Source organism: Sceloporus occidentalis, unplaced genomic scaffold (genome assembly GCF_023333645.1).
Source record: "Sceloporus occidentalis isolate IW3139 unplaced genomic scaffold, rSceOcc1.0.p SCAF_144, whole genome shotgun sequence".
NCBI classification, from domain to species: domain Eukaryota; kingdom Metazoa; phylum Chordata; class Lepidosauria; order Squamata; family Phrynosomatidae; genus Sceloporus; species Sceloporus occidentalis.
In genome coordinates, this window is record NW_028317124.1 from 505,733 (window position 1) to 577,821 (window position 72,089).

A 72,089-nucleotide genomic window follows, 5' to 3' on the forward strand; every position below is an offset into this window, starting at 1 on the left:
GAATCTTGCCATTGCTTGGTGTTTGCGGTTATCTTTGTCAGAAGCATCTCATGTTTTATGATATCGGGGGCAGAAAATGATGAAAACACAACACAAAATTACATTTTGTCACACCAAAACCTGAAAACAATAAACATAGGTGCGTTAACAAAGACAATTGCTCAAAACACAAAACGTGTAAATATATACAATAAATCCACTAAGCTTCCCAAGTAATCCAGGTACCAGAGCCAAATACCAATTAGGGAAAGGACATACCTGGATGTCCCCACTTAGACCTGAGGGCCCAAGCACCACCAGCCAAGAACCTCCCACCAGTTACCAACACTTATCTTGCCACCACATTAACCCCCTGGGTACCTAGCAAGCTGCCTCCCATTAGATTGTGACAAACTTCACACACAACTTCCCAGAGTTAGAAATCGAAAAATTAGAGGAGGGAGGGACAGGCAACCAGGTATGCTATCTAAAATTGGTTCCCCTTAAACCATACCTTAAATAACCTCCCCCCAAATCCTTAAATTCCCACCAAAGCCTACCCTTCCTCTGCACACCAGTCAAGGCCCACTATAGCCCATTCTGGCCCCCTGGTGGGCTTCATTGGGTTAGGGTACCAGCGGCGCATATGAGTTTGCCCGAGGGTTCACTCCCGAACCAAACCTCGGAGGATGAAATCACTAGTAGAGTATGTATGTGTGTGTGTGTGTCACACCTACATGCGCAGCAACCCATAGGTGATGATCAGCAGCCTCTTGGAAAAATAACTCATTTCAAAGAAAGAAGCCCGTGAATAAAACAAGCTCAGTTTGATTCCCGAAAAAAAAGAAATCTGCCGCTTTAAGTCGAGCAGATCAAAAAAAGTCTATTGTCTTTATCTCTTGTTTTAAATGCAAGTCTCTTCTGTATAATATATTCTAAAAATGTCATTTTTAAGATTTAATATATTTCTAATGTTCTGACTTTAATAACACTATGTATACTAGCAATCCAGCTTCTACTATAAAAAATGCCATCACGGCTTTGATGATCTGAAAAATATAATTTATTGTGATTTATAAGACAATTTTGGGTAGCATTTTTATAGCTGTAAAGCAAAGATAGCATAATATTCTAATAATCTGTGTTCTTAATGTATCCTATTCTTGCATTTATATCATTTCATTATACTTTCTTTGTTAATACATATGACAATCTTCTTTCTTAAGATGAGCGGGGATAGTTTTAAAAGAAAAGGGAAAAAAAAGAAAGATCACTAGAAGAATTTTAAAAATAAGAAAGGATCCCTGCTGTTTTTGTACTTCCCTGCTGGGAAATTACAAATAAGATTCTTCTGAAAGCCAGTGTTATTAAAAGTAACTTTAATCCTTTTATCCAGACATCTCATAAAGTCATACAATTAAGTCAAGGAATGACAAGTGTGTTTTCTTCTATCTATTCCCAATTTTGAGAGTAATTGCTTCAGGCCAGTCTGATTTTGAGCTGAAATTTCATTAGCGTCCCATGTCAATGTCATCGCTACGGTCTTATCGACATCGTTCCTTTGTGCCATGCTCCGCCTTTCCAACATTAAAACAGAATTATCAAAGTGCTGGAAAAATGCAGAAAAATGTAAATATCGCATGCATATTCTGACCTATGCCAAGAGTAAAAGACGGTGGCACATCCCCGTGGCGCTGCTGCTCAATGGGCCAATTAAGAAGGCGCTCAGTATAGCCTTCATAGTTTACTTCTGCTCGGTTGTTAAAAGGTGGATCGCTGGGATATGACATCATATACCAATGGGTAGACAAAGGATGATGGCGCTGAGGGAGTGGCGGGTGGTGCTGCCATGGTTTAGATCTAGGGCAGCACATAAGATTAATACAGCACTATATATATATATATCACCTGGTAGAAATCTGTCGGAGACCAGATAACCAAATAGCACTGCTGCTATTTTAAAAAAATTAAGCTTTTAACTATTTAAAGGGAGCCCTGTGATGTCATTGTGCCATCATCGGAGAGTTTTCTCTAGTTAATTATTATTTTTCATGCATAATTTGGAAAAGGTTTGTGGAGAAATGGTAGCAAGAAAAGCGGAGGAATGAGGAGGGGGCAATGGGGGGTGAGGGGGACAAAGAGCTATCAAGTTCAAGAGGAAAGGAGAATAGGTGCACGGAGTTCATGTTATAAATGAGTTGGAAAACGGTAAAGGAGGGATTGATCTGCAACTTTAGGGGAAAGCTGTTTTAAGAATAGTTTTATTTTTTATATGAGATGTTTTTTTATTCATCTTTTGACATTCTTTCCCTTAAATAATCCTAGAATCCTCTATTTTCCCACAGAACGGGCTAGCTGTGGATCCAGGAAGAAGCTTCAAGCTGTACAGGGGGAGCTAGATAACAGAGTGAGCACCATTGTACATTGTGAGTCCTCTCTGGTCGGCTATTCATACCCATATACAGGCCAAGGTGCCCACCCAGGGATTTTAGGGATCCAGTTAACTGCAAAAATTGGTGGGAGAAGTTGCAGTGAGACAAGAACTCCAGGTACTAATTGTGGGCAATGGCAGGAGTAGACTTGTGCATTCGTCTTCGGGCGAACATGGAAACGAACACGAAGAGTGCGTTTTTGTGTTCATTCTGAAGACACGCCGAAGAGAAGACGGCGGCGGTAAAACGTAGGCGAAGACGAAGACACACACCACGAAGATCTTCGTGATTGTCTTCGTCTTCCATTCCCCCCCCCCAATTGGTTGATGCCAGAGGAAGACCCTGCAGGTGACCAAGAGGCTCACTCGCACGGTCTTTGTAACCCCTGACAGCGAACCTATGGATTTCCGCTCCCATTAACCCCTTGATGCTGCGTTATCTAACACAGCATCGAAGGGGTTAACGGGAGCGGAAATCCATAGGTTAAAGGGCCGTGCAAGCGACCAATAGGCTCACTTGCACGGCCCCTTAACCCTTTAACATTTAACTAATTGAACAGGGAGGGAGACCAGTGGCATCGGCAGGGTAAGTTGCAGCATTGAGGTTTTAAAACCCCAATGCTGCAACTTGCCCTGCAGATGCCACTGGTCTTTAACTAATTGAACAGGGAGGGAGACCAGTGGCATCTGCAGGGTAAGTTGCAGCATTGGGGTTTTAAAACCCCAATGCTGCAACTTACCCTGCAGATGCAACTGGTCTCCCTTCCTGTTCAATTAGTTAAATGTCCGTACGAGCGACTTTATTGGTCGCTCGTACGGACATTTAACCCGGCACAGACTAACTAATTGAACAGGGAGGGAGACCAGTGGGATGTGCCGGGTAAGTTGCAGCATTGGGGTTTTAAAACCCCAATGCTGCAACTTACCCTGCAGATGCCACTGGTCTCCCTTCCTGTTCAATTAGTTAAAGACCAGTGGCATCTGCAGGGTAAGTTGCAGCATTGGGGTTTTAAAACCCCAATGCTGCAACTTACCCTGCAGATGCCACTGGTCTCCCTTCCTGTTCAATTAGTTAAATGTCCGTACGTGTGACTTTATTGGTCGCTCGTACGGACATTTAACCCGGCACAGACTTACTAATTGAACAGGGAGGGAGACCAGTGGGATGTGCCGGGTAAGTTGCAGCATTGGGGTTTTAAAAGTCTGCACGAGCGACCAACAGAGTGGCTCGTGCAGCCTTTTAAAACCCCAATGCTGCAACTTACCCAGCACATCCCACTGGTCTCCCTGTTCTATCAGTTAAGTGTTCGTACGAACGACTTTATTGGTCGCTCGTACGGACATTTAACTGATAGAACAGGGAGACCAGTGGGATGTGCCGGGTAAGTTACAGCACCAGGAGCCTCAAAGTCTGTACGAGCGACCAACAGAGTCGCTCGTACAGACTTTTAAAATCCCAATGCTTCAACTTACCCTGCAGATCCCACTGGTCTCCCTGTTCTATCAGTTAATAAATGATAGAACAGGGAGACCAGCGGGATCTGCCGAACAATTACGGCACCAGGAGTTTAACAGTCTGTACGAGCGACCCTATTGGTCGCCAGCAGGGGGCTCGTCTGCCATCAACCAATGGCAGACGAGCCCCCTGCTGACGACCAATAGAGTTGCTCATACGGACATTTAAACTCCTGGCGCCAGAGCGGCTTTAACCCCGTATTAACCCCTTAACCGGGGAAAACGAAGAAAACCCGAACACGAAGAATGTCCGTGAATATTCGTCCGAAGAGAAGACAGGACCAGGCGAATATTCGCGGAATACGAAGTTTTTTTTTTTGCCGAAGATGAACACGAAGACGAACACAAAGAGCCCCCTGGTGCCCAAGTCTAGACAGGACAATGTTAGTGGTAAGGGGTTGGATGGGGGGTAAAAAGTCTTCAATATTACCAGATAAGGAGACAGGTGGAGAAGCGGACAGAAGAACACAAAAAGGCCAGAGAAGAAGCGGGAAAGGAGATGGGGAAACAGAAGTGATCATCGGAGAAGGTAGGGAAACATTGAGACAGAGAATGATAAAATGTGAATGCGAGTGTGAGGGAACGTGAGTGTGAGCATGAAATAGTGAATGAGGGTGACAACGAATTTCATTTTCAAATGGAAAAAGTCCTCTGAATTATGTCCAAACCCAAAGGGAAGGAAACATACCGTATTTGCTCGATTATAAGACAAGGTTTTTTCAGAGCAAATACTCTGAAAAATAGCCCTCGTCTTATAATCGAGGTTGTCTTCTAATCAGACCTCAAAAAAATGTCCGCTGGGCCATGCTGCTTACCGGTGCTTTGGTCGCGAGCAGCGTCTCTTCTACTAGCAGCAGGAGAACAGGAAGCTAGCAGAGTGTCACATAATTCTGCCTCCCCCCTCCTTCCTCTGGGGGGGCAGAGAAGTTGCTCGCACAGCCGGGACCCTGCAGAAGTTTTCGAGTGAGAGATCTGCAGTTCAGGTAAGGGGGTGGGGGAGGATTTTTGAGCAAGTATGTGTGATTAATGGAATGAATGAGTATTTAAATGTTTGTGAATGAGTGTGTGTGTGATAGCATGGATGTGTAAGGGGGGTGGTGGTGGTAGCATGGCATAGGGATGCTGTACTCACACTCCTATCATCCCCAGGTTCCAGCATGTACTGGCCGCCTTGGCTTGATAGGAGTGTGATTGCTGTTAGCAGTTATATATATATATATATATATATATACACACCTCCAGAAATGCCTTTTAACCCCCTATATGCAACTCTGCCCCATGATATGCCTTTTAACCCCCTATATGACACTCTGGCATATATGGGGGTTAAAAGGCATATCATGGGGCAGAGTGGCATATAGGAGGGTATAAGATATTTCTGGAGGCAGAGTGGCATATAGAGGGTTAAAAGGCACATCATGGGGCAGAGTGGCAAACAGGGGGTATAAGGCATTTCTGGGGGCAGAGTGGCAACCCTGGGGGCAGATGTGCATAACTGGGGGGGCAGGTTGGCAAATAAAAGGAAATAAAAATGCATAGATTTTTCTCAATCATAGCTTTTATTAAATATGAATTTTTTTTTACATGAATTAATATTTACTAGAAAAACTTTTTTTCCTATAGGGTAGTCTTATATTCAGGCTTTTTGTTTTTTTCCTAAATTAATATTTAGATTTTGGGGGGTCGTTTTATAATCGAGCAAATACGGTAATTTGCACAGGTCTAATTAACACAATAATAGAAAATATTTTTTGCAGCATTTTTTCTAAAACACTTTTTTAAAACTTTTTTATTTTGAGCCTGCAGGACTTCTAGCAGGTAAGAAGTCTGATTTTAATGTCCAAGAGCCAAGTTTTCTGCAGGACCTTCCCAATTTTCAGTAGTCCCATATTAATACCCTCCTGTCATGTTTTTTTGTTTTGTTAGTGGGGATCATGGGCCAGCCGAAGAGATCCTGTGTTGCATGCAGCACAAACCTCAGTCAAGCTCGCACATGGCCTCCTCACAATGTGGTAAAGCTGTGCATTTGGATATGGTATTATACCCCAGGGTTCAACTTCACTACCTTGTAAGGGGAAAGCATACTAAGGAAATTCCTCAAGGAATTGACCATAAGACTCAAGGTCAAACCCTAAGATTTCTCAGGTAGGTGCCACTGGTCTTGCCCTCCCCACCTATACCCATGCTACCCATGAAAGGTTTCACAGTTTGGAGACCTGGAATGTTGGAATGTAAGTATTAATGTTTGAAAGATATCTTAAATTTGCAAAGCCACATTTAGGAAAACTGAATTGCTAAATATATGTGAAAGCACTTTTTTCTTATTTTTAACTCCTTAATGACAAAGCCCGTACATGTATGGGCTCAAAATGCATTGTTTTCAATGGGTTTAGGGACCGCCCATTGTCCTTAAGGGGTTAAATTGCTTTCCATTGTTTTTTTTTTAAATTTCACCATCCAGTTAGACATGGGGAGAAGTGGAGAAAGAAAGAAGACAGGAGAAAGCAGACAGAAAAACAAGAAGCAAGAAAAAAAAAGTGGCGCTGCAGGATAGGAGACAGGGACACGGAAGCGGTCGGTGGAAAAGGTAGGCAGACACTAAGAAAGAGCGTGAGAGATGGTGAATGAGAGTGTGAGAGAGAGTCAGTGAAAGATAGAACGTGATTAAATGTGAATGAAAAATGGAAATACTTCATTTTCATTTATTTAGTTTACATTTGAATTTTTTTCTTGTTTTTATAATGCATTTCAGATTCAATATATACAAAATAATCATAATTCACATATCAATATAAATATTTTATAAAAGAATAATAAAGTAAAGCAATAAAGCGGACATCTATTTAAACATTTCATGAAATCTGTATCTTTAATTTCAACCCTTAGTTTTGTTCATTTTATAACTTTTTTCTGGGTGAACTTTTTGCAATTTTTCACATCAGTAATTAGAAAAGAAAAAACATACATAAGCAGTGCTTTCCAGTGTGTAGTTTTTGTTTCTTGGCCAGAGTCAATATCTTGATAGGAACTTCTGCTTCTAGAAATGCATGTGTTCCAGCCAACCGGCACAACAGTTATTTTGGCTTGAAAATGAAAGATGTGATCTAGCAGAATGGGTACATTTTAAGTCTGGGTATTCTTAGTTCACATACGATGTGAATTTCTAGTTCCTGGATAACCACAAAGATATCATCTGTATTTACAATCCTTATCTCAGAAATTAAAAATGAAAAGATACATAAGTAAAAGGCAAAGTTAAAAAAAAAACAAAAAAAAAAGTTGCTGGTCATGAGGATGGTTTGGGATGTTATAAAGTTTTATGTAATAGTGCCAAAATAAACTTAAAGCATACAATTTTTTTCCAATATAGTTAGTCATAACCTATAAAATGTAAAGCATTTATTATTTGCTATTAATTATATATATTATATATATATATATATATATTTCTAATATATTATATATTATATATAATATATATAATATTATATATAATATATATAATATTATATATATATATATATATATATATATATATATATATATATATATATATGAAAAGCATGAGTCTCAAAATATACTTAAAGCTTTAAAAATGTTTTCCAATTTAAAGTCGGTCTTAACCTAAATGTAAAGCATTCACAGTTATGTAATCATTTTTTATAAAAATATATTTATTTAAAGCATGAGTCTCAATATATATATATATATATATATATATATATATATATATATGTATATATATACATTAGTTATAATATATAATATTTAGAATATATATAATATATTTATGAAAAGAGTCTCAAAATATACTTAAAGCTTTAAAAAGATTTTCTAAGATAAAGTTATAAGTAACATATAAAATGTTATACATTTATTATTTCTATTAATAATTTGTGATATAAATATATTTATGACAAGCATTTTTTGGAATTTTTTGGAATATTCACCAAATATAAAACTAAATATGAAATTATTTCCCAAATACAGCATCACATACAGCATCACATAAAAAATATGATAAAAGTCTTGACAGATGTAGCTTTGACTCACGGGCCAGGCTTGGCTCATTTGCTCAATTAAATAAAACACCAACACACAAGATGGGTTTGAAAAGGCCACAGCCGTTTTATTTAACAGTCATTGTCCTGTAAAACCTGAAATAATAAACATAGATGCGTTAACAGAGACAATGACGTAACCAAAACCAACCTAGCTTGCCAAGTTATCCAGGTACCATACCACACACCAATTTTGGGAGGGGACATACCAGGATGCCCCAACCCGGACCTGAGGTTCCGAGCACCACTCCTTGCAAGGAACCTCCCACCGGTTATGACCACCAATGATCATACCACCACATTAACCCCTTGGATACCTGGCAAGCTACCGCCCACGACTGTGACTAATGCAGCAACACCATACCATACACCAATTTGGGAAGGGACATACCAGGATGCCCCAACCCGGACCCGAGGTTCCGAGCACCACTCCTTGCAAGGAACCTCCCACCAGTTATGACCACCAAGGATCATACCACCACATTAACCCCATGGATACCTGGCAAGCTACCGCCCACAACTGTGACTAATGCAGCAACACTACTCCACAAACTCAACCACATAATGGGAGGGAGGGTGGGACAAACACCACCAGGTAAGGTTAAACAAAATGGATCCTTACCCCTGTGATCACCAAACTTAAATATCCTCCTACCAAAACTCCTCCCCTAAAATCCACAATTCCTGCCTTAGCCTAGCCCTGCTCAGCACTCTGTCAGGGCCCACTCTAGTCCATTCTGGCCCCCGTGGGCTTCATGACAGATGTAGCTTTGACTCACGGGCCAGGCTTGGCTCATTTGCTCAATTAAATAAAACACCAACACACAAGATGGGTTTGAAAAGGCCACAGCCGTTTTATTTAACAGTCATTGTCCTGTAAAACCTGAAATAATAAACATAGATGCGTTAACAGAGACAATGACGTAACCAAAACCAACCTAGCTTGCCAAGTTATCCAGGTACCATACCACACACCAATTTTGGGAGGGGACATACCAGGATGCCCCAACCCGGACCTGAGGTTCCGAGCACCACTCCTTGCAAGGAACCTCCCACCGGTTATGACCACCAATGATCATACCACCACATTAACCCCTTGGATACCTGGCAAGCTACCGCCATGAGCCCATCCATTGACACCTCAAGCCGGATGGGCTCCCCCCACAAAAGAAAGCTTGGCCCGTTCAAAACCCACCGCCACTCACAGAAACAAGAAATCTGCGCCAAATGCCTACAAAAACCTATCCAGCACCACAAACCAGCCCATCCACCTTTGCTGCCTCTGGACAAAGCACACCAGCAGCATAACCATGACGCCCAGGCAATGCTCAATACCCCTCTAACTCACGTAAGGTGCTAACAACAGGCACGGAACCCTTTACAAACCAAATCAACCGTCTCACGGTGACCAACCCCCACATCAGCAACATAAATGAACAAACTCATAACTGAACAAGTTTTGTAATGTTGAGCCACCAAGGTCCAACAACCCACACCAAAATTTCCATCCCACAAGCACCAAAACCCTCCGGGTAACACAGCTGCACAAACGCTATGCCCAACTGCGGCCCCCAACGACGGGCTCAGTTCTCCAACCACAGTTCCGCCACATCCCAAAAACTAGTGAATGCCGATAGGTGACCCCCACAAACCGGCACCCCCCCAGCAAGAAGAAGAACAAAAACAATCTTACTCATAACCAAAATTGTGTAATGGCAACCACCACCAAAAACTCCATCACCAAGCACCAAAACCCCTGGGAGACCCAGCTGCAAACCGCTATACCTAACTGCGGTCCCCGTCGGGGTCATTACTGTTGAGAATGGCTGATAACCCGCCTACCAAAAGAGGCCCGAAGAAAAAACCCACAGAGGGGAGAAGCAACCCGAGCTCCCCCCCCCCCACCACCAGCCTCAAACACCATTTGCATGGTGAGGCGGCCAAGCAGACGGAGCCAACATCCATCCTCATGTACCCGGAAGAACACAATCCGCTGATATAACCCCCAAAAGCCCATCCACATGGCATCATCGGGCACAGTAGACAAACCAAACCAGCCCACCAAGACATCCGCACCAGCACTATCGCACAGCAACGTCCAAAGCAAGATTAGACAGTGAAACCTCAGTAACCGCCTCCCACAAATCCCAATAGGGGGGGGGTAGGAACGCCCACCACTTGATCCCACATCCACAAACTAAGGAGCGCATCACCCAGCCCTAACCCATAGACCTGGGAAGGGGTCGCCCCTGCCAGGAACCACCTGAACATGGCTACGTGGGCCACCCACTGAATATACTGCCACCGCAAACAATCCCACCAATGCCAATATTTGTGACCTCGGGAGTCCACTATACTGCCAGGCAAGGCAAGCCCCCGAATGGCGTACCCCCAACTTCATCTGCCGAGGCCACTTCCAACGAAGCAAGAACAAGAATCAGCGATACTTCTATGCAACACCCGAACGAAAACAAGCACCACCAAGCACAAAAACATCCACCAAAGCCACCAACCATAAGAACCAAAGATGGTGACCTCTTAGACGTACCAGAAGCAGATCAAAATCAGACAGCGGCACCCAAAACAGGAGACTCGCCCCGCAGCCCGACTAAATCACCTTGGGCCATGTAGTACATACCCCAGCCTGCTTGAAGTCTTCGGACAAACCGTAGACTCCATGGCCCCGGGAAATGCTGACAGGCAATCTTCCTGCAACGAATCAACCATCCCAACAGAATCAGCTTCAAACCCCATGACGGAACCATTTGGTCCCCCACCGCTATCCCCTAGGCACCAACAAAACAGCTCTCTCTATGGCGACCCCACCAAAAACGTTACCCCCATACAACAAACCTGACAAACAGAGCAGATCCCTAGTCAGGAGACTACCTCCAATACATCTCACCCCAGTCATGCCGAACCCCAGTACCGAAAGTTTCAGAAAACCGCGGTACCGTAGCCCCCTTTCCTTAACCTCATCCCATCCATGCTTCCCAGAGGAAGCCAGAAACAATTTCCCTCATGCCTCTTGTCCCCCTCCTCCATCTTAATACGACCCCCAGGCTAACCGGGGACACCGTTCAGAAAAAACAACCATCAACATCGCCTTACTGCTGCAACCCTTCAACGATGCAATTTGTCACATCAACAGATAACCCTTACCCCCTCACCCCAAAACCCCAGCATGACCCTACGTGATTGCAAGCGACCTGGACAAATGCAGCTTCACACCACAACAAAGCAAGTGTTCCCTGTGTAAAGCTGCCTGTGCAACCCACTCAAGAAGCAGCTACAGGAGGGGGCAATAAAGGGGGGGGACACACAAACATTTCCAACACACCGTAACATATAAAAACTTAGAAAGTGACAGCAGATAATAACCATTAGGCCCATCCAGTCTGCCCAATCTCTGAGTACTTTCCTTAGTACCTGCCCTTATCATATATCTAACTCTGTCCTATGCCTATCCCATGCCTGGCCAAACGTTTGCACCGTATTAACATCTACCACTTCTGCTGGAAGGCTATGCCATGCATCCACTACCCTTTCCAGTAAGTAATATTTCCTGATGGTACCTTTAAACCATTGCCCCTCTAGCTTATGAATATGTCCTCTTGCAGTGGTAGTACTTACTTTAAAAGAAACTCTCCCTTTAACTTGTTGATTCCCCTTAAGCATTTAAACGTTACTAACATATCCCCCCCATCACGTCTGTCTACCAAGTTCCACCTCCCTCCAACCACCGATTAGACTGACAGCTCTCAAGAGCCATGCTTTCCCCCTGCAGTTGTCCGTCAGTAACCGTGACCTAAAACCATTCCATTGCCTCCAAATAAAACATTGCTACGGAACCTGCCAGAACCACACAAACAAATGCAATGTAACCTGCAAAGAATCTCAAGCCCAGCACATCTATAAACTTCCCAGGAAACTCCCCACTATACACGCCATAGATACCACACTACAGCCCCCGAAAAACATCTCAGCATCAACCCACACATGTGCACCCGATGGAAATAACACGCAAAAAAGAAACCTTAATAATGGACCCCTTGGCCGTCCCGTACAGCAAGGTCGTATGATCCTGCGCCGCCGCAGAGAAACACCGCAGGAGTGGCAGCACCAAAACCACCTCCTTGGTGTGCAGATTCCCACCAACACATCCCATCCTGATGGATGCATCAATTAGGGTGTGCCTGCGTGTGTCTGTGCGAGGGATGGGGTGCTGCAGCCGGAAACCCCCCATATGCCACTTCAGGATGGAGATTGGAAAAAAGAGGGGCCTCCCCAGCCCCCCTGCTCCACAGCCAAAACCTCCTGCCCCACGGCAGCTGCCCCAGGTAACTGCCTAGGCCTCTCTCCGGTGTCTCCCTACCTTGACATCTGCACAGGCTGCAGTGCAGGCTGCACCCGGCCGTCCTGCCAGCTTCTCTGCCTCCCTGGACGACTCCTGGAGGACCCACATCTGGGGAAACACTGCGGTAGGCCTCAGAGGCCTATACCAGGCCGAACCACCTCCTGCAACTGTTGACTCCTTGCACTCTGTGCCCCCTTTTCCATCTGGGGAGCGGCCAGCAGCCACAGGACACCCAGCTGGGCCATCTGAAATCACTGCCTTCCCATGGGCCCTTCTGGCCCGCTGTGATGGAACGCTGCGAGGGCCAAAGCCTCCTCCATGCCGTTGCACTGCACACTAGTATGCCTCTGAAGGCCTGCAAATGGGTTGCTTTGACTCCCAGGCCCCGTCCTGGGTTATCTGCGTCATCCTCCTCAGGTCTGCCTCTGCTCCTATGCTCCAACGCTGCTGCAGTCCTCCATGCCAGCCTTCAGGAACATTCCAGCCGGATCCAGCACGTGGCCTAGTCACTCCTGCAGCCACAAGGTCCAACAGCTGCTGCAGAACCTCAAATCCATACAGACACCTGCAGGGGACAAGAAGAGGGGAGAGAAAAAAGGGGGGAACAAAGAAAGAACAGACAGGCACACAAAAAAGAGCCCCAGATAAAAAGGAAAAGACTCAGACACAAAAAACACAGAAACAAGACAGACCCAAACACAAAATGACACAAAAAACAAAGACAGGCCAGGACACAAGAGAGAAACAGACAGCAAAGGAACACAAAAGAAACAGCCAAGTATACAAGAGAGACAACAAGAGATAGACAGGGAAAGACAAACACCACCAGGTAAGGTTAAACAAAATGGATCCTTACCCCTGTGATCACCAAACTTAAATATCCTCCTACCAAAACTCCTCCCCTAAAATCCACAATTCCTGCCTTAGCCTAGCCCTGCTCAGCACTCTGTCAGGGCCCACTCTAGTCCATTCTGGCCCCCGTGGGCTTCATTTTGTTTGTTTCATCAGAGACCAAAAAGAATCAGAGTTTTAATAAATCTTACTGTATAAATTTAAAGGACAGAAATCCATTGATTCAACGTATTTAATCTATGAATTTAACCGTATCCCCATCATATATGCCTGCCTATGCACAGGTTTAATTTTTTTTTAAAGAAAAAGTATGTTATTTTGATTATCATTTTTTCAAAGAAAAATTCTAAATTTTTATCATCGATCGGGAGGATAGAGCATTCCGAAATAAATGTATTATTTATTATTATGTTTATCAGCATGGGATAGTTATAACCAGTCTCTTACAGCCAATGTAACTCCACAATGGCAGTAAATGAGTTCTACATTTATAAATCCAAATAAATATTTTCCTTTTCTATTTAGTATATTTAGTATTTTTTTTAAGTAATTGTAAATGAAGCGTTAGCTTGCAATGTGGAATTCAAAACATTCCGTTAAAACATGAATCCATTTTTCCCTTCATTTGACTTTATTTTTTATTTTCTTGTATGTGCCAAAACCTAATGTAAAGTTATATTTACTTTATTGGACTTTACAGTGACATTATTATTAGTTTTAAATAGTGTTATATAGTTAGCATGGACTTGAAATTTACTTATACTTGCTGTCTTTATATGATAGACTTTAGGCTCTGCCCATTGGGGTGATGTATTTTTTTTCTTTATAATGGTATGGTAACATTTCATTTTCTTTTTTTTTTATCTTTTTTTCACCTATACTTTTGAAGCATAGCTAATGCAAAGAAAAAAAAAATACACACAATGTCCTCAAGCACTAAACCTAAAAGAAATATAAAAAGATGCACATTACTGTTTCCAGTCTCAAAGCTTGGTATGCTGGGACATATTTTAAAAAATATTTCTGAAAATTTTACCAGTCTATGCCTTTTCATGTTTCCCCACCAACCTCTTCTAAACCAGAATATAAAATGAGAAAGAAGTAGCATCCAGCATTAAGAATGTTTCTTTGGCGGGAAAATCACACTTTGATTGGTGTGACCTGAGCTGTAGAGTCTGAGATTCATACTTTAGCTAAAATAATTCAGTGGGCTCCCGTTCACACAGCATATCTCCAGCGTACCCAAGCTGAACAGGTGAGTCATGTCCTTGGAGGTCTAGGAGGCTATGGAAGAGTCGTGATGAGTGAGTTGTGATTTATGACTGTACTTTATCTGGATTCTGAATCAGAAGCATATCGGTCAGGCATCATTTTTATCAAAATATGATTTCAGCAACCAGGGCGGTCCCAAGGGGGTGTGGAGGCCAGAACTAAGTGACTCTTGGAGGATCCTGCAATCCCAGCTGCGTCCGTCAACAAAACACCATGAGAAGATAGATTTTGGTGTTTTTTGTTGTGTCGAGCACTGCAATCCCATTGTTTGCTTTTCCATGTACCATGTTGGCCCTGTTGGAAGGGCCTCTTTCATGCTATGAGAATGATGCCCCTGTCTGCAACTGGCTTCGATTCAAGATCAAGAAAATGTGCTTTTATGATCCATTGAAGGATCCATGAAATGCTCGACTTACAGTGTTTATATGTTCTGGATCACCTCTTAGCCCTTCTCATACTACCACGAGAGGTACCTCGAGGGAACAAAAGCCATCAAGGTAACCTTCTCAGCGGTCTATATACAGTCTCTCTTTCTCTGTCTCTGTTTCTCTGGAAAGTCTTCCCAGAAGAGCGGAAGCCGTTACAGCTGCAAAGGGGGGACCAACTTCATATTAATGTCTATGTATTTAGAATGTGATGTCATCAAAGTCCCAGTGGGTGTAATGGTCAGGTGTCCCAATACTTTTGTCCATGTATGTGTATATATATATATGTGTATATATACATATACAGGAGAGACACTAACTTAACAAAGAGAGGAGGAATAATCTTTAAACACAAAGTTCAAAAGCTTTCTTCCCATGGTATACACCTTACATGGGATACATATACATATATATTGCTTATTTTGATATCTAAACATCACTCCATAAGTTTACTTAATATACCGAACTGCAAAATACTATGTTTCGGGGAAAAAATTACAGATCCACTGTAGTACAGAGCTTATGGGATCAAATATGAAAACACACAATATTAACTTTAGGACGGAATATAGTAAATCAAAGATTCTGGGTAAAAATCATTGTAGCATAGGTTGGAGCCAAAATACCACTTTGACAAATAAATCAACATTACACAATTTTGGTTGTGCATAAATTTGCACAAAATATATATTTTTTTTAAAAAATGCAATTATCTTAAACATGTCGCGATCCTGTGCAATCCGACCGCTCTTTAATCATTTCTTAATCGCTCTGACATGGAAGCATTGGGAATCTGCGTGGGACATTTTATGCCTCGTGTCTTTGAAGGGTTAAGTCATTAACATGCCCATTCACACCTCTTCGCTTAGCTACTTTGTAGCAGGTGGCATGTCTTATAACTTCTCAATTTCGACACCCCAAAGGCCGTTTGAGAGATGCAATATGCGAGAGTAATTGCGCTGTCTCTATATGGTTCTCTGTTTTACAAGTTGGCGGCTTTTTACCCCCTTGGGGGGGGCTTGGACGTAGGCAATGGGCAGTAATGGCATTAGATGGACAGCTTGCCGTCTACTCTAAGTTGCTATGTTTCCTGCAGGAAGCTATGTCAGATGCCAAAATTAGATTGCCAATTGTTGCCACAACCCTCTTTTGCATTTTAGCACACCTGTTCGTTATTCTGTGCCAAAAGAATGAAAGAAATTAGTTTATAGACGGCCGTCGTTGCCAGAAACATGTCCGACATGGCAATACTCATTTGACGAAGCATAAAGGCAGAGTTAAAAAATAAGAGAAGAGGTGTAGCGTACCTGGCAGCAAAATTAATAAACCTAAGCTACCTGATTTATGATCCAAAAATGAGCCGTAACTTTGCTTTTTCACACAAAATGGACTAAGCCCTTAACAGTCTTTATATTTTATATATATAACTTATATCGGGTTTAATAGAGGCAATTTTAAATTTCTTGACGTATCTGAAGGTTATCTTTGTGTGTATATTGGACACGATATCACTTTTTACCACCGGTATTAGTACTGACCGGGGCTCTGGTAAGATCAAGAAGCTTTTTTTTTGTTGTTGTTGACATATGTAGGATCATTTTTGTTCATGGTAAAGTAAATTTAAAAGAAAAAGTGAAATTCTAAATATATTTCTGGAATATGTAACCAATGACTTTTCTGATTTTTTTTTAAAAAAATGTTATATAGTATGGATAACATTGTATATCAACTCATTCCACAGTGGATATATTTACATGTACCTGTACATTAATTGAAAAGATTGTTTTATATACCAAGAGATGATGTACAGATAACAATAAATGCTACTATGTAATCATTAACCCAGGTCTAGAGGACAACTGTTAAATAGGGAGATCTCCAAAATCAGTAACCAGCCAATTTCAACCATGGAGGCTATGCCCAGTGTGCCAGATAGCCAGTGTACCATGGAGGTCATGCCCAGTAGGCCAGATAGCCAGTTGACCATGGAGGTCATGCCCAGTGTGCCAGATAGCCAGTTTGCCATGGAGGCTATTCCCAGTGTGCCATATAGCCAGTCCACCATGGAGGCCATGCCCAGTGTGCCAGATAGCCAGTTGACCATGGAGGCTATGTCCAGTGTGCCAGATAGCCAGTTGACCATGGAGGCTATGTCCAGTGTGCAAGATAGCCAGTTGACCATGGAGGCCATGCCCAGTCTGCCAGACAGCATTTCCACCATAGAGGCTGTGCCCAGTATGTCAGACAGCAAGTCCACCATGGAGGCTATGCCCAGTATGCCAGGCAGCCAATCCTCTTTTAAGGCTATGCCCAGTGTGCAAGATAGCCAGTCGCCCATGGAGGCTATGCCCAGTCTGCCAGCCAGTCCACCATGGAGGTTATGCCCAGTGTGCTCAGTGAGTATGGTCACCCAGCTCCGCACCAACTTCCAAGCATACACAGGCTACATACACATCTGTATATAACAGCATCTCAAGAGACTATGGTAGAATTGATGAGCAACTTGTTGTCTTCATAACAATATTTTACATTACAAACAAACATTTCAAAATCAAATTCATTGCCTTCCTGCAACTGCTAATTATTGACATAATGCTTATTTCCATTTGTACTTTTGAAAACCTAAATCACTTCTATTACCGTATGATTTTTTTGTCAACACTATACTAGATTTCACAAATTGCAAATCGTGTACACGCGCTTTAATGTATTTTCCTAGGAGCAATATTTTGATCATTCTTAATGATACTTAATGAAGTCACTGCATGATTTCAGTTTTACCTAATTGAAGCTTGGGATTTGCATTTCAATGTTATTATCCTGCAGTTTTTTTAATACTGTATTGAAGACCCAACAAGAAATACAGCTATATCATTATTCTCATTTAACCCCCCCTTTTCGGAAGAATGTGTATAGAAAATGTGCTTACAAATTATTCTTATCGTCTTTCTTGCTTATTTAATAGTTATCAATATAATAGGTCAACAACAATCCACGGGAACCTGTTAAAATAAACTTTTGGGCTTTGAAGTTTCAGACTAAATGGAAGGTTCCAGCTCATTCTAATATACCACTTTTGTTCAAAGAAGATTCTACTTATCTTATCTACAGTCATCTGACTGAAGATCCAGCATGTTCATTTTTGAACACGTTGTAACTTAAATATGGAGTTAGAGAAACATTTGTTCTTCTATAATGATTCAGCGTTTTGGCCAAACATTGTGGTGTCACATGTCAGAAGAAAATATGTATTAAATATATGGTGTTTTTGTGTTAACTATGATGTCCTAGGATATGTTTCAGATGTCCAAGAGATGTGTTCATAAAACTAGAAGACAACTTTCTTGGCTACCTTACTTGACTGTGTATTATTAACAGGACTTCCCGGAGTTGGCCGCTCAACTCTCGTTCCAGGAGCCTTCAGGCGAAATCCAGATGGTTTCCAAACCCCATTGAGCTTCTCTTTCAACAGGGGAAGAGTTGACCCTACATGACACATGGTCAATGTTGAGTTCTTCACAAAAAACCTAAACAATCACATCAGAGAATGCATCCTTATGTCCTTTACCCAAAAGTCCTTTCTAAAAAGGACTACATTCCAAATCCAAACCTTAACCGTTAGAAGAAACTCATTGGAATGTCTTTTACAAACTAATATTTTAAATCTTTTTAATTTTTTTTTACTTTATCGAGCTGAAAACAAACATAACTTATTCCTAAAACATTAAATACAAAAGGATTTGTAAATCAAAATATTTTTAATGTTTTATTTGAAGGACAAATTCAAAGAAAGTAACCCATTTTTTTTTTGGCTATTTTATCTGGCATTGAGGACAAAATTGTTCATTTCTGAAGTAGTTCACCCGCAACATTTAATTTTGGCATCCAGCACACAGAATCCATTATAACCGCCGTCCGTTCTAAAAGAAGAGCTTCGTGAAAGACTTTTGGAAAGTTTACTTATTCTGTATATCCAGGTGCTCTTTTCTGGCTTCAAGTTCTACACAAACGTGTTTGAAAAAATAATGACTGTACAAGGATGTGTTTAGAAAGAACTGAAGTATGTAGAAGACTCCATATTATAAACTGATTTTTAGTCCTTTATCATGAATGTATTATATATATATAAACTAGTATTACCTTTATTAAATTTTTCAAAGATTTGTTACTGTTTGTTTCTGTCTGCATGTATTAACCCTTAGGGGGTGCATGTTTGCTAAGGCAGGTCATCTTGGTTGTTTTATGGCTGGGTTTTTTTTGGTCTGCACACATCAAGAAAACCAAAAAGACGAATTTATGATGCCATAATCTGAAGCTCCATGCTCGTAGGCTGGTAGAACACGGGTCAAGAGAGAACTTTGTGGATGATAGTACAGTGTTAGGCAGTACAATGAAGCAGAAACCTGTTGGACTAAAACCCATTGGGGAAGACCTCTACTCACGAAGACGCACATCTCTGTACCCTTCTCCTCTAGACCACCAGCCAAAGAGGTCACACTGGGTATAGTCAGGTGTGCTTTAACACTATTCGTTTCTCCTCCACAAGATACATTTAAATACACTAAGATTGATCTATGTATCTACCTATACATCCAACCCAAATCTGCTTACCAAGATCATTGCTGAAGGCGAGTTGACACATGACATCACTTGTGTGTGACAATGTGATGTCACTGGATTTCATATCTACAGAACTTCTCGTCTCCACCTCTTTTAAATGTGCTAGGACAGCCACTATCTATCCATTTATCTATCCTTCTATCTATCTATCTATCTATTTATCTATCTATCTATCCATCCATCCATCCATCCATCCATCCATCCATCCATCTATACATCCATTCATCCATCTCGTTTTGTCTATCTATCTACAGACGCACTAAATGAAGAACAATTACTTCTAGGAAGAACAAAAAACAAACAAACACAAATTTGCATTTAAAAGCGAGAAAGAACAAGCAATAATTTCAGCAAACATTGGTGCGTATTTTTTTCCCCCTCAAACACGTGAATAACTATTAATTGTGTTTTCAAAAGAAACCCGCTACTTAGAATGGAAAATTTTTATTTGTTGAAAGCGGCACTTAACAAATTTTCATAATCCTCCCAGCCTAGCAACGGCAATAGTGAAATGTGTGAGGGGCATACAATATTCATGAAATTAAGGAGTCTTGAGATGAAAGGGAGTTCCATTAGAGAGACCAAGTGTGACAATATGACACATATTTGCATATTTTACACTTTAAATCTTTTCAGAACATCCAACTTGATATATGGATGTAAACATGCATTGCCGGTTTTTAGCATATTATAAGCCCTCAAGACTTTGCATGCATTTTAATATATTTCATTATTGCCGTGGATTTTATTTTCGAAACGGCGAATGCTTTCATGGAGGAAAACTGGAAGTTTAAAGCATCTGGTCTGTGCTCCAGGCAAGCACAGCCTTTTCCCTTGAATACTTTAGTGAGACGTAGCCTAGACATACTCTACAGAAAATTCCAAAGGAAAAAAAATGGATTTATTAGTATACATAAGGATTAAAGGAACTTACAGAGATAAAAGACAAGATTCAAATATGTGAAGTGCTGTATTTTTTTAAAATGTATATATATATATATATATATATACCGTATTTCCCTAAGTATATGACGCTCCCTTGTATAAGATGCACGCCTATTTTTGGGGGCCAAAATTAAAAAAAAATATATATATATTACATAAAGTTATTGTACTGGCTGCCTGGGCATGATATGAGTGTGATTGATGATAGCTGCGAGCAACTGTTAGCAATCGCACTCCTATCATGCTCAGGCAGCCAGTACATGCACATCACTTTCAGCCTCCCTGTTCCCCCTCCCTGTGCCCCTACACACGGATCCATGCTTACATACATACATACATACATACATACATACATACATTTACTCCCCAAGCTTACCTGAACTGCAGATTTTCTGCTGTCGCTCGCTGACTTCCGTGGGGGCAGCTGTTTCCCCTCTGCCTTGCTCGACGCGGCTGCACAGGAAAAGGAACTGAGCGGAGTCATGTGATGCGATGTGCATTCACGTGACTCCACTGGGTTCCTGTGCAGCCAGGGCGGATGAAGGTAAGCACCACCACTGTATAAGACGCACCCATTTTTTAGACCCCAATTTTTTTAGGACAAATGGACTAGCCATCTGCCACACAGGGCAACAACAGCGCCACACACTCACCCAATCTGCTGTACTAGCCTTAGTGTGTGGCCGTCGTCTGGATATGCCTGACGGCATGCTACGTAAGCATAAAAACTGCCATCAAAGCCACTTATCTCATATAGCAGTCGCCTGCCTCGTCAGCCACCAGTTGGGCCCTGAAGACAAGCATTTGTGAACGTCCAGCTTTTGACTTGATAATAGAAAGGCAATACTTCTAAGAGCTTGACATAAAAAGGAAATGTTAACAAAGTTAACAAAGTTAAATTATACCATTTCATAATACAATAAAATATAAGCGCATTTCAATAGCACCCCAATATTTGAAATAATAATTTATTTATGTAGCAAGTGTTTTACCAGGAAGAATGCATTGAGATTTCTCTATTGTCCTGATAAACCAAGTCGAGAAACTGTTTAACATAAAGAATATACAGATGAAATAAAAGTAAACAATAGAAAAAAAACAATAATAGAGAAGAACAGAATAAAATAGGAATTTGGAATCTTGATAATTGGTACATTCTGTTTTTAGATGTTGGGAGACGCTTATGTTCAGGGATTTTAGGCTACTGGATGATTTCTTGGAGTCTGGGTGCCTATTCCACATATGAAGCGCTCTGAAGGAGAATGCGCCTCGACCTGCTTCCTTTCTGAAGTGAGCGACAGCGAGAACGGATCTGAGATTGTAGGACGTGCGGGAAGCGAGAGTGAGCGTGCTGCTCAGATAGCGGGGAAGCAAACCTAAAACAAAATCGGCCCAGCATAAACAATGCTCTGTTTAAACAGAGTTAACCCTACATGCACCTGTAATAAAATAGATTCTTGTAGGAATGTTATAACATCAGAGCTACATTTGAGCCTTAAAATGGTAGAAAGTCTACCCGCTGACTCAGACCATTAATAGTTTGATCAATGTCAAAGTGGGAGATGAGCTACTTATAAAAGAAAACCTGAAAGTGTTAAATTCTGCAGAACAGGTAGAACAGCACTGGGGTAGCCATGAATTTAATGACTTGTTGGCTTCTTCAGAATTCAGGCATATTTTCAGAATTCAGCTGGACAGTTGAAATGTGACTGAGCTCTACATGCTTTTAGTGAACATGAAACTGAAAGTGGAACTTTACCCTGCACAGCACTGAAAAACGTATTTATAAAAGTTACCTATAACTTTTTTTTGAGGTGCATGTAGGGTTAACTCTGTTTAAACAGAGCATTGTTCATGTTGAAAGGTTTCTTGAAAGCCGTTTTACGCAGTCCCTTCTTTTTTTTAGCATAGTAAATTAGACCTTATAACACCAAATAGAGTGATTTCCATTTCTGCCTCTTAATTGGGGAAAATTCCTTCTCGACACCAAAACGGTCTCTCTTTTCTCGCTAGATCAACAACGTCTAACTAATCCTTTCCTTATATCCCTGTATATTCCTCATATTATATATTATATACTCTCCCCCCGTATAACTAATCCCGTCCTTATAACCCGTTATATCCCTGTATATTTCTCATATTATATATTATATACTCTCCGGCCGTATAACTAATCCCGTCCTTATAACCCGTTATATCCCTGTATATTCCTCATATTATATATTATATACTCTCCGGCCGTATAACTAATCCCGTCCTTATAACCCGTTATATCCTGTATATTCCTCATATTATATATTATATACTCTCCGGCCTGTATAACTAATCCCGTCCTTATAACCCATTATATCCTGTATATTCCTCATATTATATATTATATACTCTCCGGCCGTATAACTAATCCCGTCCTTATAACCCGTTATATCCCTGTATATTCCTCATATTATATATTATATACTCTCCGGCCGTATAACTAATCCCGTCCTTATAACCCGTTATATCCCTGTATATTCCTCATATTATATATTATATACTCTCCGGCCGTATAACTAATCCCGTCCTTATAACGCGTTATACCCCTGTGTATTTCTCATGTTATATATTATGTACTCTCCGGCCGTATAACTAATCCCGTCCTTATAACCCGTTATATCCTGTATATTCCTCATATTATATATTATATACTCTCCGGCCGTATAACTAATCCCGTCCTTATAACCCGTTATATCCTGTATATTCCTCATATTATATATTATATACTCTCCGCCCGTATAACTAATCCCGTCCTTATAACCCGTTATATCCCTGTATATTCCTCATATTATATATTATATACTCTCCGGCAGTATAACTAATCCCGTCCTTATAACCCGTTATATCCTGTATATTCCTCATATTATATATTATATACTCTCCGCCCGTATAACTAATCCCGTCCTTATAACCCGTTATATCCTGTATATTCCTCATATTATATATTATATACTCTCCTGTCTGTAATTTTCATTTAACTTCATGTGTCTTCTTAACTTGTGACTACTGTCCTGAGGCTCTGTTTCTTTTCCAACTCCTACCTTTCCGAAGACTGCCTGAACCAGTCAAAAAAATGTATGCAACAAAACAATAAGTCTAAGGTAATTTAATGGGGAGGAATAATCATGCAGATCAAAGAACAGGAAGCTACTACAGCTGCTCCTATAGTGTATACATAAAATGAGTTATGTCGCTTATTCTATATATATATTAACACTTCTTAATATTCTTAAATTGGTTGAGTTTGTTTCTAAAGTCGTCTTCCAATGTGTATGACTTTAGAAACAAACTCAACCAATAGGGTAAATGTTTGGTTTCGGAAAGACGCAGAGAGAGAGGAAAAAAAGAAAGTCCTATTATGCAATTGTGCTTAGTATACTTTTAAATCCCCAAGAGATTATGCTATAAAAGTCATGGTGGCACACAGTAAAAATTGATGTGAAGAGACTTCATTTAAATAAATTACAATGAATTAGAATATTTAAATAGGTTCATTCCCATAAATCTCTCTTGTGCATCACGAGAAGTTTCACAAAGTACTCTGTTTGGTGATGTAGCGTGATTAAGAGATTCAGCAAGGTTCATTGCACACACTAGAATCTTTGTCTATGTGTGCGCTCTCCTGAAGTGTAATAGTTTAGCGTTTTAAATGATGGATTTTTCTTTTCCATTTCAAAATTTTAAATGTAACGGAAAGGGAAGGTAGGTTAAATAAATCTGATATTCGCAATCTATAGCGAATGAAAAAGGCAGCAACAGATTGGGTGCTATAGTCTGCGCTAGACTTGCGCAAATAGACCAAAAACTTTTAATATTTCTAATTTTTTGCATGTCCTTTTCTGTAGCTCCTTTTCCCTTCTTCCCTCTCGTTGTCCTTCTGTCTTCTTTCTTCATCCACTTCTTCCTGGTATCAGCTCCATTAACCTGGCCTCCTGGAGCCTCTCCTCCGATTGGAGGAACATGGGAGAGGCTGTCCCTGTGGTGCATGGGATGCAGAAGTCCTCTAAGAGGTTAGAATAATGCAGATGGGTCTGCAGAGAAAGAGAAACATTAACAGAGGTGATACCAGGGAGAAGCAGACGAAAAATGGCCGCACAATATGTGAGCATTAAACCATAAGATGCGACCTGTCATATCCAGCCGTCGGCCATGTTGGCATCTTAAGGCGGCTTAAAGTGCCACAGTCGTCATTATCCGGCCTTGCTTTACTATGAGGTATTGTGTTTTTAGTTTGTTACTGATTAGTGTCTAATTGTATAAAATATTTAAATATACATTAAACCAGGGCTTCACCCGGAGACTCTGGGTTAAACCTGAAGATTTCGCGGGTTTGTTAATGCAAAACCATTTTGGGATGAGAATTTGTTTTCTGGGATTGAAGACATTACATATTATTCCAAAAATATAGACCTCTTTACCTACAATTCATTTTTTCAAACAGAATTTTATGTTCATTTGTTTTCTTTTTGAATTTTAAGAACTTTAGTTATATTGTTGCTTTTATCCAGCTCTTCTTTACACACTTATTGTCACCTTAACAACTTGAAATTTTTTAGGCTTTTCAGGTTGCCAAAAAAACCCAACTACAATCAGAAACTTACAAAAGAAAAAAGGCACGTAATGGGGAAGAATAATCATGCAGATCAGATTAAGATGGATCCTCCCATGGCGTGCACGTATGGCAGGTTTCCATACATATTTCTTATTTTAACCTGTTTACACCGTTATATTCTGCATAGGTCTGTAAAATGTAGAATTTGGGTAAAGTGACTGGTCAGCTTGAAACAATATTTATTTCTATTGGCTGAGAGTATGATAAGCAATGCAATAAAATTGATAAAACATTATATTTAAATTCTAATCAGAAGTTGCTTAAAAAACAATAATGTGTCTAATACGTTGTAAACCAAAAAAGTGAACCTGGTACTTTAAATGTTAATACTTATGGGATGTTAGAAAGTCTTGGCCATCATTTGCAGCTTACTCATCACATTCTTATTTAATTAGCGTGATATGATACTTACTCATTATATAATCATTCGGAAATGTTGCACCCATGAGAAAGATTGTAACTATTAACTGTGAACTGCTGACACTGCTTTGGATTTTAAGACCAGTGATTACCTCGTAAATAGCCTTTGTTTTATTTTGGGTTTTCTTTATGCAGCGGCAAAAAAAAAAATAATAAAAAAAAACCTCTAGTAGCCGATGACTAGTGAAAACAAAAGGTTCTCTATATGCCCGGCTCATGGCCCAACTAGGCCATATTTTTTTCTGGTCTTGAACTAGGATAATTTAGGCAACTGACAAAATAATACATGGGGGCGTGTAAAGGACCTGGATGTGGAATAACAAAAGCAAGAAGAAAGGATTAGGCAGATGGATGGATGGATGGATGGATGGATGGATGGATGGCTGAATGGATGGCTGAATGGATGGCTGAATGGATGGCTGGATGGATGGATGGATGGATGGCTGAATGAATGGATGGATAGATGGATGGCTGAATGGATGGCTGAATGGACGGATAGATGGATGGATGGCTGAATAGATGGATGGACGGATGGATAGATAGATAGATAGATAGATAGATAGATAGATAGATAGATAGATAGATAGATAGATAGGAAGCCTAAAGAGACAAGGGTAATGTGGGTAATGTCTTCGGTTGGCATCTAGTAAAAGTTTTTCAGAACATCCCCTATGCTTCTTCCCATGGTTCTCGAGCAGAACCTTAGAATGAAAGACCCACCATATTTTAATGGAGCTCAGACTTGCATTACAATAATTTATATAACGTCAGCAAATTCTGTGGCGCTATTACAATAGGAGACAATGGAAATATTTCACAATGACATAAAATTGGCAACTACAGAATTGACAAAAACATTAACACACATTGGAAATGTACTGGTACAGAAGGAGAAGAGGGCCCTGCTCTTGTGAGATTACATACATGTTACAAAGCAAATGCTATTTTTCTTTCTGTAATGGAGGCCATTTTTACTTCCTGGTTCGGATTTGAAATGATGAATATTGGTTCTTGTAAGTTGCTCATAACCTTGGCGAAAGGGAACTTCGGCTGTAGAAGACTTGGATGTCAAGGCTCAGACGAGAGATGCAGAATTCTCAGGGTAACAAAAATAATCACTACCGAGAATTTCCCCGAGATGCCAAATATCTTAATAGTATTTTTTAATATATTTTTTTAAACGATAAAAGTTTCATGAATCCTTTGTTAAATTACATTTTGTAGACTTGGCTTAGCACTGAGAAACTGGCATTTAAAATTCTGCTACGCATAGCTGTCTACTACAAACTGATCTTTTTTCTCCCTACCCTCTACCATTTCTTTCTTTTGCTTCTTTGGGAGTGGTGTAGGAAAGTCTATTGCTAGGGACACATAAATTGTTGATAACTGAGTCTCTGCAATATCTAAAAAGAGGGAAATTAATTCAATAACCCAAAAGGTTTGTTGACACCACGATGCTATCTCTTAGTAAGACAGAAACAAGGCATTTGACAGCAGATAAGAAGCATCTGGCCCACTTCTCCTGATGTAAAGACTCTTAATTGGTCCTTGGTCTCATCTGGGGTTAGCTCAGAGCCCGATAAGTACCAATGGCAGACTATGGCGAACATCTTCTGGCCTAGGGGGCAAACAATGCCAAGTCTCCTCCTCCCAGGCACCTGACCTCCCCTTAACTAACACACACACACTAACATACACACTAACCTCGCACATAACTTGTTTTCAGAATTGCTTATGCTAGGACTGTGGGGTCTCATAGAGTTGCGTTACTTATGTTAAATCCCACAAGTTTTTTTTTTACTTTATATGTTTGTATATGCTGTTTGACTTAATTCGTTTTATTTTACACTTAATTCATGAACGCTGCTTATTAAAATACTAACCATACCAAATTACTGAAACATAGTGTGTACTGAATGCATTATAATACAAAAGTACTATCGTTTAACTTGATTTAAATAAAATACTATAAACTTGGTGGAAGAAAGTGTAATTTTTAAGTTCTATTGTCAGGGAACAATGGCTTTTTTTGGAGTTCTGTCAGCAGTAATGTCAATTAAATTCCGTTAGCACACAAAACACTATTAAAAATATATAAGCAAAATTTAATCCGTATATAGTTCTCCTTTTATTCACAATTCTCCATCTGGCACAACATATTTACTGTACAGGTGGCTATTTAATAGGCTTAATCTCATAATCCCCCCTACGAAGAATGGAAACATTTTGTACAGAATATAAAGCTTCCTTTGATTTTTCTTTAAAAAAATATATATATTCTGAAATATTTAAGTTTTCCAGACACACTGCAGAATATATTTTCGCAAATCTAGTTTATAGTGTATTACTTTACTATTTAGCGTAACTGTTTTTTTTTTTATTGATTTAGAGTACACCTGCTACTTTTCTCAAAATCTTACATTTTACAATCCCAAAAACCCCTGTAATGATGTTTAAATATTAAAAGAGTCAATAGATAGGTATTAATAATGTATATTTTGTGTGTACCATAGGAGCAGTTATATTAACTTCCCGATCTCATGCTAGACTTGATTATTCCTCCACATTAAGTTATCTCTCCCCTGTTGTTAAGTTGCTGATGGCTGTTGGCAGGGCCGGGCCAAGACAAAATGCCGCCTGGGGCGAATTTTAAAATGCCGCCCCCCCCATCTACCCTTCCTTTCCGCCCCCCCCCCCCTTGTACTTACCTTTCAGCAGTCCTGCGGCGAGTCTCCCTGTTCGGTCTCGGTGCCGGCTTGTAATGCTGAGCGCCGGAAATGAGGTCATCTTCCGGCACTCAGCATTACAAGCCGGCACCGAGACCGAACAGGGAGGCTCGCCGCAGAGGAGAGAGAGAGGGGCGCCGAGCGGGTACTGACAGCTTGGTAAGGGAAAACCACTCGGCGCCCCTTTCTCTCTCTTTCGCTTAAAAAAAAAAAAGGGGCTTGGGGCGGCAAAGTGCAGTTGCCCCACTCGGCTCCATTGTCGGGCCGGCCCTGGCTGTTGGTTGGTTCAGGCAGCCTTTGTAAGGGGAGTAGAGGAGAAGGGAAAGAACGTCAGGAACATTATTACAAGTTGCTCTACATATGGGAGGTACTGCGACTTTGAGGTTGTTGGCCTTTATAAACTGGGGTTGATCCCTACCTGGAGCATTGTTTTCCTGGGATTCAGTTCCTAGCGTTCGCATATGTTATTTGTATGCCGGTTTCTGACTCCTAGCCTAGTTTATGTTTCTGTATTCTGATTCGGCAGATTTTTTTGGATCCATTATTATCAGGATATTGACCTCGGACTGTTTATGCCTTAGTCTAATCCTTGTGTTTTTGGCCTTATCTTTTATGACTTTGTCTTGCCTGACCTGGTTTATGTCTGACGGTACCTAAACTCCTGCCTTCTGCCAGTAGACTCCTGTCGCCTGGCATTAGACTCCTGCCGCCTGCCAGTAGACTCCTGCCGTCTCCCAGTAGATTCCTGCCGTCTGCCAGTTCCCACTCTCCTGTGCACCTCGACTATAGATTGTGTCTAAAAAAGAAGTCTAAGTCTGCAGCAGATAGCCGTCTGCAAACAGGCATACCCGAACCTGCATGCTCCTCAAAGGGTCCTGACTCAGAATTGGTCCCTGCACACAGTTTTGACGGTACCTAAACTCCTGCCGTCTGCCAGTAGACTCCTGTCGCCTGGCATTAGACTCCTGCCGCCTGCCAGTAGACTCCTGCCGTCTCCCAGTAGATTCCTGCCGTCTGCCAGTTCCCACTCTCCTGTGCACCTCGACTATAGATTGTGTCTAAAAAAGAAGTCTAAGTCTGCAGCAGATAGCCGTCTGCAATCAGGCATACCCGAACCTGCATGCTCCTCAAAGGGTCCTGACTCAGAATTGGTCCCTGCACACAGTTTTAGAGATATTTAACTAAATTTTTTAGGGAAGCCGAGATTTTTGAAGAGCCACCAGTCGAGCTGCTGGATTAACTCAACTGACGTGACTCAACTAAAGTTGCCTGCACTCGCTTGAGTGTGAGTAATTGTTTGTGAGTAAATACTGCAAGTTTCTACCCGTGAATCCAGAAGGTTGAGTTTCACAGAAATGTATTTCTCCAACCCTGTGTTATAAGAATAAACGTAAATAATAAACCACAATATTGGGCTTAGAAGGAACCCACTATTTACCACAGTTGGTCAAACCCACCTCTTCTCTAATCCTTATTGGGGGGAGATAATTATGTGTCCTTGGAGGTGAATGCTTCCCAGCCTTTTTTCCTAAAGAGTGGAATGGTTCGGTGGTAAAACTTAATATTTAACCCTTTAGTGAAATATAGGGTCTACCCCTTCTTCCCGCTTACACACCAGACATATTAACCTTTATCGTGCCTTCTACCTTCCTATATCTCATACTATGGGATAATAACCCCATCCTTCCATTTGAGGAGGCATTGTGCGTTAAGATAACAATGTACGCAATGTTGCCATCCGAAAAAAGAGTCAAATAATGTTTAGGAAAGGAGTAGTGATTTGAACATCTTTAATAAATGATTGTAATTTTGGTTGGATCCAGAACCATAAAGTTTACAATCATCAGAGATCAGATTACTGTAATAAGAATGAACTAATTACACAAACAGGATATTAATCTGAAGATGACCTATAAGCTTTTTAATAAAGAAAACTATAATAGATCAGAAGAAAGTGATATATTTCATGTAATTAGAAATCCTTTTATGAGAGTGTTCAACAGCTTAATTAACCCTATGATTGTTGTGATGTTTGGAAGTAATGGGTTAATCAGTGTAGAGAAGTTTGATATGAAAAAGAAACACATTTTGCAACAAAACTAAACATTTTGAATAGAAACGTGTTGTTTTGGTCTGCAACAAAATGAATATTTTCTATGTCATGAGGTTTTTTACTTTATAAAAGGGAGTTTACACTCTTGGAAGCTCATTCTTAATATTAGAAATTAGCTGAATAAAGGTATATATATATATATGTGTAAATATTTTGGGCGGATTACATTAAATACTAACAGTAAAACAACCGGTCATTTCTAAATGTATATCAAGGGCAGAGCGCTGTAGGCAGTGTTGTGTTATCCCTACTAGGCCTAGGGCAGCATTACCACGGGGCAGAAGCCCCTCTACCACATAACCGGGTTCCACTGGTCTCCCGGTGAACTTCCGTGAAGGGGTGGGGCCTCTGGATACACCCTCTCTCCTGATTGGAGGACTGAGGAGATGATGTGCCCGGAGGCTCCATTCCTGTTCCATGAGTTAGTTCAATTCATACAACTAAAAAAAAAAAAAGGAATTACATTGTCAAAAAAGATGTCACTTACTAGTATGGACAGAGGTATTCGTTACTTTGTATTAATTGAGAGATGGCCCCAGAGCTATATGGGGGGATCATATTGGGCCACTGAAGATGAAAATTGGACAAATGAATGGTAAGGTCACCACGTGTCACCTACTGGCCGTCCACGCTGGTGGGTTAGTGTCACCAGACTGTAAGCTCACAAGCAAGGTCTCCTGTTAACTTTGTACCTAAATGTCCAGCTATGCATTTTGTTTTGCCGTCCCTTGTTGTACAGTGCTGTGGTATATGTAAGCCTCGTGGCTCCCTGTCTTGCTCTGCATACAGAGTGTGGTGGCCATGGTGGTAAATAAATAGGTGCCTTTGAAAAACGCCATTATGATCTCAGTTTCCCCAGTACCTGGTATAAGTGGATGCCATCATCATATCTGGGGCAGTCAAGGTGGAATCTGGACGAGGAGCGTGGGTGGTCTCTGAATGTGGACAACAAATGGCAGCCTCTGTAGGAGGAACAGGGGAGTTGGTGAGTCGGTATGCTTCACCCTTTTGTGAACATTCACCGGGCGGCCAGGTTCACCAAGAAGCGGACGAACAAAGAAGACAGGGAGAGAAGTGGTAGAAGACAGAATAAAGAAGACAGAAGAATAAGAAGATGCAAGAAATGAAGCCAGGCAAGGATACAGGGATAGAGTATCAGTTGGCAGAGAAGGTAAGGAGACATTGAGAGAAAGTGTGAGAGAAAGTGAGCGAGAGTATGAGAGCATGAGAGAGTGAATGAGAGTGAGTGACAACAAATTTAATTTCCAATTGTAAAAAGCCCTATGAATTAATTAAGAACTGAAAGGGCAGGAAACAAAATCAATTGTCCAAAAATAAATGGACCAAAAAAGAAATGAAAAATTTGACTGCATTATCTTTGGTCCATTTGCACAAGTCTAGTGCAAACGGGAAGATCATACAATCTAATTTACATGCACATTTTCATATTTATATTACATTCTTATGTAAAAATGTTTAAAAAAGTGAGCACAATGTGTTTCCTTTTAGAGTTCTTTTATTTAGCTAGATTAATAATAATAATTATAATAAACTGAATAATGTTACTATGATGGGGTCCTTTGCTTCTAATAATAATAATACACATTTATAGTAAAAACATTTATTTATTATTATGATTATTATTATTATGATTATTATTATGATTATTATATAAAATAATAATATCAATGGTATTTTTATTTTACCTAAAATAGAATTTACAAGAAGAGCTGATATAGAATAATTTCTTTTTGCTGTTAATATACTATTAGGTTATTCTAGATTAGGACTTGGCTATACTTCCAAATAGATTAAAGGTTAATTGAGGTTATAGTGATAATGGCATTTTGTGCATGAAAGAATTATTGTAATTCATTTTGCTAGAAAAGGGAAAAAAAACTTTTTGGGGGGGAGGAAGTAGCAAATACTAAGTTAATTTGTGCTGAAACTGTAAATTGAAGATTTGCTGTAACCAACACAGAACTAGTCCAACACCTGGCTTGGCCAAGCACAATACACAGAACAAGTCCAAGTGGGCTTAAAATGAAATAAATAAATAAATAAATAAAAGTAATCCATCCACACCCAATGTCAGAAAATCACAGATTGTGATGTGGCTCCTGGTTGTGTGGGACCATGATATATATGTATATATATATATATATATATATATATATATATATATATATATATATATATATATATATATATATGTATATATATATATATATATATATATATGTATATATATACATATATATATATATATGTATATGTATATATATATATATATATATATATATATAAATGTATATATATATATTCCCATGCACTAGCGCCACCCAGTGTTTGGAAGATATACTGCATTCCCCATTAAATTGAAATGGCTCCATAGACTTCAATAATATTCATAGACTTGAACGGTGCCCATATACCGGTAATATAATTTTTGTTAAAATTGGGTTAGAATTTATAAGAGAATCACTTAATCGTGAATTATTATTATATTAGTTGTTATTAATAAATTACAATAAATCCAATTACTTGTTCGTAAACATTGTTGGAAAGGTAGCATTTCTAAGTAATATGCTTTATTGTGTTTTTCTGACATTATTTAATTGGCTGTCGGCTACCTCGCACAACCAAACGTGTATTAACATATTGAGATGTTATGAGACATTATTTTTTTACATGATGTTACAAACAGTACATTATGCCCTTGGCATGTATATCACCTGAATAGGTTTATGCTATTATCTGTTTTTCTGGAACATTCTATTATTCCACTGGGATACCATAGCCAAGAAGATATAATTATAAAGCTAGTAATGGGGATACGGCTCTTAACGGCTAGCTCTTCAAATATCTCAATATAATCACCTTATCCAATGTCTCCCTCTTGTCTACTTTAACGAAAAACTCATCAGTCTACCGTTATTTTATTGGAATGAATTTAGTTTGCATTTTCTTTGTGAGAAATTAAGAAGAATAGCAAAGTGATTCATTGACAAACGCAATATAGCTAAGAGAAGTTTAGACTGACAATTTAGTTTAATAGCACAAGAGCAAGGCATTTAATGAGTGTATGGTAGAATTAGCTCCCTAACGCAGCTCGATATGATACCAACCAGAACAAGTTCTTTAAAACGGAAACATAGCATCTGTTTTCTAAATGAATAACGCCAGTGAGCTAATATTTGTATTATTCGGGCTGTACTATGAAGAGTGTGTTGGGTATTTAAAGGGACAGGGTCACCTAAAATGAGTAGGGAGCAGCCGGTAATGCCGATAGTTGGGCGAACGGATGTTGAATCCAGTCCAACGCCCGGCTTGTCTCAGCATGAAGAGCGGAGGAGCCAGATATGAATAGGATAATCCTTGTAGACATGAAAACACTACTTTACTTGGGCATTGAAAACCTTTTTTAAACTCATACACTACTCTCTCACCAAAATCTATAAGCCAACACATTTTAAAAGATACCGATGGTATCAAACCTCTAATACTTATAATACTTGACTGATGTACCCTTGATGATCGGGCCAGGCCTTCAATCCAAGTTAACTACCCAATAAGGACATGGCACCAAGAGTGGGGTTGAAAGGGCCACAGCCAATTTACTTATTTGACTAAGCCATTGCCATTGCCATGCACCAAACTAGGTGCGTTAACAAGGCAATGACTACCAAAAACTTAACTCCAATAAATAACATAAATATTATTATTATTATTATTAACATGAATGAACACAGGAACACTACCCTAAGTTTACCAGGCTATCCAGGTACCACCAACACAGGGGAGGACATACCCGGAGGCCCAACACCAGACCTGAGGTTTCAAAGGGCCACCAGCACCGAAACATCACCAGAATACCACCAGATGCTCTTCCCAGAGCATTCACCCCCTAGATGCCTGGTAAGCTTCCGCCCCTGACTATGAAAAATTTAACCACCACCCTAAACACCACAAATGGGGAGTCAGTGTTGGATAAACTACATGAGACACGTTGACACACACAAAATGGCCCCCAATCTAATGACACCTGTCCTTAAATAACCTACCTTAAGCTCCACCCCCAAAAATTCAAAAAATGCCATCAGACCTAGGCCTACTTGGCATCCCAGTCAAGGCCCACTCCAGCCCATTCTGGCCCAGTGAGCTGTATTCATTCTATGTTTAAAGAGTGCTATAAGAAGGGGGGGGGGGGCTTCCGTATTATGCTTTGGGCTCATTTGTGATTAAAAAATATTACGGCGAGAATCTTATTTACATGTCTACATGATGGTGTTGAACCCTATTCATTTCTGATTTAAGTTTTAAGTCTTAAAAGGAATTAGGGGTCAGAAATTCAGGAAATGATGAATCTCGGTTAATTAACGTCTTGGTAGACGTACCTTTGTGTTGAGTTTCAACTTTATGAAAAAATCTGTAAAATTTTATTATTCGGGCAACAATCCAGATTTTTTTTTATTCTCTCTATTAAAAAAGTGGCTGTTACTAAATCCTGCACCATTAATGTGTTATAAGGATTAGGTTTGGAACCACTGGTCTAGAGAACAACATGTCTAGAGAACATTCTTTGAAGATGTCCACCACGCAAAACCTTGTAGCCTTTATTTTGGAAGTCTTATATACTCTATTTACAAATAAAACATGTTTAGCTCTGATTGGTCAGCAAAACTGTCAATCATTTTAAAAAAGTTCATATAATACGCATAGTTTTATGTTTTCATTTCCTATCACTACAGAAAAATATGATAATTTTGATAATATAAATATTGTCTTGGCTTTAATATTTCACTTCTTAAAAGAGGATTTTTCATTTTATTATGCTTAGAATCTTGCAAAAAGAGGTATTGTATGGGGCTATAGTAACAAGGGGCATTTTTTTAAGGGAAAAAGAAAAACTATGTAAGATCATTTTAAGGTAAATTTTAAGGTAAACAGATGTAGTGGCCATTAACATCAAGTAATTAAGTTACCATAACCTCATCCCATGATGTGTTCTTGAATTTGAATTAGACAGATGGCTTTAGGTTCCAATTTTACGACTGCGTACACCTGCCAAATCTCTACGATCTTGAGATATCATCAAGTCTTTTGCAGAACCTGCAGCCAAAGTAAACCATTTGAATGCATAAAACCTTCATGTTTTCATTAGACGGCACACTTGCCACCAGCATTTGTAAGATCGATCGCGCTTTGCCACCAAACTTAGTTTGATTATGTACATTATTAGCATACCAGGATATTTTTTAACACAGCTGTCCTCTGATATCCTTTAACAGTAACTTTTAAATAGTTCAACCAAAAAATTAAGTTGTAGTGATACCAACCCAACACCTCTAACAATGGTCAAGACCATGACTTGTGAGGAACTAAATATATTCTGAATGAAGTCTGTGATATAGGAGTGAGACAGATTTCATTAAACCAGAGTACAAAATGAATATCTTAGCTCCAGATCATGTGACCCCAAGAATCGACCAATTTACATGGAGACTGGTCTATACTGTAAATACACATGATCTGCACAAAATGCTCCAAGTCAGAAGTCCACTAAACTCAACTCGTTTCTACACTAGCTTGCACAAACCTCACTTCCAAAAGTAAGAGGACCCATAGACAGATGTTGGCTAATGAGGCTAGGGTCAGGGTGCCTTGAGTATTCTCGCCCAGGGCCATCCCTGAGAGCCACTCTGATCACTTATATCCCATATTCATATTCAGATGTTTAAGCCTGACCACCTGTATACCAGGTCCAAAGTCAATATTTGGAGCATTTGACTGATAAGAAGCCGACCCTGAAACAATGGTCAACATTAATAAGGCCTCCATTTTGCTTTACTTTACTCGCTTTACTTGTGGCACTTAATGAGATCTACAAAGAGTACAACAGCTTCTCCTGTTGAATCCCATTATGCCTACGATGAGCAGACACAACAAAGCCCTTATGGTCATTGAGCATATTTTTGGCACTAAATTCTCACTTCCAGTACCTTGATGAATCAGGAGGTATCCTTCAGTATGAACTCCGGAAGGCCAACCATATCATCCTCTTGTGTGTTGCATATACGCAAAGTTCAGAGAACCACATAGCCTGGCACTTCAGCGAATATGTCATAGTAACTTTATACTTCACATATAGTCTGCATAAGTAATTATTATGTTTCTATCTTTGAAAATGGGACAAACATGTCAAGCGTAAGTTGGGTGTTACCTGCATGGAAACGATCCATACAATCGTGTGTGCTGTAGGTCATTATATGTCCATGTAATGCATATGGTAACCGTTTTTAGCTAATGTGTTGTATGGTCCAAACAAACACGAAACAGAAAACATGTTCTGCAAACTATTGAAAGATCTGTGTGATCATTATCTGAATCTTTGTCTGTGTATATGTGTTCATGCATCCTTCTTCTTAAAATGAACACCACTGAAACCTTGAACGAATATTAAACCCCTCGATGAACAATTATTTAGAAGAAAACATGACATAAGTTATGGTATGTGATTGGTATTTCTCGTGATACCCCAAGCCTCAAGCCAGTATCACAACCTCATGCTGACGAGTCCCATTAAGGACGAAACAGCTGTCCATGAGTGGTGATCTGGCTACTGCACCTCTTACCCGAGTTTTGTCTAAAGGCTGTCCTGTACAGCGGGCAATTCCTTTCAAGGGATCCATGTATAAAGTGGATATAGAGGCAAAATGTGATCATTGTTGACCTTATTTGCATGCGCCTACCCAGAATCCCTTGTGGTTGTGGCAGCACCATGAGATTTCTGAGGGAAAAACAAGCCTTCTGGCTTGTCTGGTGTCTGTAGATGAGTGTTTAATATACTTCTACTACCTCCTTAGAAAAATAACAACATTTTGTTAATTTATAAAACTAATTATGAAAGAAGGCACCTCGTAAAATGGGATGACTATGCCATGGTTTATATGGCCAAGATAAGAGGACACAAGGACTTTGGGGTGACATGTACTACACGGCTAGGGTAGGGTTGAGCATGGAAAATTCATACCCAAAGGAGGAACCTTCGGATTAATTTTATTTACAAAATCAACATGTTTCCCAAATGAAACCAGATAGATGGAACCTGTTAAAGTTTTAATCCCATGGTGGTATGCAGCATAATGAAGGCCAGATTAGACAACTCCTTCATCATTGCTAGTATGGCAATGTTGTGATCCACTGTCTGCAGGATGAGAATTCCTGCGGGTTTACCAATCCACATAGGGTGGCCTTAAGAACGTATATGCTTCACATGTTTAACCGATCTAAAACAATGTAGTCTTGTAAAAAATAAATATTTTTAACTATCACTAACCTACTGTGTGCATACCTCTAGGGAGATCAGAATCCTTCTCCCAACGACACCTTGGACTAAAGTCGACTTCTATTAGTTGAGTTCCTTTGACCGATTGCTTGACTTTTTGGTGGCAAGACCCCCAGAGAGTTCACAACTAGGTCTAGTTATCTTTTGATGTCACTGAGTTTACTATGTAATTTGGAAGTTTGCCTTTTCACAGATAATTTTCACATCTTCACCTTTTAGACATTAATTTCCACCCAAGTAGGGGGGCGATGCAAGAGAAGAAACGTGATGTGATATATATGTTATATATGAAAGAGAAGCCCTTGAGAGAGACCTGCTGAAATTGTTTGAATTCAATGTGGGGGTGAAGTGTAATTTGTTTTTTATTTGTTCAACTAGGACGACAGTAAATCAAAGTCTACCTTCAGCCGCACATAGCAAGCGACGTAAATTTTATGGGAAAAGTCTTACATTGGGTAAGGTGGAGGATTTCTTGTTTCCACAATTTTTATTATTATTATTTGTTCTTGCATTATTTTTTTGTGCTTCCTCCGTCTTTTCTTTGTACATGAAAATGCCTTTTTAGTATTTCTAAAAGAGGAACCTGTCAACACTCTATAATAAACACAAACCAGACGATTAAAATGTGACTAGCAAAATGACTGCATGTTGATGGATTTCACATTTCCTATTTAAAATTCAGAACATCTATATTTGTTACAGATGTAATGCCAGTTTTCTGTAATGCATTCTGGGCTTAAAAATACCCACAATTAAAAAACAAAAATCAAATAAGACACAAAGTAAGGCCACATGGCTAAGCTACCATAGCACTGGTGATAAAAAATATATTGCGGTTTAAAAAAAAATTATAATAATAATAATAATAAGAAAAAATAATAATAATAAAAATAAAATAAAATATATATATATAAAACCAATAAATGCAGCATTGCTATTATCATATACTGCACAAAATGTATTTAATTATATTATTATACGATGTATATATTATTATATAATATAGAAAAATACTTATTATATTTATATATGTTGTTGTAAATGGATAGGATGTAATGGAGGATAAATCTTATCTTTATATGGTACTTATTACCATATGTCAGACTGGCCGACATCATTCAACGCACACCCGATCTGGGACTGTGTGACCATGAAATCATGGCCTCTCGTATCCAGCCCTTGGCCACCCTTACATCTTTGGTGGCCAAAAGTGCCAGAGCTGCTTCGTCATCCCCATTCCTGCCTTGCTCATTACTGGCATTCTAATATTCAACTTAAATGCACCAATACATTTTTTTAACTCTTTAAGGGTGAACTAAACTAACAATCTTTAGGTCAACGACAAAGAGATGGACAAAGGGCACCGAACTGAAGGGCTTACTGGATATCACCAAACCTTCATCAGTCTCCACTGATCTGCACACCGAATGAGGCATATATGTGGGCAGTACATACAATGTTACATAGTAGTTACATAGTTACATAGTAAATAAGGTTGAAAAAAGACCCAAGTCCATCAAGTTCAACCCTTCTACCTAACCTTCCTATTCTCGATCCAAAAGAAGGCAAAAAAAACCCCTAATTAAGCTACTTGGAATGATGGTGATTTTTGTCAGGTTGGTGTTAGGCCCTGCTAATGTTTCTGTTAGTACTCATAAAACAACACAGTCTTCATTCAAAATATAGATTGCTTTAATAAAATCGAATTCTTTAAATTAAGAATGCTACACCCAGAAAATATGATTAAAATATTAACATTCAAAATAACGAAAAATATATTTTTGGTGGAAAAAAAAATGTAATTCCAATTTAAAAAAATAAATATATTTTTATTACTGTATTACAGTGAATATTGAAAAAAAAAAATAAAGTAGAATGGAATAATGGGAAGAAAATACAAATATGGAACTATAATGATTCCTAGTTAATTATCACACCATGATAGGAGCAAAATTGAAGAAAATGTTAATGTTTGTCACTTTACTTCTACAAGTTTGTGTTGATCATGGCTATTAGAAATTGGCCACATACTTAGATGTTAATTAGATCATAGTCTATTAGAGGAAATGTACATGCTGTGTAAGTTCATATCATTAATGCCTAAAAAATGCAATCTCATTATGGTTTAATGTTTAGTCATTTTTTTCTTCTAGGGAAACATGACCAAACTTACAAGTCTGATTAAAAAAAAAACAAAAAAAAACTTGTAATGCGTTCACCGTAAAGTTTTTCTACTTTATGTGAAAATTCAAGAAGAAAAATGTGTTAAAAATATATTTCTGTTATAAATATTGGGGTTACAAAATTTCAAAATACAAATATCGCTCAGGACATCAAATGCAGTTCAACTTTTAGCCCTAAGATTTCTGTCCCCAACTATTTAGGGGTTAAAAGTTGAGGACAAAAAATAATGAAAATACCCATCTATACAAAACCAAAAAAGATTTTTGATAAGTTGTTCCATGATGAAGGATGATTTTTATAAATATTAAAAAATATATATAGGGTCTTGTTTGAAATTCAATTAGTTATATGCATGGAAATTGTCTATAAAAGTTGCCTAAAATTAGAATGAACCCTGATCTAGAGAAAATTGTTTGAGAAAGAATTTGTAAGTTGGGATATTCTACTAAAGAATATATTTAGCCTATGTTCCTCAAAAACGTATCCTTTTACAGAATCCACTGAAACATAAACGTGATGTAGCTATTCTAGGTATTTTTTGAATCTTGTACCGTATTTGCCTTATTTTTAGTTTTTAAGTTTAAAAATTGACATTTATTATGTCTTTACATTTTTCTTAGAAATTGTCAATGTTACCCCCCCCTTTTTATAAGCTTTGGGTATTATAGAATTATATATTTATTGAATTAGAAACCTCATAATCATGGAAATTATAATTAAATTCTAACATATAATTATTAAACTATATAAACAAAGGCTATTCATTCTAAATAAATACAGTACTCTGAAAAAGTTTTAGGCAGATGTGGAAAAGTGCTGAAAAATAAAAATTGAATTTTGACTCATCAGTCCAGAGCACCTGCTGCCATTTTTTGTGCACCCCAGTTGAATAGTTGAGTTGCCTGGCCTTGTTTCTACTTCTCCTGACAGTAGATGGGTGTACAAGGGTCCCAATTGCGAAGGAAAGTAAGTTTGATGTGTCCTTGGCCGACCACTGTAGTTACGGTCCTCAGCATTGTCTGTTTCTTTGTTCTTCTTCAAAAGAGCTTGCACAGAACATCTGAAAACCCAAGTCTGCCTTGAAATTTCTGCCTGGAGAAGACCATGCTGAAGCAGTATAACTACGCTGTGGCTTGTTGCTGTGCTCAGTCTTGCTATGGTGACTTTTAGCATTAAACAGCCAACCTCAGCTTACCCCATTATATTCTTCCTACAGAGCTGTACTGCAGATATTGAACTGATTTAGATTTTTCTTCTGTTCACCACTCACACTACATTTTGTTAAATAATTAAAACAAACTATTAACTATAAACGTTTTTCTGCACATGATCTTGAAATTAATCCATAACATATTTGTCAATCTAAGCTTATCTTATCATCAAATGAGTGTTCCCGACGAAGCAACAATACTGAGTGCGTGTGGGATTAGTCTATAATTATTATAAATAAATAACAAGTTTTAATATTATTTCCATGAGGTGAATAGCCTTTTTTAAAGTGTTGACATGAAAGAGATTTTGTATAAAGATTTGAGTCTAAAATGTTTCCAGATCTTTGCATTTTGAGCTATTACTCTCAAAATAAAATACAGATAATATGTAAATCATAATTGTCTTTTTTTGCCCTATGTTTCTGCAGTAAATATGGAGTTAGAAGGATTATCCTATCCGTAAATGATAGTTCCCAAAAGGAATTATGTTCCAGGTGTCTGCTGTCCCAATCACAATGTCTGAATTGGGCACTCGTTACAACATTCACACAAGACATGTATAGGTCATAATGTGATGTCAAAACATTGTCATGTAATGTGGGTGGAGCTCTGTTTGTGACATCATATGCCATGGGTGTTTTGAAGGACACCTAAAATTGGTGTCCATGTTCCATGTTTAAAAATGAGCCACTCTGGAAGCCAGAGGAAGGAGTGAGGCCATCTGGCCGACATGGGCCCATACTCACCTAATCTAGTTTGCTGTTACAGGTGGGATATCCCCGTCTGGACACTTCATGAAAGTAAAACGGCAACATTGGTTACCCTTATGTTATCAGTCAGCATCGGTCTTAAATTGCCGCCCTCCCCATCATCCCCAATCTGGCCCTAGACAGACTGTTTGTAATTGCTTTTGGTTCTACCATAATTAGCCATTAACCTTGGCTCCGATCTTCAAAACAATTATAGTACCCATTTTGAAAATCTGAAATTTGTCAGAACTTTTTTTTTTAACATAAAAAAATAATATAAATAATTTACCAACATCCTGCAAGAAAATAAAATACAGAAATATATTTTATGAAAATTAGCATCATTAGTCATGCATCTCCAACATTTTTTTGGTCCTTTGGCACATTTTTTGAGAAAATCTTATATTTCTTTTTTTTTTGTTTTGTTTTTTTCAATCACTCAATGTAAATGAGATATTTTGACGAAAAATACACAAAAAGCAAGCAAGCAAGCAGACAAACATTCGTCTCGTGAGCGCCTTAGGAATTTTCCCCCAATTACTGCATATAAAATATTTCCAAAAAGCTACAGATGGAATAATTGTATATTTTACAGTTGATTAATCCCCACAAAACATTAATCAGACTCGGCATAGTAATACATAACTTTATTCTTTATAGCAGAAACAAGCTTCCCACAGATACAGAATAGATTCCTTTAGGATATTGACAAGTCTTTTCAGCATCTGTTTTGCCGACAATTCCACATCTGTATTTGATTTTAACTGCTTTGCTTGTTGGTGATGCACGACTCTGAGGTTTATTTTAGATTTGTAAATGAATGTTTTGGCTGCCAAAATATGTACAGAGAAAAAAAAAAAACAACATTTCTCCTACTGCGTCCTGCTGTATAGGTGAGGAAAATTATAATCATTTCTTCCCAACCGATCTACTAATTGGGCTAAACCATGGAAATAAGGAAGCAGATTTATGAGAAAAGTTAGACGAAGGCTCCTGTAGCTAAATTTTCTTTTTCATTTAACTTTATCTAAGATCTTAAATAAATGTTTTATTATGTTTGCAGAGAGTCGCATTTTGTTCATGGACCAAAGAGGCAAGGTCAAGTTTTTTTAATTTTATTTTTATTAATCCCTGTGAAACCGAGAAATAGAAATGCTACTATTTTACTCGCCATGGCTCCTGATGTTAACATGGCCTCTGGAAACTTGGTTCCAATATATTTTATTCCTTGAAGATTGGATCCACCACTAGTTTGTGGTATTGGCCCACCATCCTACTAGACAAGCTAGGGTGCCACCACATAAGAAGGCAAATGAAAAAAGTACTGAGAGGTTCAACAACTAAACTGAGAGTCGGTAGGGGAATTTGAAGAACAGCTGTGATTTCAACTCAAAGATATCACAATACAAAGCGAAGTCCCAACCCAACTCAGCCCTTCTTGCAGAGAAATTCACCAGGAATGTCCTCTTGAAACCACACATCCCGGCACACTTTCCTACCAACTCCTGTTTTAGGGAATAAACCCCAAAGAATGGTATTTTATTAATTTGCAACAAGAAAGGGTTAATTCAACATTTAAAGCCCATCTAGGAGATTTCCTATTGAATAGAATTCACTAAAGGATAAGAAAATACAACAATCCTGATATATTGCAACCCCTAAAAACGCACAGTAGAGATTATAATCCCATTTGTTCATTTAATAATTTTTCCTGGTATCCTTTATCGACTTTAGCCATTTTGTCCTTAGGGATGTGGACTACATTGCTTTGTAGGAATTTTCACAACTGTACTCATATTATATGGAGGAAATATATTTCTACATGCTTCATCCCAATCTACTATTGTTGGCACTTGTTACTATTGTGGGGCTGACACTGGGGGTGTATGGGGCAAACACTGTGGTGGTATGGGGCAGAAAAATGAACTGTGAAGCCATAGTTTCTGCATATGTGTGTGATGTCAGACTATACCCAGGAAAGTTTAGTGCCAATAGCTTGGTGATAATTTGCATTGTTACCAACGTAAGGCTAGATAAACAAAAATTGTACGTATGTACTGAATAGATAGATAGATAGATAATTTTAAGTGCTATCTTTGGTCAATTTTTTTTTCCATTTTTGAAAGTGTTTGCATTTGGCAAAACAAGAATATATAATTTTTATTGTTTCCATTTTGAAGATCTTAAAGCCTAGAAACACAATTTTGGACAGATCCAACAGAGAGCCAAATGAAAAAAAACCCAAATCGAAGAAGGTGACAATAGCTATAACTGGGGTAGGGGGGAAAAAAGGGTTCGATTTTGGTGTCATCAACATGAACGTGGTTTTACGAGAAGCTTGTCTCAGTGGGAATGTAAGGACCTGAAACAAGATGGAAGAGGATCAATGAGGGGTTCATGGAGAGAAAGTCGGTCATGTGGTTGGTTGGTCAGTGAAGTGAGCTCTAAGAGATCATTATTTGAGTCTCGGGGGACATCAGGTTTCCAGGAATTCTGAATGCTTGCCGAGAATGATTTTTAGTGACTGATGCTAGTGAGCGGATATGTTTTTTACTTTTACTATTATAACCCAGGCTTCCGCCTGATTGCACAAAATATATGCATGTAGAGGCATTCACTGGAGAAGTTTGAAAAAAAATTATATATATATTTATATATATGGGTCAACAGTTCAAGACACAGCAGGATCCTCCCGCTTCCAGGAAAGGTCGATTCCTGTATGTTGGTATTACTTGTAATCAAGAAAGGTTGAACAGTGGGTGGCTTTGTATGGGAAGAGTGTGGCCACAATGTACAATGATACAATAAAAATAACAAAATATCTGTTTTAAAATAAATTTTAAATCGAATTTCCTATTATTTTCTGTAATTTAATGTAATCTATTTGTATTAACCCAGGTATGTAAAAAAAAAAAGATTAGATTTAAATATTTCTTAGCCACATAAAATGTATATGGATTTTAATATCTATTTCATCATCACTGTGTTTGTGCAAGATCTTATAAGCAAATGTGTTTGGATTGTAAACTCTGATAAACAGTGCTACCATATTGCCCTAAGTTCACCTTAGGAAGACAAGGTTGGGAAGCATTTAGAGAGCGCGAGAGAACGAGAGTGAATGAGAATGAGAGTGTGGAAGAGTGAGAGTGTGTGAGAGTGTGAGTGAATGTGGACCGGAGGGAAACTGAGAGCTTGTTTCTTCATTTTTGTCCAATTAGTGGCCTGGCCTAATTTTCGTGGCTTCCTACAAATCGCAGAATTCACTGAAATTCTCTAAATTTGCAAATTGTACGAATCGGAATGCACAAGTCTAGTAATAACTATGTGTTATATTGTCTCCCCAGTAACTCCAAATATGAGTACAACAACTCTCCCTTTAGTGAATTTACTTCTCTAGGCTTATAACTAGCATCTACATTTGTAAGGCTGGGAAAACGCTACGGAACAGGACATGGTTAGGGTAACGCTAGTTAATCTGTGTTAACGATTGCCTTGATTAAAGGAAAATAAATTACTTTTGAACTAGTACATTTCTCCAAAATGCACCCAATCTCAAATGCACCAAACTACCCCTGCCAGATCCAGCATTTATATTTGTTAATAGGTAAAGACAGAAAGGATGTGGATTTTGTGTTGAAGTCAAACTTGTTTGATAAAGTAAGAATTTTAAAGAATTATTTTCCTCCTTAAGCGTAAACCCTAGCAATGTATACAATAACCTCCAGTGCTGTATACAGTAATATAACCCCCCAGCACTGTATACAGAGTAATATAACCCCCCCATTGATGTATACAGTAATATAACCCCCAGCGCTGTATACAATAACAACCCCCAGCGCTGTATACAGTTATATAACCCCCAGTGCTGTATACAGTAATACAACCCCCAAGGCTGTATACAGTAATAACCTCCCAGCGCTGTATAAAGTACAGTGTCGGTCAGGGCCGGCCCAAGGCAAAATGCCGTCTGGGGCAAATTTTAAAATGCTGCCCCCCCCTTATCTACCATTCCTCTCTCCGTCCCTGCCGCCCCCCATTATCTACCCCCCCCCCTTGTACTTACCTTTCAGCAGTCCTGCGGCGAGTCTCCCTGTTCGGTCTCCGGCACCGAGACCGAACAGGGAGACTCGCCACAGAGGAGAGAGAGAGGGGCGCCGAGCGGGTACCGACAGCTTGGTAAGCGAAAACCACTCGGCACCCCTTTCTCTGTCTTTCGCTTTAAAAAAAAATAAATAAAGGGCTTGGGGCGGCAAAGTGCCGCCCCTTCAAAAGTGCCGCCTGGAGCGGTTGCCCCACTCGGCTCCATTGTTGGGCCGGCCCTGCTGTCGGTTGGCATTGACATAAACCAAGGCTACCATTGTTTTCAGTCAAGTTATTTTGGTGACTTTCCCTGCTCAGGCAAGCTGGCCTGGGGGGCAATTGCCCCACTGGGCCAGTCCAAATCTCTTCACAAAGTGCTGGTCCGACCTGCACTGGGCTGATTCTGGCTGTAGTGGCCCTTGTGAAGACTTTTAAACCAGCCGGGAGAGTCAAGAATGCAATGAGATCACATAACGTGATGTGACCCCGCAGTAAAAGCTAGAAGGAAAGCTGCAGGTGAGGTAAGGGGGTCAGGGACAGAGGGAGGTATGAGTAAATGAGTATAAATGTTATATCAAGAGTGTATGCGTAAGCATGAATGTGTATGTCTACATGTGTGAGAATAAATGTGTATTCTCATGTTAGCATGTATGTGTGTGAGCATGAATACGTAAGTTAATGTGGACATGGATGTGTAAGAATGTGTTAGAATGGGTGTGTAAGTGTTAATGTGTGGATGAATGTTTATGTGTAAGTGTGTGTGAGCATGAAAGTGTATGCGTGTTTGCATGAATGAGTGTATTGGCTTGAGAATGTCTGGCTTGGTGATTAAGACTGAGCCATTTTACTGTTTATCACAGACAGTATGATAAGGAGTCAGGGTGTTTGGTAGATTAGGCTCAGATAACGTCTAATAGGCTACAACTTTTAATAGTTCTTTTAGTTCTTAAGTTATCTTAAAAACTCCTATTAAGGTGTAAGGTATAAACAGGTGTGATATTCTTACTCCGAAACGCTAAACATTAAGACATCAATATCGGGCATAAAAAAGTTTCCTTTGCCTAAAGTACATTAACATTACTCTGTTCATGAATGGTAAATTGTGCACATAAGTAACATAATCATAAAACCACCTAAACCTACTTAAAAGAAGCACTTGTTTGTAAAATAACAAGCCAGAATGTTCCGGAATGCATTGTCTCATCGACCATTATGCCAGCTTCATTTTACAGAAATAATTAGCGAAATTGTTAAAGAATATCACATTTAAAATAGTTGACAAATAATTTAAAAAAGCAATTGAAACATAACAAATCCAATTCTGAACCTTATGCTGGTCTCCGGAGACCGTATTGCAATTTTGGGAAATTTTGTACAGCCCTTCAATGAATTGAACCCCCCGAAAATCCATATAAGTTTATCTCTCAGTATGTAGTTATTTGGCTGCTCGACTCGCTTCTGTTTCAGATAAGCCAGCTGTCTGCACTGAACGATTCGAAGTTTTATTAATGGCACTATTTTGTCCTTTTATTTTATTTTCACAGATTGTGCGCCTTTATTTTCGGCAAACTATTGAATCTATCGACCAAAAACTATACAAGTAATTCTGTGAGCCATTTATAATTTGTGTCGGAACAGAGAGGTCTATTTAGAAGACAATTAGGAATACATAAAAATGCCCTTAAGACAGAGAGAAACATGAAAACATTTTCTTTTTGCCAACCTAAAGTATTTAAATACCCAAATTTAGGTAATTTTGCTCTTCCTTACTTCATTTACAAAAGATCTCTCTAAAAAAAAAAAAAGAAAAAAAGAAAATTGTTAGATTTTATTATACTGCGATCAGCCATAACATTATCACCACCTGCCTGATATTGTGTAGGTCATTACATTACATTTATATTTAAAACGCTAGCCGATTCCGCAGCGCTGAAGGTCCTTTGGTGGCAGAAGGTCCCCCTTTTGCCATCGAAACATCCCTGACCCGTCGAGGCATGGACTCCACTAGACCTCTGAAGTGAGGTGCGCGGCCTCCATGGATGGATCCTGGTGGCATGTCTTCTTCAGGTAAGCAACGCACCCGGCCATCCACGTGATGTAAAAGAAAATGTCATTTATCAGACCAGCCACCCTCTTCCATTGCTCTGTGGTCCAGTTCTGATGTTCACGTGCCCATTGTAGGCGCTTTCGGCAGCGGGCAGGGGTCAGCATGGGCTTCATGACTGGTTTGCGGCTACACGGCCCAATACGCAACATACTGCGATGCTCTGCGTGTTCTGACGCCTTTCTATCAGAACCAGCAGTAACTTTTTCAGTAATGTGAGCTCCAGCAGCTCGTCTGTTGGATTTGACCACACGGGCCAGCCTTCGCCCCCCTACGTACATCAATCAGCCTTGGCCGAACCATGACCCTATCGTTGGTTCACTGCTTTTCCTTCCTTGGATCACTTTTGACAGATACCGACAGAAAAACATTCTGAGATGATTAATTTGAAGGCAGCAAATTCTTAAAAGTATTTAAAAACTATGACAGAAATAAGATTTCATTGCACATATTTATACTTTGCTTAAAATGAATATATATTGTAGCGTATTTAAGAATTTTAATTATCCCGACGCTCTGTGTCTTTAAGGTGCACAGCGCCTTTTAAAGCGCCTTATGGAGGTTGTGCAGAGCTGGCCCACTGTGGCTAGGATACATCACCGTGTATATATATATATATATATATATATATATATATATATATATATATATATATATATATGTGTGTGTTTGTTATTTTATACAAGGGAACACTGGCTGAGCTTATAGTGAACAAGATACCCTCTTATTGTCAAATAGAAGTGAAAATTGTGCACGTTGTGTGGCAGAGGAAAAGCATTGACCGCTAAACAGTTGTAAAACAAATCCACTGAATTGATAGTTACGGCAAACATCTTTTTTCGAAAGTTAGCAAGTGATGTTTAAGAATGCCAGAAGCCAAGCTTGTAAAGTTTATAGGTTTTCTATTCAATTATAATAAAAGTCAGAAGCATAAAAATAATCAGAAATATAGTGCTGCAATTCCAGTATAAGTTTCTGAGTGTAAGTTTGTTGAATGTGTGACTTTTAGTCGGAAAACCATGTACTTTGTGTAACCGTAGCGCTCCGGCTTATCCAGCATTTTCTGATATACATAGTTAAGAACTGGTCATTGGAGTTCTCCTATTCAGAATAGATGGTGGAAGGACTAGGAATGGGACCGAACAGGGGAGTTAGGGATAGCCATGCAGAAGGTGGACCAAGAACTCAAGATCCAGGAAGAAGGACAAACTACAACCTCTTTTTAATGATATTAAAATCTCTGAGATGTCTGTAAGGCCATCTCACTTCACATTGAAAGTTGCATACAACAGCCTGTGGATACTTCAGACTTTTGTTGTTTTTTTTATTATTAGAATTAGATTTATTTTTTTGATGTCCACCACACCTAGAGTTACTCTCATCTAGCCTCAACTTTCCTCCAGTTGAGTGGACATGTACCCCATGTAGTACAGAACCTGGATTTCTTTGTTAAGCATCATAAAAAAGAGAATTAAATGTGGTTATAGAGTCACGAAAAAGGGCAACCAGTGGGCTGGGTCTCTTAAAGGAGAGCAAGCACTTCATCTCATAAAGGGTAGAGGACCAGGCATGGCCATCGTGTATTGGGAATGTCTACTCTTTGACCACAAACTGTGAACATATGTTTAAAGGCTGAGAAAACAACTCATCAACAATTCTCATTTATATTAATACAATGAAAATAATCCTGTTTCCTGAAATGTGATCTACTGGTTGTTCTCCAACTGAATGCCCAAGTTGTCCACCCAACATAGCATATATGGGAGTCGAGGTTGGTATTCACTGCTTAATGAGAAAAATAAATGGGTGGACCAAAATAGGATCTTTTTTTCACAAAAGATTATGACTCCTTGGCAAGATGATGCTACCCAAAATAGTGTCCTATTCCTTTTATCAGACAAAACAAAACAATGTGGGATGAACTTGTATACAGATGCCAATGGCCCATCGGATGCGGCCGGCAAATGATGTAATTCCAAAAATATGTGCATTCAACCTTCATGTAAATGACTGAAATTTTCCAGAAACCTCAAAAAGTCAGAGAACACAATATATCTTCAGACTCAGGTTTGGATTTGGGGTCATCAAACTTGAAAGAACACCCCTTAGTGAGCAAATGCTAACTAAAGCTCTAGTCTTCAATTATTTTATCGCAGGGTTTAACGATATGGCTGGCAAAGGTGGAAATTACCCCAGGGTCAATCTGAATATCGCGATTTTTAAATCAGTATACAGAGGAATATTCTGGCAACCAAGCCAGGGGCAGATCTCCCTAATGCTCAATCAGGTTCCCCAGTATGTCGCTGGTCAATGGGCCCATTTACATTGTGCCAAGCTGGCACAGCCTCCATAGCATTCCTGTTACGTCGGATCAGGCACCACAGGTGATGAACCCACGATGCAGAAATGGCGAGAATATCCGATAAACAAGCCGGGATCGAGGCAGGCAGCACAGGAGCGTAGTCAAAGAACAAAAGCCGAGGTTGGGACGGGCAGCGCAGGATCAAGGTCAAAGAACAATAGCCGAGGTCGGGACGGGCAGCGCAGGATCAAGGTCAGAAGAACGAAAGCCGAGCTCTGGTACACGTGGATATCAATAGAAAGCAAGAGCAACACAAACATCCTGAGAACAATAACATGGACTCGTTGAACGGGGAAGGAAACATAGGACCAGGAAGTTTAAATAGAGCCAATGGCGGGAGAGCAGGTAAGATGATGTCATCGCGACCGGCGCAATAATAGCGTCGTCGCGATGGCAACCAAACAAAACCTCCTGCGAGCGACGCGGAAGCACCACACAAGCAGAAGAGGAACTGGTCTCCGATCGCCGCTGATATGCTGCGGCAGCCCGATCAGGGCTGTCAGTGGCTGGGAGGCGTGCCTGCTCGATACGCTCGCCCCCTCGTGTGCGCGTCGAGCGCGAGGGACGCCGTGGGACCCCGGCCGGACAGGTAGGTATGACAATTCCCAGGCACCACACATTGTGAGTAAGCAGAGCATCCTTAATAGGGTAAGCAGTAAAGATGGTGGCCAAGGAGATTGGGTCAAGTTTAGAGCAGTGCGGAGGATTAAAAACATTGCTGCCTGTGTTAACATCCAATATTAAGTAGAGTGACAAGGTTGCCTAAAATAACATAAACTAGGCTGCATTTCCATTATGGCTGGAAGCTTCCTATGTCTTTTCAATAGTCCCTTTGGTGACTGCATTGAATACGACTGGCCAAGCTGAGTGTATCTTCTGCCATTTGTGTTTTGGGTCACCACATAAAGTGAGCTTTCCTCCCAGGCTTTCATAAGTCCATGAGTCGGATCCAGCAATGTTTTGTGTAGCAATAAGAAAACAGAGTTCACCATTCCAACATTGAAAGATTCATCCAGAATGTGCATGAGTATCCAGAACCTTTAGCTACTTAGCTAAATGTTCTGATTTGATTGAAGAGACTCTCAATGTGGGCAAAAACATCTGCTCATTTTCTACATGTAACCCTGATATCTATACACCTCCAGTTACCACAGATACAGACTTCCAGGTCATAGAGTGTACCATGGAGGACTTGACATGACTTTCAGTCAATTTCTTCAGGTCTTTGTAGGATTTGGTAGGGAGTAGAGGAGCCAGAGAGAAGTTTGGCTGCAGGTGGAAAAGAGAGACACAGCAAGATATTTCTTATGAGGATCCCACAATACCTGCACTATTTAGCACTACTGATTCCTGTTCCAGTTGGGTTGCTATTTGAATCCAGCGTACAGAAGAAGAAGCCTGCATTCTGATGAGTGATAAAGACTCAGGGTGAGTGATAAAGGTGCTCAGGGTTATTTACATCCGTTGTGTATAAGAAGCATCATAGGTAGCCCAATTACAAGCACCAGTATCACCACTAGCCACTTCATGGGTAGCACTACCTCCATCAAGGACTCCAACAGCTATGTGCACTGCCATTACCCTGGGGAACAAACCCCAAAAGGGTGGGTTCCTAATCATTTGGGGAGGGAAGTGATTTGGATGGGGGTTTAGATTTAGTTACTGATGTTATTGAAATGTTTATGTTCTTACTATTCAAAGCTTATCCATACAGGATACACTCCTTTTTGAAGAGCCTTGTGTTCTATGTAATATAGTTTGTCTAGTACCTTATAGTCTAATACCCTGGAGTATTACCAGTTGGGGGGCACTGTAAAACTACCATATTATTAACCCCTAATTCTCAACAACGCAGAAGCCAGGATCTCCTGTAGGTAGCCGCCATGATATACACACATCCTCCAGGATGTCAGGCCTGAGAACAAATGGTGGAAAACATTTTATCCTCCACATACATTTTTAGGTAAAAAAGTGTATTTCTGCTAAGAGTTTCTGTGGCAATTACACCAAATGTCTCATGAAGTTTGCTTCACAGGGCAGGGAGTTCCATGATAATCAGAATACCCGCTAAATTGAATTCCATAGGCGTCGGAATTCCCTCTAAAGGTTTCACAAATACTAGAAAAATCCCAAAATATTCTTAGAAAATCCCAACACTTTAGTCTGGACCCTGGTACTCCCGGACTAACTATATGTGATGACAAAAAGAAGCTTATTAGTAAAAAAAAAAAAAATTATTCCTTTTCTTAAAAAGTATAAAGAAACTACCGAACAAGAACGGATATAAAAAAAAGATACATTGTTTCATGCTATTGTATTTGCTACAGAAATCTTCATGTTACAATGTATCTTATTTATCGGGATATTTGTGCACTATAATAATAATAATAATCATGTTTATCTAAGGTGAAATAACAACAAAAACAATTTGGTTTGCATTTTAATTCCGGAATTTTTTATTTAAAAGGCAGTGGCGCCACACGGCAGATCATAGTGGAATTGCAATGACAGTACCGCACTCCGGAATATTTGAGAACAGTTGTTAAAATTCTAACAATGGAGGGCTGACAATGAATTCTGAAATACAGACTTCTGCTCATAAAGAGATAAGGAGCTCGACTGCCCTGGGAACCTTCAGACTTGCTTATCAATATTAATTGTAAGAGGCTACATATTTCTTACCAGTAGGCTATAAGAACAGTTTTATTTGCTTTTTCCAATTCCCCGTTTTATTATATTTTTTTTCTCTACTTACGATTAGAGGTATATTACTCCCTTTAACCATTTGAGACCCACAAAGATCTGAAGCTTTTTAATTTTCTACTTGTAAGGACGTGAAATAATTGTATTATTTCTTTGGTTCTTTTATTCGGTTTTATGAAAACCCGAATCTGAAAAGGTATATTTTTATGCAAATAATTCACCATATTTGGAGACATTTTAAATGTCTCATATAATCCCTTTGTAATCCTTACAGTAGCGTGGAGCTTTTCCCAACATACATTCTGTGACATATTTCCTATATCCTATCGCACAAAAAAATAAATCCTACAATTGGCATTCCTGAACTTTAAAACACCGGCGTCGGGCTGCCACTAAAGCTGGATTATCTGTCACCCATGGAGAGGATTATTCTTACAGGACAGGAAGAAAAGTCATCATAATAGATTTCTACCTTAAATAAGTATGGCACATGCAATGGCAGAGCTTCTTAGATCAAATGTATAAGCGATGACATTCTAGACTAGTGAGAAAGAACCCTTTAAAGATATACTCTAAATTCTCAACGAATCGCTGAAGAAGCCGAAAGTAACTGTGCTCCAGTTTGGGCACTATATTTAGGTTTTACTAAATCATATCCAGAAAAAAAAATCTGCCTAGAAACTTTATCTGCACTACGTCAGAAAGGTACGGCTAAGAGTCATGAGAATTCTGTTGAATCGCAAATGGAGATTACGCTTTAGGTTAAAGGCATTCTAAAAATTAGCACTTTTTATTAAGGGGCATGATTGTTTTTTTATTTTAAATATTAGATTACGTTTTCAAAAGTCTCCGTTATCTGAGCCCAATTTACTAGACAAACATCCAGACTCCTTGTCATACTGACTTGTGGTAAACAGTAGAGTGGCTCAGTCTTATTGCCCCAGTCGGACACTCTGATTAATGAAGCTCATGAAGGAGCAGACTTCATTAGCATTGCCGTAAAGCATCAGCTCAGTGTGGTGATTGAGCCTGGGGAAAACTCCCCAAATATCACATGACTGATAACAATGGCGGCCTCCAGGTCTGCAGATAAAGGGAGTTTATTGGGACAAAATAAGATAAAACCACCATAAAATGCTGACGGACATTACTATATACAATACTGTTTATAAATTTACTGTCACATCTTCAACGTAACAGTATTTGGGTCACTGACAGCTTTGACTCTGAATAAGTGGCTGCTGTCTGCTTAAAATCGGCCAGAAACCACAGGGTGTACTGAACATGAGCGCATCCTCAATTCTCTCTACCCTAGCAGCAAAGCTCTAGATTCAACCTTGTCAGCTCCCATCCGTCTCTCTTGCCTCTCTGGCCTGCTGAAGACCATAGGAAGCTATGATTTCCGACAGGTAACCAAAGATCTTGAAAAGCTCCTTTCATTAGTTAATATCTGAAAACTGGAAAGCGTAATGATGTATTTTTGGTCCAGTTCTGTCCTAGGCCTGAATCAAGGCTATGCACCAGCTGCCACCTACATTTTATCTCTCTGACCACCATTGTTTTGATGATGTCAAATCCTGGCGCATCTCTTCAGATGGCATAAAGAACTATGGAGACCATGCCAACTAGGCTCAGACCTCCATAGCGCAACTCGGCCCATTCCAAGGGATATTGGGGCATCTAGCCCAGCCAACCAAATGCAGTGGTGCACTGGTGAGTGGAATAACTCAAGAGAGTGATTTGCCCATGGTTTTTTGGAGAGGGGCTGCTGTCCCCACAAATCTTCTGCCCTGGTACACGCTACATCATAATCATACCAAGGAATATCCAGGGGCAACCTGCTCCGAGCTCTCCCTCTCCTGGGGAGTGCCTTTATGGGGTAGCCCACGTACAGGGACGGGTCTAGCCTCGGACAGTATTGAATGAAGGAATGTAGGTGGGGAGTGGCCCGCCCTGTGGGGAGTGGCCCGCCCTAAACACTACTTCCCCTGCTAGGAAATAAGAGAGGGGTGACCTGAAGACCCAATGAAGCAGATCTTCACCAGGAGACTCCAGGTCGAGCCTGAAGCGTTCCCAGGTTTGGTGATAAACAGATGACTTAAATCTGGATATTTGTTAAGTATTTTAAAGGAAACTTGGATTTTTTCCTAAAATATCACCTTCATAACGATAAACTTACAAGTCGGTATGATGGACTGTTGCCGGGTAAGGAACTGCAGATCTGCAGCTTTGACTACCCTTAGTATGGGGTTATATTTAAAATGTATTATTAATCATATCATAAAAAAAACCAAAACATGGTTTTCAATGTATAAAATAAGTATTGTTGTACCTGTTTCTTTAACATATGAATCCGATTGCTGAACCAAACGGCTAATTTCTTTTGATAATACTAATTGGAATATTTAAAACACATTTTAGCATTTTAACTAAATGAATGCAAAATGTTACTGCCGTATGTTCCCAAACTACAACTTGCAATGCTAATAATATTGATTCTGAAAACACACGGCGGATAGCTGAACAGATATAAAAAAAGCAAAATGCCTCTCTCTTGTGTAAGAATTTCATCTTCAAGGGTTTTTTTAAGGTTATCCGTTCTTGACATGAGCGTATATTAACACATCCTTTTCTGGATTCATTTATTAAAAGTAACAAAAGCCTGTTCCTTACTTTTTTAGCATTAAAAATGAGCAGCTATTATACTTATATTAGAGATGCTGAAATGTGTGAAAAATTAAGGCAAAAGTAATCAATGTTCCCTGTGTCAATGTTTACCCCACCCCAAAAGCTGTCTGAACCAATCAACAACAATCAGAAACTTAATAGGAGGGAAATAGAGAGGAAAAAGAATGCTGATTCTGAAAACAGGGATCTAAGGTTGTCCTATGGTTTCTAATACCTATGAATGATATGTATTATATATATTATATTTTAATCTGTAAATGCCATTGTGTAGGAATATTTAGCGGATAGAATTGGAAAAAGTTGTAGATCTACTTCGAGTTGCAGAGTAGATCTCTTAAGGGCCGCCTTTAATATGAAGCAGATGAGCCAAAGCCCAGTCATTCCACGGTAGCTCACCCTTCGATAGAACCGGGCGAAAGCTTTCGGTATCTGCAAAAGGAGCTGAGTTTTGGTGATTATTTGCATTTTTGGGCCTTGTGATGTTAAGGTCACATGACCCACCATGAAAAACAATTAGCAAATACCATTTTATGGATAACTTCATCCATTATCTTCTCATGCATGGAGTGGCCTACAAGTGGATCCTGGGGGCAGCAGCCCTTCTCCACACCAGGGAGCCAATCACAATTTTCAGCAAACAGGCTCCCTGTAGTGCTATTGTCCAATGGGCCAGTTAAAAGGAAGATGACTGATCTCCCCAACCAGCCCATTAACAGTGCCGACGACCATGCCGCGTTGGCACACACTTCATGGCATACTTCTACCTGGGCCGCTCTTTTTTAAAATAAGGAACGCCAGGATATGATGGCATATTCCGGCACTCAACTGTTGTGCTACCATGAGTTAGACCTAAGGTAGCACCTAAGATAAATATGGCACATTTAAGTGAATCTTGTAAGAAACGTCACTCGAACCAAAAAAAAATGTAAAAACAATATTTTCAGCACAGATGTTCAAATGTAAAAAAACTAATAATCACTTCTGCCTGTCAATTGTACGTCTCAACAACTAATTTGCCTTTAAAACACAGCATATTGTGTCTATAAACACTGGCTGTGATAGTGAATGAAGTCTGTCTATAACTAATACCGGTGCTTATCATTACATTTAGATACAAAATGGGTAATAATTATTTAAGTGGAGAGTGGAGACACATGCAAACTGACAATGCATTCTAATGTGTCTACATTTTTCTTCCAATTCAATGTTTTTTGGGGGTATTTTTTATTTTGGGGTATTTCCAATACATGAAGTAGAGTACAAGTTTGTCTTGAACAAATACAGGGGCCATTTTAAGACACCTACTATTTAATCTACAAAATTAATAAAAGATGAATGCAATACCATGGAATTAGTTTATTTCCATATGCAAAGGATATCACTTAGAAGTCTGTCTTTCAAGTGAAGGATACCATCAAAAGCACGGTAATAAGACCTTTCGTTAGTAAATGCATCAAAGCTGAATTCTAAATGAGAACACCCAATCTTCAGATAAGACGTGTTGGATAAGGTAATGCTGGAATTTTATGTGAACTCTTCAGAAAACATTACTTATTCTTCAAATACTTCAATGTACTTTTTGTTTTTCTCTAACCTATATCATGTTTTACCTTTGTATGCCAATCAGTATATAGAGAACGGTTCTTAAACATTTTATTACAATTTATGATGTACTTCTTCAGTTTCTTTTCAGTTTTCTAGGGACTCTATTGCAAGGGAGGCCTGGAGCCTGGAACCTTTTGGCCCCAGGGACAAACAAAGCAAAGAGGATGCTACTTCCCTGTTCACAAGTGGCCCCTCTGGCTCTAGCAACCCCCCCCCCCGGCATGTCACTCACACACTCTCACACATACTCTCACACTCACTCTTACTAACATTTACCCAGAACTTGTTGTAGGCCCGAAGCACTCACCAGCGCTGGAGCCCACTGAAGGTAAGTATACCACATGGAAGGAGGTGAGTTCAGCTGAACACATCTCCTGCCCTGCAAACTTTTATATGTAGAAACACATACGCCTTCCAAAAAGCAGTTAATGAACATGTTGAACAAGTGAAAAAACATTAGTATTGTTGTTGTAATCCAGAAAAACCCATATAGCCTTCTAGCGCTTCGTATGTAGAAGAATATTGAAAGTCCTGATCCAAAAACCATATCCTTTAGCACTTATAATACATTTCCTTTTTTTGTATCAGCTGTACAAACAACAGAATTGCAAGAAAGGGGGTCCCCCCCCATAAAAGCAATAGAAGATAGACTAGATTGTGCATTTAAACACAACTAGACAATTTATCGTTGGAAAAAAACAGTTCTCCACCTGCTTAACAGCTCAGTGACAAAGTGCCTCGTTTGAAATATGGTCTTTCCGTGTCTCCAAAAAATCATTCATTGCATGTTTATGGTAACTTCATGAAGCATCGGAGATATGTAACGGGGGCACCACAGCTGGTCATTTTCGATTCTTGTTTGGGAACATGCATATTTATTTCAAAGTAAATTGAGCAATTTAGAAATGACGGAATCTAGAATTATAGGCAAAATGCCATGATATTTCAAGCAATATAAGTAGATGGAAGGGAACTACCGAGTGAAACTATTTGAATGCAAGGTATTGCTAAATTCCGTTGGTCATTATCCTTGTAATTCCCAAAGATGAAACATACCCCATGAAAGTCGTAAAAGTGGTGAAAAAAAGTAACATTTTAGCAGAAAACTTATTGATACACAAAATTTAGGATAAGCTTAGCTCAATGCATACATTTTATTCATACAAAGGAAAGAACTTTATGTCAATAAATAAAACTTTACAAAACTTAGGACAGATCTGTCAAATAAGGCCAAATTCCCCAAGAAGTTGACAAAAACAAGCAAACAGCTCCGAATTTTCAGCCGCAATCTGTGGGCCCTTTCACCAGTTAGCAGCAGGTTATATCCGTGGAGATGCGGGTGAAGATAGGCGAGAGAAGATAACAGATAAAAAAATGAAAAAAAGAAGATAGAAGAGAAAAGACGAAGAAGATGCGGAAGCAGAAGTGAAAGCAGAAGCGAAAGTAGTCGGCAGAGAAATTGAGGAAACATTTAGAGAGCATGAGAGAGAGAGAGAATGAACAAGAATGAGAGAGAGAGAGAGTAAGTGAGAGTGAATTTGAGCACTGGGTCAATGCAGGGGTCACATGTACTTGCCACACCGACTATGCAGATTAGTAGGAACCAGTCAGTTCGGTCTTACCTCCTTCTGACTCTAGCGTGACTCCATGTGAGATGTCCTTATACCACACTCAATTAAATCAAAAAGTATTTTTTTATCTCTCTACCCCTGTCTTCATTATCTCTCTTTTTTCTCATTATCTGTCTTCTTTCTCTTTCTCACCTCCTCTATATCTCTACTTATCTTCTTTCTCTTTATCTCTCCCTGTTATCCCCATCTCGTTTCCTTCTCATTATCTCTCCCCTTTCTCCCCATCGTCCTAATTATCTTCACCTTCTCTCTTCTCCTCGTGATCTCATCGCTACACCTTTCTCTTTATCTCTCCATTTTCTCATTATGTCTCCTCTTTCTCACTATCTATCTCTCCACTTCCTCCCCATTTCTTAAGTCTTGTAAATTCCAGTGGTCTGTTTCACACAGCTTCAGTGCAGAGCGCTGGAATATGACCTCATATCTTGGTTAAGGTTATACATAAATTAATATTTATGCCGTATGGGAAGTATAGAATATTTAATGTATTAGCTAGACAAATGAAAAAAGTAATGTACGGTATTATAATAATTTTTAGGAATAAATATCTTCTAATGCATATTTTTTTACTCATGTTTGTTTTATTATGGTTTATTAGCATCACTGAAGAAACATCCACCACCAAGGTCTTATACACTTTATAGCGTACTTCTGAACAATCCAGTACAATGAAACATATTGCGACAGAAGGAATTTCATAATTTGGTTGGAGCCTTCAACTTGAATGTGGCAGCAGTGAGAAAATCTTGGACAAGTAATACACGGCTTCATGGTGGAACCTATGGTGGACTTTACCTCCTGGATCTATGGTACGTGTATGTATTTTAATTGTTACCATAACCAATCATATACTAAAGGTTTTCCTGTGGCAGACCACATGATCACCAACAAATATGTTATGGGGTAATTATTCTTAATACAATATTTAGTGGCGATGTCACATATTGCATACATTTGTGTTTTTTTACTTATTCTGCAAATTTATACCTAGGTGACATGTTGCAATAATGAAATGAAATTCAAAGTATTTAATGAAACATAATTAGTACTTTTCATGAGAAATCTTCATGATTTGGATTGTATCCAGAAAGATAAGAAAATATTGTTTTTCAAACAATTAAATACCGCCTCGGTCTTTGGTATTGTTAATTAGAATTTACACAGGAATGCAAATGAACCAGTGAAATAATAATAATTTTTAGTTATTTTTTAACTCTATAAAAAAAAAAGTCTAATTAATGTATTCCGCTTTTTTAATTTTTGGAATCTGATGGCATACAGTTACATTAATTGCTACAAATAATTTTGATTGTAATTATTTTATAATTTGAAAATCAAAACATTCTATTCTGATTGCCGTCCCCTTGGTAGATTCCAATAATTAAAACTTAAAAAAAAAAATTAGCAGTATCTGCGAGAAGAACAAATTAAAAGCAGATTTTCCAAGGTGATACGGCTCAATGTAGACAATACATTTAATGCATTCTCTAGTATGTTAAGCAAACAAATGTTGGTGGTTTTCCCATTTTATGTTTAATTTACATAAAAACAATATAGAAACTTTTTAGAGGTGTTTTTAGTGTCACATGAGGTTTAAATGTTTCCTACAAAAGTAATGTATGAAGCAAAATTTTACATTATTAAAAAGGAACTCTCACCAAAGTTAGCCATTGGTATGTGTTCTAGCTCTAGTTCAAGAGTGCCAATCACCTTCGAGTTCCTTGGTCATTTGCCCCTATTGCCCAATGGATGTTATGGCCCTGCTACCAATGGATGCATGTCAATGTAACAATTTTGACATAATATAGTCTACATTCTTCCATTGGTATGTGTTCTAGCTCTGGTTCAAGAGTGCCAATCACCTTCGAGTTCCTTGGTCATTTGCCCCTATTGCCCAATGGATGTTATGGCCCTGCTACCAATGGATGCATGTCAATGTTACAATTTTGACATAATATAGTCTACATTCTTCCATTGGTATGTGTTCTAGCTCTGGTTCAAGAGTGCTAATAACCTTCCAGTTCCTTGGTCTTTTGCCCCTCTTGCCCAATGGATGTTACGGCCCTGCTTCCAATGGATGCATGTCAATGTTACAGTTTTGACATAATATAGTCAACGTTCTTCCATTGGTATGTGTTCTAGCTCTGGTTCAAGAGTGCTAATAACCTTCCAGTTCTTTGGTTATTTGCCCCTCTTGCCCAATGGATGTCACGGCCATGCTACCAATGGATGCATGTCAATGTTACAATTTTGAAATAATATAGTCTACGTTCTTCCAAATCTTCCACAAGCAGATACCATTAATGGATTTTTTTAAACGGTATTACGTAAATTATATGTAAAAGCTAGTTAAGAGTAAACAATTAAATCACGTTATAGCACTATTTTGCAATAAGAACAGGAAAAGAACACTTCTGGAAAAACCTAATGGCCTACATTGTAAGCCACATGCTATCAAGCATATTTACAACACGACCTTAACACAGTCACTATTGATTCAATGCATGTGCTTCTTCTGGAGTAAAAGGTTTCTGAAATTTACACCATTGTTATTTTCTTCCCTAGACAGACATTTTTCAGTATAAAGGCCCTCAACCTGATGAAATGACTGTTGTTTCTAATACCACTTTATAGGCATTGATCGAAATGATGAGACCAAGAAACCCAGGACTGCTCTCTGAAAAGGAGCTACAACATACTGTTTCTTCAGTCGCTTACCGTCGTTCGATCTTCAGAGGTGTTTCATATCATTCAGCAAAAACAAGAGAATGAGAAAACAAAATATGTAACATAATTTGTTTATGTTTCTGGTGAAGGTGACTTTTATTTTAACAAATTTAGATATATTAAATGCAGAAGAAATCTATATATATATAAAACGTTTGTCAGAGTGGAAATTGTCAATCATGCTTGGTGAGGCTTAAGTCAAAGGTCCATTCAAAGTGTGGGTGATGGAATCTGATTGCACTTTTGCATGGCCGACAATTGCCATTTGATTGGAGGTTGAGCTGCTTGGTGTTAGAGGTACTACCAGATGTGTTGTGTGGCTAGAGAAGTCGGGCTTCCAGGTGTTGTGTCTGGGGAAGAGGCTGCTCGATAGTGTTGTGTTCTGAAAAAAGAGAAGGCCATGAAGAGACACAAGAGAAGAAGAAAAAGAGAAAATAAGTTAAAAGATGAAGAAGAGACAGAGGAGAGATGAAGAAAAAGAGAGAAGTAGAGACATAAAAGCATTAGTGATGGAGATTGAAGAAAAAAACAAGTGAGAGGAGAGAGAAAAAAAATATTATTTGTGTTTCAATGCTGTAGAACACAGTGATAAGTGTATGTCCAACAAACTCCAAGAAAAAGGGGACATTGTAGGAGCAAAGATGTGGCACAGAGATTTGGGGCCTAAAGAGGGACTGGCACCTTACTTGAAAGATAACCCCTTTTTTGTGTATAACATCGGAACAGCCATCTTAACTTCATGATTATTGCTCCTCATATTTTTCCCTATTTTGCAGCAGCTAATTACTCCAGGCACCCTTTTGAGGAGAAGAAGATAAGACCAAGACAATATTATTCGTTTATCACATTTTGCCCTAGTTTTCATCTTCCCTGATATAAAATATTCTTGAAGGTTTAAACCCGAACTCCCTTATTAAAAAAAACAAAAGGCTTGATCTATAGTGTTAATAACCAAATTCGATTATTCTAAAAAAGCAGTGCTGGTGACAGTTCCTCGTTAAATTTTATGGTGTTTCTGGAGTCATCAATTTACCAGAACCTGTTAGTTCTTTATTTACTTTAAATGCATTGTTGGAATTCAGAAAATTTGAATGCGCGTGTAAAAGTTCGTGAAGTTTGCCAGGTAATATTTAGAAACTTGCTGACAATCAAAGAACGAGAACGAAAACATAGTACAACAGGAGCACCGGGTTTAACTTTCGGATAACAATACCTTTTCTTTCTAAAAACAGCGTATGAGTACAACTCAAGAAACTAACCATATTCAACAGAATACAAAACATCAATTATTTATACCATCAAAACATGAGTACCAATAAAAAAAAAAAATTCAACAGCTGCTATGGTCCCATATCAATCCTAAAATATTTGTGTACATAATATTATTAAATAATAGAGAACAGCAGGGATCTTGGACATGATCTCAAGGAATCAAAACATATAAATATTTATAAATATATATATATATAAATTCTTTTTTTCAGTAAAATAAATAAATAAAGCACTTTAAATTCCTGACCCCTATGAAAAATTAAAAGTATAAAACAAGCTGATGTAATATTTGTAAAAATTTTGGGTTGCTTACCCCATTCTTTCCATCAGTTTGCCTAGAATAATTTGAGTCATCACTATCTGATTAATATGAGCGATAACGACAGAGGTCTCCCCTGTGCCAAGAACGGAAATAATCGCCTAAAAATGTGAAACTTTGAGACAGCTCATTATTTCTCTGCAGGATCTTGCACACCAGGATGCGTGTAAAAGTTGAAGTCTGCCAAGTGGTTATTTATTTTTTATTTTTTGTAATTTCCAGTTTTAATACGTGGAATCACTCTTCTTAACCCCTTCAATCCCCTATAGACGTACCGAGACGTCCAAAAAACGCCCACTAAGAAACCCCTATGGACGTCCCGGTACGTCCAGCCCTTCGTGCAGCGTCAGGGACACATCCCTGCCACTGCACGGGAGACCAGGCTGTCGTTTGACAGCCTGGACTCCCCACTGGCAGCAGAAGCCGGCATTGCCGGCTTTCTGCTGCCCGATCTCCTGTAACAGCTTCCGGCATGAAAGCTGGTAAGCTGTTACAGTTGAAAGTGTGCGGGCATTCCATTCCGGGTTGCGTCACTGCTGACATAACCCGGAAGGTCATCGGAGGACAGGATATCCCCTGAGGGGATATCCTGCCCTTCGATGAGACACAGAGACGCTGCGATCTCTATGCAGGTCTGTGAGGATCTGCATAGAGATCACAGTGTGATCGGTGCAGGGGGATCGCGGGGAGGGGAGTGAGAAACCATCTCTCTCACTCCCCCTCCCGTCCTGAAAGAGAAAAGCAGAAAAAAAAAAGTTAATTCATTTAAAAAATAATATTAAATAAATCATTAAAATAATAATAATATATATAATACAAAAAAAAAATTATAATGTGAGCTGTGATGTCATTGTGACATCACTGGCATGTTCAGGAGGTCCCTAGGAGGACCTCTAACCATTTCTGTGTAAAAATAATATATAAAAAATGTAAAAAAAATTAAAATAAAAAAAAATAAAAAAAATATATAAAAAAAATAAAAAAATATATATAAAAAAAGATAATAAAAAAATTATTAAAAAACCTTACTTCCCATTGCCTTAGCATAACATCTAGCCAGTTAACCCTCCTGCCCCCGTTCACAACCCCCAAACCCGTTCTAAAATTCTACAAAATTGTACACCTAATAGTATGCTCCCTGGTGCTGGGAAAGTCTATATAAATTAGGTATTTCTGAAATCAGGACACCTGAATTAATAAACTTGGAGGGGATTTTCCATCACTTTACCTAATTTTGTGAGGATTCAGAGGGAAAATGTAAAAAAAAAATTAGTTTCTTTTTCTAATCTTCGCTAGTTTTTACTAAATTTCTCATTCTAAATTTTCAGCTAATCATCCAACTATGGTATCAAGCGAAAGCTCTATCTCTCCTTGAAAAAACAATATATAGTTTACATGGGTACACTATTCACAGGAAAAGAGAATTATCGCTAAACCGACATACCCTAAAAATGGCAAAATTGCTCTGGGCTTTGATGTACCAAAAACCCCTGGGATTGAAGGGGTTTATTTTGTATTTTATAAATAGTAATATTTCTGTTTTTATTTTTAAATAGTTGAAATTCAAGCATGTAGTTTGGAAAATAATTTATATAACCCAATAATTTATAACTACTCAGGGTTTGACATGTTTTCCTCTGCACCCTACTGAAAGAGTGCTTGAAATTTCACATAAAGTGTAAGTGTGCAGCTACAAACAAACTATATATATATATATATATATATATATATATATATATATATATATATATATATATATTCCTGTGCACCAGTGGGCCTCAGGGTTTTGGAATTCTTCATTCTTCATGAGAATGGGTCCCATTCAGTACCTTTTAAGTCTATGGGCCCATCTAAGTTTATGGACACCTTCAAATTTGTGGGGGCCCTCTCAAGTTAATGGAGGATGCAATACCTCATCCAAACACTGGTGGCCGCTGGTGTACAGGAGTATATACACATGATTTCCAGGTATGCCTATAGCTTGAAAACTTTTTTTGCTTTTTTTAACCAATGTAATTATTTCAGGGATATATTGTTTTAAAAATAAGAGATCATTTAGCGTTATAGAAGCTGAGACCCATGACAAAAGATGCAAAAATCTACATTTTAATATATATTTATTATAAGTCCCCACCATTCTACAAACCAACACCACTTCCTCAAGAAAAAAATGAAATAATAATAATCAATATTATTATAATAAAACAAAGGTAGCCAGAACCACTTTCTGCAAAGATAAAACAATAATAATAATAATAATAATAATAACAATAATACTAAATAATAATTATTATTGTTATTATTATTATTATTGTTTTATCTTTGCAATATAAAATAATAATTATTATTTAGTATTAAATAATTTTATGTTAAATGCATACACATTACATATTTAATGTAATAATCCTCGAGTTTACTTCACAATAAAATGTGTGGTTTTGTAAAATGATAGAAAACAACAAATAAACAAATACAAATTTTCATACATACATAAATGCATTACTGCCACCAAGCAAAACAATGTTTGTAAGCGCCGAATCTCCCTAATCCACAGGCTTTCTGTACACATATTCTTTATACTGTCATTGTTTAGCACCGGAGGGTATGTTTGAAAGACAAAAGACCAATAGGGAGCGCAGAGTGCTCTCTACCAAGCCTTCAGTACACGGATGGCACGGGAAGAGGGGAATACAGCACAAACACAATAAAATAAATTACTAGCTTCTTCGACAAGGGAACTGATACAGTATCTGCTACACTGAAATTATTTTTTGTTAAACAAGACAGGGAATTGCACGCGTCCTCTTCTGGGTGTGTGCTCGACAGCCCATAATGTGGACATGCCTGTGGTTAAGTTCCTAAAAATACTCATGATTGTTCAGAAAATGATACATTAGAATGAACAGATGTTCAAAGAATGATATGGTACAATGAGGTGTCTTATTGTGCACGATAGATTTACTGACACCGTGGACGGAATGTATTATTAATAGGTCTACCAAATGTATTCATGATGTTCGGAGGAAAAGGGCTACATTGCACCAGTGTATACTAGGTTTTCTGGTGAAAACAGTAAACAGAAATATATATATATATATATATATATATTTATTTTTTGTAGCAATGTATTCTTCTAATTGCAACACAATCTTTAAAAATGTGTCCCCTTCAGCATACTGAGTTATTTTGGACAATGTAATTGGGGGAACTTTGTTGGAACAGTTTGGGGAAGACCCTTTTCTATTCCAGAATGACTGTGCCCCAGCACACAAAGCAAGGTCCATAAAAACATGGCTGGATGAGGTTGGTGGGAAGAACTTGACTGGCTGCACAGAGCCCGAACCTCAACCCCATCGAATGCGTTTGGGATTTGACTGCCTCCCAGGGTTCCCGTCGGTAGGGTCGGGGGGGTGTTGTGGGCTGTTGCTCCCCTCTGCTGTTGTGGCGAGTGGTGCTCCGTTCTTCTGCCTCTCCTGTCTCAGCTTCGTTGCAGGAAGGCGGGGTGGAGTAGATGCGCCGATGTCACGGAGGGGGGCGGGGCCTTCCTCCATGCAGTCCTCTGTCCTCCAGCTCACAGCAGGGCAGGGGGGATGCTCAAAGGAGGGGATGGAACCCTCTTCTGTGTGCCCTACTCCCATAGCTTAATGGGGGGTGTTCTTGGGGGGTCTAGCGAAGGGGGAGGTGTGGTCACAACCCATCTTCCTATAAAGACCCAGCTCACCTTGATGCCAGCGCTCAGGTATTCTGATGCTACCTTGTTGGCTCAGTGTCTCCCGATATCTGTGCTCTCCTTATTGTTATCCTAGCATCCTGTCTCCTGTTGATTACCATTGTTCCAACGCTGCTGACCCGGATCGTGCCCTGACTACTCTTCTGCCTGCTGAATTAACCTGTTGATTACCATTGTTCCAACGCTGCTGACCCGGATTGTGCCCTGACCACTCTTCTGCCTGCTGATTTAACCTTTTGATCTCTGGACTGATACCTCAAATATATACTGACCTCTGGATTGTTGTTGGATTTTCTTTGTCTGCCATCTGTGGACTGTTTTTGTGGACTGTTATACCAGCTTCTCGGTCTTCCCTAGTCTACCTTCAGGTAGCTCCTAATACCTTAGATGGAGCCTAGACACTGTCTTCGGTGCAGCTTGCCCCCGGTTGAGTGTTTGTGACCAGAGGGTCATATTTTGTGCAAACATGAGTTAGGTAGGGAAGGTCTGACATCTTGAGGCTTGAGGGCAGGTAAAGCTTATTTCCCCACTACCCCTTGGGCAGTGGGGAAATAGGGAACATACACACTGACTCGAACACACTCACTATAACACACACTTACACAAGCACACTGACTCGAACACGCACACACTCACTATAACACACACTTAGACATACACACTCACTATAACACACTTTAAAACATATTCACTCAACAGACTTCACACCCTTACCTTGCTGGAGCCTTTCTTTGTACCTAATACCCATGGACCTCATAATATCTCATTAGGACAATCACCTCTTGATTCAACACTAGTGAATTTTGCGAATTTTTCATTTGGACATATTTGCTACTGCAAACTCTAATTTTTTGCCAACCCACATGCACACACTGTGTCTTACATAAACCTCTCTGTGCTCAGGAACATTAATCTATTTGTGAATGTGCTATCTATAAGAAAATAGACCAGAAAAAGAAATACCAAGATTAAAAAAAAATGATGGAATCCTGGATCATACAGATATAATAATAAAAATCACTGGTGGCCTTTGGAATTGATGTGTTGGTAATTGGAAATGCGCACCCACTACTAAGAACAGACAATATAGAATATTAGTGTCTACAGAGTGAGGCACCCTGGGATTCTTATTTCCGATAGCCACCGTACATAAAGCCAAACAAAATACATTTCTGGTTCTCGAATGCACTTTGTGCCTTTGATTTATTGGATGCATTATTTGATTTGCTAAGATTATCATATCACTGCATATGATTTATGTGGTATGATTTACTGTGATTAATATCACTGAATAGATTCTATTTGGGTTTCCTCATTTTTCATTGTATGTTAAGGGCTGGTGGATAATGTCCATAAACTGGATAATGTTAGTTTATCGTGATGATTGCTGTCATTATAGAGTCACTCTGGATTACGTCTTCAATACTAAACTTATATTGTTACCTGCCAGACCTGAAAACAGGACAGGTGGTCCATAACCGTAAATCCTGTTTCTGTTTCCAATGTCTTAGAAACATTGTTTGATGGTCACATCCGAAATTAGCATGGGATAAATTTGTCCCAATAGAGAACCATGGTCAAAAACGAACCACCCGCCTTTTAGACCATGGTATAAATTGGCCAAAATGTCGCCAAGCAAGAATAGAACTTATTAGCAGTTATAGATGAGCCCATAGTTTGACAAATGTTTCCAGGCAGCCATCGTTTAATGCATGATAGTTGAGAGGTCCCTTTTAGCTTCTGCATATGGTGTCCGCCATATGCATTTGCCCCTTTGCTCGTCCTCCCAGTTGTGTTATGTGCAGAAAATGTGTGGTCTCAGACATTAAGCTGTGCCAACGAGCAAGTCGGTGGTGAGAATTTAGGGACCATGAAGGCAGGAAGCTACAGCTCAGTAAGTCTATTATTCCATTATTTATTTACTATCACCCTTTTAAAGAATGCATATACATAATGTGTATTCTTTTTTGATGAGCCTGCCTTGACATTAACCTGTCTCTTTAACAATATTTTACCTGCTGTTTACAAAACTGGAATGTAATATTCAGGAGTTATGACCCCTAAGTCTGCAAATTCAACTTTTCCCTCAAGACGACACACGAGAAAGTCTAATGATGAAAAAGTCTTTGAAATAAGCATTAACTTTGCATTCATATTAGACATTAATGCATGCATGTGTATTAGAAAGTACATTTTGCTTCCATTAACGGATGCATCTAATATCCACTAAGTGTATAATAATCACTGGACAATGACAATAACTCAAACTCCTCTTTAAGGTAATAAACATCAAGTGAGAAAAGACACCTGTAAAGGTTGTGATCAATAATGTATATCTATTTTAAAGTAAATATTGATATTTTAAAGTTAATCATGATTGAAATGATAGAAACATATAACATAGTGGCAACTAGTGCTAAAAAAGGGATTTTGCTGGCCCTGTAATGAGAGCTACTGTTATTAAATGGCTCATACTGTTGAGCGCTTTAGGAAGGTTAGGGCTGCCACAGGTATGACTGGAGTCAAGAATGATAGAACCTAGTGAGTATCCTAAGGATGCTGCCATCGCTAAAAGGTATCCAGTAAGATTTTTTTGATGCCATTGTTTCTTTAGATGCTCCAGTTACGTTTGTGCCTGTCATAGGACAATCTTATACATTTTAAATCCCTTGCCATCCCTATCTGCTGGGGATGGGGGTGAGGGGGGGTATACTTGGCAACTATGCACCTTAAGTTGGAGTACTTACCCACTGACCCCTCTTCCCTTAACAGGGGTGATTGTTGGCCATCAATGTTTAAGTATTTCAGGTAAGGATATGCAAGGTATAATTGAACCTACATGCCCTCACCTGAAACTTGTAAAATTTAAAGGAATAACCCTCCCAATTTTCATTACTAATATGTTTTTTAAAACATTTATTTTATATCACTAAAATATATATAAAATATATCAATATCAATAATATATATATAAAATATTGTTTTTCTTTTTGAAAAAAGTTCTAATTTTTGCTTAATATAATGTTTTCAAGCAGCTGTATATTAGTTCTCGCTCTGTTATCTTAATCCATTCTACTAGACAAACACCCTGACTCCTTATTATACTGCTTTATGGTAAACAATAGAATGGCTCAGTCTTAATCATCCAGTTGGACACTGATTGGGGAAAGTCACCAACAATATCATATGACTAACAATGGCAGCCTCCAGGTCTGCAGATAAGGAGAGAGTTTATTGGACCAAAGGGAATAAACATGAAATAGTCTATAGTCATGAATCTTATATATACAGTAGTAAACTCTCTATCCAAGATGGCATCATAACTTCCCTAAAATAAACATATAAACGTATTATGTACCATCACAACTTAACTGAATGAAGTGCTACATATCACATTTGTTTAATGTTCTGAAAATAACCGATGCCATTATATTATTCAGTGAAAAGGAAAGTGAAACCCTATAAGGCATAATAATTAGGATCCAAGATATTCTGGAAAGCTGTTCCCCTTTAAATAATACAAAAAAATATTTATAACATCCAAAATGTTATAAAATTATCTTTCAGTTTTTTAGTATAAGTCATAAAAATATGGAAGAATAATTAAAAAAATTAGCAGAACCTTTTAGACAAAACACAAAATAAATTAACATTATAATCAAGGCTTTGGGCACCATTTTTGTTTAACACCTGCAAAAAAAAAAAAAAATTACAAGGAAATTGATATAACCCAATAGGAAATACCGTGAGCCAACTCACATTATGGGGAAAAAAAACCTTGTAATAGTTTGAAAGGAAAGTGAAATCTCCCACAGGTGTAAATCACAAGTTACGCTGATGGAAAAGAATGAAAGAACATATGTCTGTGGCTCATTACTAAACTTTGTGTTCAAAGCATTTTGAACAAGATATAAAAATAGCTAAATCCAAAACATGAAAATAAGAAAAGTTTTAAAAATGCCAAAAAAACATAGAAAACCTAAATTTTTTAGCATTTTTTCTTTTCATTTGAAATTATATTCCAAAAAAAATGTAAACAACAAATCAGATGTTTTTTTTTTTTATATGTTACCTTGATGGCTTTATACCCTATTGATTGGAATTCTTTCTCCATATGACTTTAGGTTAGTGATGTCTCACCCAGCCTAGCAATGACTGCCATAAAATACTGGAACAAGATGTCGATTTAGTATATTTAGTATCATATCAATTTAACACCAAATTGGAGCTCCAGTGAAAGCCTGGGAAGACAAGTGAGGGGGAAATAGCAGACTAAGCATAAAATATAGGGCACAACGTAATATTACACTAAAGCTAGGCACTTAAGCTCCTCTAAATAGAGTTGGTATAAGCCATTAAGCCATAACACTTCAAGATACTTTGATGTTTTCTGGAGGCTGTAGTCATCTCCCCAGCAGGGTACCAACTTCTGAGCAAGCCCATGCAAAATGGTGGAAAAGGAAAGGGAGGGCAGTGAAGAAGAAAGAGGATGAACAGCCAATCACAGCACACTCCGTGCCCTAAAGCCCTCCCACTCCTCTTGCCTCTGTGCAGATGAACGCTGGGAGCGAGGAGCCGCTCTGATTGGATTAATCCAGTAATCTACATATCTGCTGTAGAGCGGCTCCTCTCTGCTGGGGTCTGATGGCTCCTCACATTACTCTGGAGCTCACAGGCCATGGTGGATTATGGCAGCAGAGGGGCAGCTCAGGCCACTACTAATCAAGTAAGCTTACTACAGGATGGGGCCCTCAGGGCCCCTGAATGAGCTGCTTTATTGCTCCATATGCTCATTGGTTAATACAGCCTTGTCTAGGGGCTCCTGTAATGTAAACCCATGCTTTTATATGTTAAATTTAAAAAAGTTACCCTTACTGCTAATATGGCAATAAAACTACATTGTTTTATTCTGTCAGACCATTAATGGAACTTAAAAATATATATATATTGACAGTCTTAAAGCAATGTTATTCATACACTATCTGTCTGTAGCCCAGTTGCAGGGGATACCTGGG